At 42.5% G+C, this 72,089-nt stretch overlaps 1 protein-coding gene, 1 long non-coding RNA gene, 2 other non-coding genes and 1 pseudogene across 4 annotated transcripts; all 5 read left to right on the top strand.

The window, feature by feature from the left end:
• The first annotated feature begins 17,376 nt into the window (after nt 1–17,376).
• On the top strand, nt 17,377–17,871 carry LOC113920425 (annotated as a pseudogene).
• A 15,709-nt stretch (nt 17,872–33,580) lies between these two features.
• LOC113921030 lies at nt 33,581–37,745 on the top strand. The gene is made up of 3 exons (XR_003519481.2): nt 33,581–34,084; nt 36,241–36,319; nt 36,587–37,745. It is a non-coding gene; the product is annotated as an uncharacterized LOC113921030 (long non-coding RNA).
• Nucleotides 37,026–37,097, top strand: LOC113921185. The gene has a single exon (XR_003519581.1). It is a non-coding gene; the product is annotated as a small nucleolar RNA SNORD102 (small nucleolar RNA).
• On the top strand, nt 37,378–37,504 carry LOC113921197. The gene has a single exon (XR_003519593.1). It is a non-coding gene; the product is annotated as a small nucleolar RNA SNORA27 (small nucleolar RNA).
• An 8,655-nt stretch (nt 37,746–46,400) lies between the features above and the next one.
• RASL11A (RAS like family 11 member A) lies at nt 46,401–49,328 on the top strand. The gene is made up of 4 exons (XM_027590288.1): nt 46,401–46,694; nt 47,099–47,155; nt 47,263–47,342; nt 48,260–49,328. Exons 1-4 carry the CDS (start codon nt 46,571–46,573, stop codon nt 48,725–48,727), a joined length of 729 nt encoding a protein of 242 aa, XP_027446089.1. The 5' UTR covers nt 46,401–46,570; the 3' UTR covers nt 48,728–49,328.
• Nucleotides 49,329–72,089: the final 22,761 nt, after the last annotated feature.

Genomic DNA, 72,089 nt, shown 5'->3' with positions numbered 1-72,089 from the left:
TTTTGGAGCTTAGATTAGAAAGTGTTTTCAAGTTCTATTTCTTGCCATTATCTGTCTCCCACTCTCTGAAACGATGTGTTCTGTTTGCGCAAATTGGTCTTTCACAGCGTGAGTTTTTTCCAAATGCCTCATGATTTTGACTGACATGGATGATGGATGATGGGATATATTGACTTTTCTGGGCGACTCACCTGAGCTGCCTTTGCAGATGGGCGGGCCTGTTTACCCAAAGGGCTTCTCCTTCACCCCACTCCCAACCTCCACCCCCATCAGCATGAGAGGCAAGCAGGAGGACTCTGGGTAAATGGGTGTGTCCTCCCCACGGCAGGCTTCTCAGAATCTCCAGAATAAGGAAGAATCCCCTCTGAGAGTGGTGTCTCCTGCCTGTGGCTTTTTGTAGGGGCCCTGTGTCTCTCAGCACCTGCTGTGCCTCAATTCACAGCTCCTCCCCTTCCCTCGCCTTCATAGCTTTTACTCTGTTGGAGGAGGGGTGCACAGGGCTGTACCTGGGGCAAATGGTGCTGCTCCAGGTATTTAATGGAGCGGAGGGACTGACTGACTGAGCCATTCTATAGATGGTCCTTCAATCCATCACTTCTTTTCTCCCATCCTGCTGACTCCATGTCTTGGAATTTCTCCAGAGTTCTGCCAGGAAAAACAGCCACTATTGCCACGGGGGCTTGGGATTGCCGTTTTATTCTGCTATGACCCCAACCCCATCTACTTTCTATCCTTGATAGACTTTTCAAAATGTCTTGTCCGCGGATGGTGCTTTCTTATTTTCAAGGCTCCCATGGTCATTCCACTGTTTTTCTATATCCTTTTCCACTTCGGTGGGATCTGCTCAGTTCTGGAGTTACAACTGGGAAAAAGACAGACACAGGCCCTTCTCACGTGGAGTTGATGTTCTTGAGCAGTAAAGAAGCAATTACAGTTGAACAGACAACTCTGGTACTCACACAGTAAGTGTTGCAGGAGGGATTCCCTAACCAGATTTATGGGTAAGAAAAGGCCTGGAGGGGGAAAGGTTGTCTCAGCTGAGATCTGAAGAACAAACAGGTATGACGGATGGCAAGGGAATCGGCATCCATAAACAGCTTCTGCTGGAGGTGCTTATGCACCGCATCTCCCTAATTCTCTCAGTAATCCGGTGAGATAGGCATTATCAATACAAGTTTAGAAGTAAGGAAATTGAGGATCCAAGAGGTTGAGTAACTTGCCCAAAACACGCAGCTTGTTAAGTGGTAATGCTGGGATTTTAATCAATTGGGGCATCTCTAAAATCTACACGCATTTCTGCATTAGGTGCCAATTTCTTTTTTTTTTTTCCTTCAGCTTTAAAAAATTGACCATCTTAACCATTCTTTTTTTTTTTTTTTTAAGATTTTATTTGTTCACTTGTCAGAGAGAGAGAAAGAGAGCACCAAGCACAGGCCGAGGGAGAAGCAGGCTCCCCGCCGAGCAGGGAGCCCGATGTGGGACTCGATCCCAGGACCCTGGGATCATGACCTGAGCTGAAGGCAGACGCTTAACTGACTGAGCCCCCCAGGCGTCCCCACTTTAACCATTCTTAAGTGTACAGCTCGGTGGCATTAAGGACTTCACCCTCTGGTACAGTTACTACCACCATTCATCTGCGGAACCCTTCCCATCTTCCAAAACTGAAACTCTCTATCCGTCACTCACACAATGACACCCCACTGCCCCTCCGTCCAAACCTGGCAACCACCCCTCTAACTTCTGCCTCTAGGAGTCTGACTACTCTAGGGACCTCATAGCATTGGAATTGTGCAGTATTTGTCTTTTTGTGACTGGCTTATTTCACTCAGCATAATACCCTCAAGGTTCATCCACAGAAGCCAATATCTTTTTCATACACTGTACCGCCTGATAATCTCTAAAAGGAAGAATGTGTCCCGGCCTGAGCTGCAAAAGGGAGGATTAGGTTGTGATAAAACTTGATATTATTAAGAAAACTACTGAAACTATGATGAATCAGCAGAGGACCCTAGACTTTGCCAAACCTCGAATCCTGCAGTTACTAGTGTATACGATCTGTCTCCATTGTGTATCAAATAGTCAGAAAGTACATCATGTGCTGGCAGCATAACTTTAATCAATGTGACCCAGAGAGCTTCCTGCTCAATGACGTGACTCTTAAATTCTATGTCTGAGAAAGCAACCCTCCTTTAACATTGGATTAGGGTCCATTTATTCGTTCATTCATATACAAAGGTACCAGTATGGTGGCCCTATACCAGGGAACTGTACTGTATCATGTACCAGTATGGTGGGTGGTTGCCATCTACAACTCCAGACGCCATCTCCACCTTCTCCTCTCTGCCTTGTGTCCTACAGGCTGACCCGTTGCGTTGGCTTTCAGTGGGATTTGGCTAATTGGAGGCACTAGCAGGAGACTGGAGAGTGGTTGGCATATTTATTATCCTGGCTTTCTCTCAGCAGGGCTGCTGTGGGTTGGCTGCTCCAAAGGCAACACTTTCTGGCACCTGGTATGCAGCTAATGACCTAGAAAATGCTTTCACTACTCCCCTTCTCTATCAGCAAAAATAATTAAAAGTGGTGTGCCTTCCTGTGTCAGGGACAGCACTGTAGCTTAACTGTCTTGCCTCAGGGCTAAATCAAATCCTGCTGTCATAATATAATCTGGAGGGACTTGTTTGTCTTGATTTCCTACAGAACATCACACTGGTCCATTACACTGATGGCATTATACTAATTGGATCCGGGGAGCAGGAGGTGGGAAGCACCGGAGGCACACTGGTAAGATACATACGTGCCAAGGAGTTGGGAGATAACCCCCCAGAAGTCCAGGGGCTGCTATATCAATGGGGTTTGTGGGGGTCCAGCAGTGTGGAGCATGTTGGGATACCTCCTTCTACAGGTGAGGCACCGTTGTTGCACCTTGCCCCAAATGCTGCTTAGGAGATACAACACTTCATGGCTTTCCTTGGATTTTAGAGGCAACTTAAACCATAGTTTGATGAGCTGCTCTGACCTAATTATTGGGGCCTGAAACAAGTCCAGGCTGCATTACAAGCAGTGTGACCAGCAGACCCAACAGAGAGGAAGAATCTGTGGCCAACAGAGACGCTATAAGGAGCCCCTGTCCAGACCCACTAAGACCCAAGTAAAGTCAACTGCTGACTATTTTCACTTGAAAAGCAGCTCCTGGACTGCCTGAGACTCCCAACAGAGACTGAACATCTAACCCTGGATCACAAATGACTATGTGACTTGAACTGGCCATCGTGACCTGGGTGTGCTCAGTGGGATTCATTGGTGAAGGGTAAATGATATATATGAGACCAATCTCTGGCAGATCTGGGAACCACAGACTTCAGGATCAGGTGGTTTAGGCTCCCGTGGTGCCTCTTCCCACTGCCTCACTGCCCCTCTCTCAACACACACTGATGGCTTTAAAGGGGAGCTCCCTATAGCCACTCACAGAGGAAGAAAAAGTGGAGGCCAAATTTATTAATGGATGTCCATGGTATGATGGACCCAGACAGAAGTAATAAGCCCCCCAACTATAGCCCCACTCAGGGATGACTGAAGCAGAGCTTCAGCTATTACATCTGGTTTACTTTGTATGGAAGGGAAGGTGGCCTGAGGGAATGACCATCTGATTCATGGGCAGTGGCTAACAGGTGCACCAGGTTGTTAGGGACCTGGAAAAAACAAATTGCATGTTTGGTGATATGGCAGGGGCAAAGGTATGTGGATGGACTTCCAGAATGTGCATGGAGCGTAAAAATATGTATCTCCCATGTAAATGCCCACCAGAGCATCTACTGTGAAGGAGGTGCTCAGTAATTGTATTAGGCATCTCAGGCAGCCATAATAAAATTCCACAGACTGGGTGGCTTAGACAACAGACATTTACTTTTTCACAGTTGTGAAAGTTGTAAGTCCAAGATCAAGTTGCCATCTGGGTTGGTTGCGGGTGAGACTTCTCTTCCTGTAGAAGGGCTGCCTTCTCTCTGTGTCCTCACATGGCTTTTTCTTCTGTGCATGCAAGTAGAAAGAGCTCTCAGATGTCTCTTGTTTTTGATGTTTCTTTATTTCTTTATTTCTATGGTTCTTTATAACTCCCCCCCCCCAGCTTTATTAAGATATAATTGACAAAGAATCTTCCTCTTCCTATAAGGACAACAGTCCTACTGGTTCAGGGCCCCACTCTTATGGCTTCATTTAACCTTATTTCCTCCTTATGACTGTATCTCCAAATACAGAAACACTGAGAGTTAGGGTTTCGACATATGAAAAAAATGATAAGACGATGGGGGAAATGTGATCAGTAACTGGATATTGATGGTGTTAAAGGGTTGTTGTTCATTTCTTAAAGTGTCATAATGGTATTTAGGTTATGTCCTCTAGAGATGCACATTGAAATATTTATAGATGAATGAGCTAATGATTGGATTTGCTTCAGCATAATTTAGAAGAGGAGGAAGTGGGTGCTGGCATGAATGAAAGGGGATTAGCCATGAGTTGGTAATTATTGATGCTGGGTCAATAGTACAAGATGGTTCATTATACTAGACTATTTTATACATGTTTGAAGTTTTCTGTAATAACATTTTTTGTTAATCTTTAGCAATCAGTGTAAAAATATAAAGCATTGAGGCTTCAAGTGGGATTCAAAGGAAAGTCATCCCGGGATGGAGGTAAGAATGTTGGAGCAGGTAGATAGGACGATTGCTACCTTGCACTTTTGCTCATCGTTAGATTGGAGATCCTGGCTTTTCCCACTGGGAGGTGGAATGTAGATTATTTCTTTATTTTTTAAAAGTGAGACATAGGGGTGCCTGGGTGGCTCAGTCAGTTAAGCGCCCAACTCTTGATTTCGGCTCAGTTCATGACCTCAAGATAGTGAGATTGAGCCCTGTGTTGGGCTCCGCACTCAGCGTGGAGTCTGATTGAGGTTTTCTCCCTCTGCCTTCCCCCCAGCTCTCTCTCTCTCTCTCTCAAATAAATAAAATCTTTTAAAAATGATCACATTGTGATATAATTGACATACAAGATTATATTATTCTTAGGTTTACAACGTAAGGATTTGATATAGGTATATATTGCAAAATGATTGCCACAAGAAATCTAGTTAATGCTATCACCACACGTAGTTACATTTTTTTTTTTTTTTTGTGATGAAAACTTTTAAGATTTACTCTTTAGGAACTTTTAAATACACAAAACAGTACTGTTAACTGTAGTCACCACGCTGTACATGACATCCCAGGACTTATTTACTTTATAACTCGAAGATTGTACCTTTTGACCCTCTACACTCATTTCTCCCACTGCCTACCCGCTTCCTCTGGCAACCACCAACTCCTCTTAGTGAGTTTTGTTTTGTTTTTATTTTTTTAGATTCTACATATAAGTGAGGTCATATACTATTTATCGTTCTGTTTGGCTTATTTCACTTAGCATAATGCCCCTTCCATCCAAGTTGTCACAAATGGCAGGATTTTCTTGTGTTTTGGCTGAATTTTATATATATCTTTTCTTTACCCACTCATCCATCAATGGACACTTAGGTTGTTTCCATGTCTTGGCTATTGTAAATAATGTTGCAATGGTCATAGAGGTGCACATATGTTTCAAGTTAGTGTTTCATTTCCTTCAAATAAATACCCAGAAGTGAAATTGCTGCATCATATGGTAGTTCTACCTTTTTTTTTTTTTTTGAGGAACCTCCATATTGTTTTCCACAGTGGCTGCACCAATTTATATCTCCACCAACAGTGCACGAGGGTTCCCTTTTCTCCACATCCTTGTCAATACTTGTTATTTCTTGTCTTTTTGATACTAGCCATTCTAAGTGGTATAAGGTGATATTTCATTGTGGTTTTTTTTTTTTTTAGATTTTATTTATTTATTTGACAGAGAGACACAGCCAGAGAGGGAACACAAGCAGGGGGAGTGGGAGAGGGAGAAGCAGGCTTCCCGCTGAGCAGGGAGCCCAAAGCGGGGCTCTATCCCAGGACCCTGGGATCATGACCTGAGGCGAAGGCAGACGCCTAACGACTGAGCCACCCAGGCACCCCTTTTCATTGCGGTTTGGATTGCGTTTCTCTGATGAGTGATGTTGAGCCCTTTTCATGTACATGTTTATTCAATTATTTCTTTATGATCAGATTTACCAAAATGGTGATTTGAGCTGCTTCCGGATTCAAGTGGCAACAAGAGTCTTAAAAAGAAATACCTTTCCCCAATCTCCTGATCGAAGATGTGGCAAAATGGCATGCAGGAAGGAAAGCAATTCTAACCACCCAGAGCTTCTCAAACTTTATGTTACACATCACTTGGGGACTTGGTCAAACTGTAGATTCGAATTCAATACGTCTAGGTCAGGGCCAAGCTTCTAACTTCTAACCACATCCCAGGTGATGTTGTCTTTGGACCCCACTTGCAGCACAGGCCATGGCTCTGGTTCACAAAGTTGTTATGTTTAGAATTACCTGGGGCTTTTAAGAAATACTAATGGCTAAGTCTTTCTAGAGATTCTGATTCAATTTAACTAGAGCTTGGGTATTATTTTTTTAAAAGTCTCCCATATATTCTTAACGATTCCTTAGAGGAATATTTTTAGGACCAAATGACATAGTCTATTATTTCCAATTCACTAATGATGCATTTTGAATCAACCATTCATTCCATCATCCATTCATTTATTCAATTTCCAACTTTAATGATTGAATGTTCTATTTTAGAGAAATTATGTCTATGAATTCTTCACTTTGAATAGTTTTTAGCATCTCCTAGAAATATCTACATTTTTTTCTGCTGGATTTTCACTGGGTTACTTACTACATAATGAAGTCAAACTCTGAATAGCATCCTTCCCACAAATTTCACACTAAGCTGCTACTTTTGGAACTAGACAATAGTACAGGAGAACCAAATGAAATAGTCTAGACAAGGAAGAAGAAACCTCTATTTTCAGTTTATATTTTATTGGAGGTGACTTGCCAGGCAGATGATATTTAAAATTATCCAGAATAAAAAAAGAATGGATAGTTGTAGGAACATCTTCTTTGTTCATTCTTAAGCACTTCCCCGAGGTATTACACAGAAGGAACCTTCTAGGTGACTTCAGCAATGGGGCAGAGATGCAGACCTCTGCATCCATCCAATGCTTTCAGAAAGGAAGGTAGAAATACAACATTTCACTCTTGCCATGAATGTCCTTATGGATGTCTCCTTATGCACACGTGCAAAAGTCATGTGTACTGCTGGAATTGCTGGACTGTGAGTATGTGAGTGTGTCCAAAGTCGGTGTGTACATTTATCATCCCATCAGCAGTGTGTAAGAGTTTCTATTCATCTTTGAGACCTGTGATTATACGACTTCTTAACTTTAGCTCCTTTAGTGGGTTTTATGTGCTATATCATTACAGTCTGGATTTGTGTTTCCTTCATTACTAAAGAAGTTGAGCAATTTTTTTCATGTTTATTCACCTTCTGTGTTTCTTCTTCCTGTGAAATCTCTGTTGCAGTTTTTCCATTGGTTGTCTTGTTCTGTTTGGATTCATCCGAATCCTACCTTCTTCATCAGGTACAGGTGTTGCAAATATCTTCTCCCAGTTTGTAGATAGTTTTTGCCCTTCCTTGTTGGTGTCTCTCAATGAACAGAAGTTCTTGTTTTTAATAAGGGCAGAGGTGTCGATCTTTCTGATTAGAGCTTTTTATGTCTTAAGTATTTTTCCTTACACAAAGATAAAAAAAGATAGTCTTTTATTTCTAGAAGACTTTATACATTTAAATGTTTAATCCTTCTGGAATTACGTATCAAAAGCCCACTCTTAAGGGCTGATTCACATGTGGAAAAGATATCCACCAATTCCTCCCAGGAAAACTTGCCTGGTGTCTGCCCTATGTCTTATGAGATCCACCCCTTACACATATTTTGAGCCTCACTTCCTTCAGGCCAAAAACAGTAACCAACATGGGGACCCTTATAATCATAGTTACATCAACTTGACCTGGTAGAGTGAATTAGTTCCTCAGTTCTCAATCCCAACAGATCTGATGAGGGCAATAAAATACTTCTGAACATAAACCCTAAGGGGGGTTTATAAAATCCCCCCAAAAGGTGTACTTTTAGGCCTCCGTGTTATGTGACTCCAGTTTTGGTAAGCGTTAAAAGGACTTTCTATGAAAACAACTCTAGTTACTCCTATATAATAACATCAAATAACATAAAACAGCCAATTAATGATACTGAACTTAAAAAGAGCAACTATAAGCCAACTCTTCTGTCAAATCCACATCTTAATGGCAGGAACTCAACCAAAGGAGGGATGCAAGAAGCCAACACTGACACATTATGCTATTTCCAACATAACTGAGCACTTCATAGACAGCAACTGGGAAAAAAGTAAAGCACTTTACATTCTGAAATAAAAATAACAGGGCCATCCTAACTGGCTTGGGCCACCAAGCTATTAAAATATTGAGTATCTTATAAACCTGGTTTCTAAACAAAAGCAACTCTGCTCCTGATTTTGCTATGTTGCTATCTGAGAATATGTCTTGGTCTTTCTGACTATAATCATGTAAGGAAGTTGTCTATTGCCAACATTAGCACCACTAATACAAACTTGCAAACCTTGATAATTTTGTGGTTTATTTGATCAAATACTTACCGGGTCCTCTATTTGGGGAGGGAATCCTTCTGAATTCTGACTTCCTTGTTTTATTTGCAAGTACTTTTCCTTTTAAAATCTGTCTCTGAGCCCTCCTTTGTTGTTCAGTCGGATGCTTCATTTGCTTATTGGTCATCTTTCTTGCTTGATACTTCAAGCTTTCAATGTGATGACGTTTTCTTTGTTCACAGCTCACCCACACACCTCATGTTTTGACTGGGAGTATTTTCATTGGCATTTTACACAGATTCATCCTGGATACTGTCCACAAATGAGTTCTTGGTTTCCTCCTAAAGCAGCAATTCATGGGTATGTCCTCTCAGAAACATGTAAGAGGAAACAAAACCACACTTGTAATGCTCTTTGGTTTGTTCTGTCTCAACCTAAGCAAAACCTCACAGTTAGAATTCAGTCAGTCATGGGCGCCTGGGTGGTTCAGTCATTAAGCGTCTGCCTTCGGCTCAGGTCATGATCCCAGGGTCCTGGAATCAAGCCCCGCATCGGGCCCCCTGCTCTGTGGGAAGCCTGCTTCTCCCTCTCTCACTCCCCCTGCTTGTGTTCCCTCTCTCGCTGTGTCTCTCTCTGTCAAATAAATAAATAAGATCTTTAAAAAAAAATCAGATCAGTCATTAAATTAATGACTTATTTTAGCAAGTTTTTTTAATCTGAAATCTTCCTTATCAGTAGGAAAAAAACCCAGTATTTTCAACCTTATAAACACCTGTAATAATGGAAGTTCTTGGGCATATAGGAGCCAGCAGTTTTCTCCCATTTGCTTTTTATTTGGGACAGAGTTTACATGTCTTCTTAGGGTGACTGTGGCCAAACTGCAATATTTATGGCTCCCTTGGGACAGATCTTCACATTCTCACCCTTGCCTGGGGTCCTAGGACACAAGGTTGATGCAAAAGCCCTGAGGTAGACACATTTGTAAATGTGTAGAGATGGAAACCATCAGAGGCATCACAAAATGAGTTGGCTTTTAGGTCAAACCTGGAACATGTCCACCTTCTGCAAGTTTAGGTTTGTGTGGAGAATGCCTCTGCGTTCAGATAACACAACTTCATATCCTCCTCTGAGGCTCACAACTCAGAATCCAAGCTCTGAAGACATAGGGATTGTTCCTTGACAATGTGCAGACTCCAAGCAAATACCTATAGCCCATTTCTACACACCCCCCACTTCCAACTTCCAATAGTTGTAGCCAGAAGTGAAGTGGAGAAGCCAGAACACAAGCAGCAGAGAGGAATGTCTCAGTATTCTCTGTCAGACTCCATCAGACATACCCACATCTGACACCCCACATGTCTCAGAGAATGTGAGACAATTGTTGGTGGTTAGTGGATCCAAATTCATATTCCCATAGAATTTGAGCATATAGCATCAAATGCTTACCACAGGCATGAGCACCCTGGTCTCAGTCAGCAGCCTTCCAAGGGCCATGTTGATCTGGATCTTCTATATCTGAGAAATGTCAAGACACTGAGGACAAATGAATAGTCCATCCTGGTTCTTTCTCACCAAATACCATAAGCAGGTGAAGCATAAGTTGCTTTCCAGATCTCAAGCAGAGGTCTTCAAAATAGTTCAGGTAAAAAGAAGAGATAGATTCTTTTCTGGGTTTTCTGTTATGGTCACATAGAAGTTTGCCATCCTAAGGCCCATGTTCAGTGCTGTACTCTGGAGTCCAACTCTCTGAAAAGGCTCACCAAATGTCCTGCTGCCAGGTTTTCCCGGATTTACTTATTCCAGGATAACTGAAAGCACTTTGAGTGTGAAAAGCCTTTTGTCAGTCTGTATCACCAAGGAGGCAAGGCACCTTAGACAGAAGCTGTATGCATACATTGTAGGATAAGGTTCCCCACAAAAGGGGTAAGTCAATGCTTTCCAGGGTTCAGCCACAGATCTTCTCAAGCATCCAACTCTGAAGACTCCCAGAGAAGTCCGAAGAGATCTGGACTGGATGCTACCCTTTTGTTAGAATCAGTAATTCACACCCATATCACCCCTTCTCTCCACTGGACAGACATCTGTGAAAATAAAGTAGAGAACTCCAAACTTTCATCCCTCCACAAAAGCAATGGACAAACTGGCAAAAACGGTCACAGTGAACTTCTTCAGAACTCTAGAATCTAAAAACAAACAAACAAACAAAAACACCTCTCGGCAACCAGGGGAAAGCTTAATGAGGGAAAAAAAGCTGAATGTCAGCAAGAGACCTCTCTGGCATTCTAGCTTACCTCGTTACCATCCCCCACCCCCCAACTCAGCTGCAGACTTGAAGACAGAAGCCCGTTTTCCTGGTTCAGGTTACTGGTACCAGAGGGACCAACACCAAACTTATTCTCAAAGAATTATGGGTCTACATTTGGACCGGAAGTAGCTCCCTGAAGTCCTCTGGTAGCTCCCTAAAGGATCTGCTCAAGGACTTGCCTTTGTTTCACACGCCTCAACTCCAAGGTGGCTTCTTGGGCGACCTTTGCCAAAAGTATTTAAAGGCAAATGTATAAGCCACTGCCACCTGTGGCGAAGGATAATAATTAGGGCAAGCAATAGAAAAGCCAAACACTGGGAAGAAAGAGGCTGGAGAAGGGCATATTTCGGGGATTAAGGGCTTTTAAATGCTCCCATTTAATCCAGAGAATCTAGAAGGCCACATACATGCCTGGGATGGATACATGCTCAGAAAAGACCTGAGAAGTTTCAAAGCCTTCATCCCTGGCTGATCTTCAAGTTCCATGCAAGCAGGAAGTAAATGGCCTGGCCAAATATCAAAGGAGCAGCACAACATAGAGCCCATCTGAAAAGACTAAAAAGAGTTTTTAGTGTTGTTGTTGTTGTTTGGCTCCAGGTATTAAAAGAAATCTTTGCCTAACCTCTAGCTGACTAGTAAGCTAATGGAATAGAAACTTAAGTGGCCACACATGACAAAAATATACTTTAAAAATTAGTTCAGAAAAGTCATTTAAAAAACAAGCAACATCAGCCACAACAAACAGTAACAACATATCTTGGAGAGAGAGGGGGAAAAGTGATTTGTAAAGTTGCCACATTATAACATTCAAAATATCAAGTTTTCAATAAAAGATTATAAAATTACATGCAAAAGAAAGAAAGAAAGAACCATTCAAAGGAAGAAAGAAATTAATAGTTCTTAAGGAAGCCCAGACATCGGACTTAACATACAAAATTTTAAATCAATTGTTTAAATATGCTCAAATGGCTAAAGAAACCACTAGGGAGGTGGGGGGGAGGAACTAGGAGGATAATGTCTCACCAAATGGAGAATATTAATAAAGATATAGAAATTACAAAAAAGAATCAAATAAAAATTCTGGAGTTGAAGAGTGCAATCACTGAAATGAAAAACTGAATAGAGAGTTTCAAAAGCAGATCTGAGTAGGCAGAAGAAAGAACCAGTGCATATGAGATTATCCAGCCTGAGGAGCAGAAGGAAAAAAGAATAAAAAAAATGGACAGAGTCCAAGAGACCTGTGGAATACCATCAAACATACCAATATACACAGAATAGATATCCCCAGAAGGTAAGAAGAAAGAGAAAGGATCAGAAAGAACATTTGAAGAAATAATGGCCAAGACTCCCAAATTTGATGAGACATGAAGCTCTCACCAAGAAGCTCAATGAACTCCAAATAATATAAAATCGAAGAGATATACACTAAGACATATTATAACCAAGTTGTCAAAAGCCCAGGACAAAGAGAGAATCTTGAAAGCAGCAAGAGAGAGACAACTCCTCAGGTACAAGGGATTATCAATGAAATTAACAGCAGATTTCTCATGAGAAACTATGGAGGCCAGAGGCAGTGGATGACAAGCTTAAAGTACTGAAAACTTGTCAGCTGAGAGTTCTATATTTGACAAAACCATTCTTTAAAAATGAAATAGAAATTAAGACATTCCCAGATCAACAAAAAATGAGGAAATCTGTCAGTAGTAGACCGGCCCTACAAGAAATACTAAAGTGAGGCCTTTAGACTACAATAAAAGGACAATACACAGTAACCTACAGCCTTATAAAGATGTAAAGAACACCAGTAAAGGTAACTACATACATATATACAAAAGCCAGCATTATTATATTTTTGGTTTGTAACTTGTTGGTTTTTCTTTTTCATATATGATTAAAGACACACACATATAAAAACAGTTGTAAATCTATGTTAACCAGCACACAATATAGAAAGATATCATTTGTGACAATAGCAACATAAAAGGGGGACATAACATATATGGAGTTACATAGGAGCAAAGTTTTTTTTTAACATTTATTTACTTATTTTAGAGAGAGAGAGAGAGAGAGAGAGAGCATGAGTGGGAGGGACAGAGGGAGAGGGAGAGAGAATCTCAAGCAGTCTCCAGTCCCAACATGGGGCTCAGTCTCATGACCCTGAGAGCACAACCTGAGCCAAAACCAAGAGTCTGACACTCAACCAACTGCATCACCCAAGCACCCCAGGAGTGAAGTTATTGAAACTAACTTAGCATATATTCAAACCAGATTGTTATAAATAACAATGTTAATTGTTAACAATTAACAACCAAGGTAATCACTAAGAAAATAACTAAAACATATATAGGTGAAGAAATGAGAAGAGAAACGAAACAGTGCAATAGGAAAAAGTTAAACACAAAAGGAGGCATGAATGAGGCATTGAGGAGCAAAAATGGTACAAGACATATAGAAAGCAAATAGCAAAATGGCCAGAGTAAGTACTTTCTTATTAATAATCACATTAATTGAAATTTATTAAACTCTCCAATGAGAAGATAAACATTGACATAATTAAATTAATCAAATTTAAAAATGATCTAGCTATATAGTCTCTACAAGAGACTAATTTTTTTTAAGATTTTATTTATTTATTTGACAGAGAGAGAGAGAGAGAGAGCACAAGCAGGGGAAGCAGCAGAGGGAGAGGGAGAAGCAGGCTCCCCGCTGAGCAAGGAGCCTGATGTGGGACTTGATCCCAGGACCCTGGGATCATGACCTGAGCAGAAGGCAGCTGCTTGACCAACTGAGCCACCCAGGCGTCCCAAGAGACTCATTTTGGATCCAAAGACTCAAATAGGTTGAAAATGAAAAGATGAAAAAAAGATTCCATGTAAATCATAATCAAAAGAAGGTTGGGTAGCTATACTAATATCAGATAAACTAGACCTTAAGAAAACTTATTACAAGAGAAAAACAAAGACATTATATATTGATAAAAGCATCAATCCATCAAGAAGATATAACAATTATATCTAATAAAATATTCCCAAATAAATAAGCTCCAAAATATACAAGGACCTCCAGATATAAATCTTAATAAAATAGCTCCAAAGCATATGAAGCACCTAATAAGAGAGCCACAAGATATATGAAGCAAAAACAGACAAAATTAAATGGAGAAATAGACAGTGCTATAATAGTAGTTGGAGATTTCAGTATACCATTTTCAATAATGTATAGAACAACTACACAAAAGATCATCAAGGAAATAGAAGACTTGAACAATGCTCTAAGCCAGCCAGAAGTAACTGACATATACAGAACACTCCATTCAAAAACAGTAGAATACACATTCTTCTCAAGTGTACATGAAATACTCTCCAGAGTAGGCTATATGTTAAGCCACAGAAGAAGTCTTAATAAATTTTAAAAGATTAAAATCAAACAAAGTATCTTATCTGATCATAAGGGAATAAAACTTAAAATCAATAACAGAAGAGAATCTGGAAATTTTTAAATTACATGAAAACTAAACACATTCTTAAACAACAATTGGGTCAATAAACAAATCACAAGACAAATTAGAAATTACTTTGAGACAAATGAAAATGACAGCACAACATATCCCAAATTTATGGAATGCAGTTAACCAGCACCCAGAGGGAAATGTATAGCTGTGAGTGCCTATGTTAAAAAAGAAAAAAAGATCTCATATCAATAACCTAACTGTACACCCTAAGAAACTAGATAAATAAAAGCAAACTAAATCCAAAGCTAGAAGGAGAAAGGCAATAATAATGATTAGAGTGGAGATAAACCAAATAGAGAATAGAAAAACAACAGGAAGAATCAAGGAAACCAAAAGCTAGTTCTCTGAAAACAGTTCGACAAAATGGACAAATTTTTAAACCAGAAAACCAAGAAAAAATGAGAGCAGGCTCAGATTACTAAATTCAGAAATGAAAATGGAGACATAACTGCTGACACTGCAGAAATAAAAAAGGATTATAAAATACTATGAACAGCCACTCTGGGAAACAGTATGGAGGTTCCTCAAAAAGTTAAAAAGAGTGCTACCCTAGGACTCAGCAATTGAACTACTCGGTATTTATCCAAGTGTTACCAACATCGTGATTCAAAGGGGCACATGCACAGCAATGTTCACAGCAGCAATGTCCACAACAGCTGAACTATGGAAAGAGCCCAGATGTCCATCAACAGATGGATAGATAAAGAAGATGTGGCATATATGTGTACAAAGGAATATTACTTAACCATCATAAAGAATGAAATCTTGCCATTTGCAACAACGTGGATGGAACTAGAGGGTATTATGCTAAGCAAAATGAGTCAGTCAGAGAAAAACAAATACCATATGATTTCACTTATATGTGGAATTTAAGAAACAAAACAAATGAACATAAGAGAAGGGAAGGAAAAATAAGATGAAAATTGAGAGGGAGGCAAACCATAAGGGATGCTGAACTCTAGGAAGCAAACTGAGGGTTGCTGGAGGGGCTGTGGGTTGGGGGAAAGGGATGATTGGGTGATGGGCATTAAGGAGGGCACTTGATGTAATGAGTACTGGGTGTTATATGCAACTGATGAATCACTAAATTCTACCTTTGAAACTAATAAAAAAAAATACTATGAACAATCAGACTCCAGCAAGAACCTAGATGAAACCACCAAAACTGATTCAAGAAGAAATAGAAAATCTTAACAAATCTATAACAAGTGAAAAGATCTGATCAGCACTTAAGAGGTTTTCCAAAAAGAAAAGGCCAGAACAGATGGCTTGCTTCACTGGCATATTCTACCAAATATTTAAAGAAGAATTAACACCAATCCTTCTCAAAGTATTCCAAAAAAATAGTAGAGAACAGAACACTTGCTTATCCTTTTTATCAGGTAGCATTGCCCTAATACCAAAACCACACAGGGATATCACAAGAAAAAGAAACTACAGACCAGTACCCCTTATAAATATAGATATAAAAACTCAACAAACTACTAGAAAACAGAATCCAAACAGAGTCCTGGATTTCATTCATCCCAGGACTGCAAGAGTGTTTCAACTTTTAAAAATCAATCTATAAAATACAGCACATAACTAGAATAAAGGGGGAAGAAAACTTAATGATTATCTCAATTGACAAAGAAAAAGTATTCAACACTCTTCAGCATACTTTCATGATAAAAGCACTCATGAAAGTAGGAATAGAAGACAACTTCCTCATCACAATAAAGGGCATTTTTGAAAACCCTCAGCTAACATTACACACAATGATGAAAGTCTGAAAAGACTCCCCCTATGATCAGGAGCAAGACAAAACTGCCCACTTTCCCCATCTTCTACTCAACATTGCACTAGAAGTCCTAGCCAGAGAAATGGGGGCAAGAAAAGGAAATAAAGGCATCCAAATGGAAAGGAGCAAGTAAAACTATTCACAGATGACATGATCTTTTATATAGTGTCTCATAAAGAATCCACACAAAAACATTTAGAGCTAATGAATGACTTCAGCAAAGTTACAGAATTCCGTATCAAAATACAAAAATTAGATGTATGGAAACAATTTCCTTTATAAAACCATCAAAAAGAATAAAATACTTAGAAAAAAATTTAATCAAGTAGGTTCAAGACTTGCATGCTACAAAACTACAAAACATTCTTGAAAGAAATAAAAGCAGACTTAAATAAATAGAAAGCCACCTTTTGTTCATGGATTGGAAGATTTGATATTGTTAATATGGCAATAATTCCCAAAGGGATCTACAAATGCAGTATAATCCTTATCAAAATTCCAACTGCCTTTCTTTCCAGAAACAGACAAGTTGATCCTAAAATCTTTAGGAAATTCCAAGGGACGCTATGTAACCAAAACAATCATAAAAAATGAGATCAAAGTTGAAAGACTCAGATTTTCCTACTTCAAAACTTAATGCAAAGCCACAGTGATCGAAAGTGTGGTATTGGTGTAAGGATAACCATATAGATCAATGGAATAGAACTGAGCATCCAAAAATAAACCGATACGTCTTTGTCAACTGACTTTGGACATGAATGCCAAGATCATGTAGTAGGAAAAAGATCTCTCTTCAACAAATAGCGCTTGGACAGTTAGATAGCTACATGTAAAAAAATGAAATTGGACTCTTACCTTACACCATATTCAAAAATTATCCCAAAATGTATTGAATCCTCAATGTAAGAGCTAAAACTATACAACTCTTAGAAAACATAAAGGCAGATTTTTGTGACCTTGGATTTAGCAATGGTTTTTTAGATACAAAAAAAAAGCACAAGCAACCAAAGAAAAAATAGATAAATTGGACTGCATCAAAATTAAACTTTTGTGCATCTAAAAATAAGAAAATGAAGAGACAGGTGGCGTTTGGTGACATTGAACATGCCCGCGCTGTCACCACCCACGCGGCACTGGCAGGTCGGCAGAGTAGGCGGCCATGGGGAGTCTGTACGGCCTGCACAGGCCGGTGGGAAGTTATTTTAGGTTATATGAAAGAGATGTTTGTTCATCTCTAAGACTTACCAGAAATCTTGATTTGAAGACAATAAATGGGTTTTGCACCAAACCACAAGAAAGTCCAAAAGCTCCACCCTACACTTACAGCCGCAGAGTGCCATTACATAAACCTACACATTGGGAGAGGAAGACCCTGATATGATCAGGTCGCTTCAAAAAGGAAGATGAGATCCCAGAGACTATCTCGCTCGAGATGTGTGATGCTGCCAACAACAAGATCTGGGGGAAGACCAGCTATGTAATGATTGCCCTGACAGTGGCAGGATGCATCCTGATGGTTATTGAGGGCAAGAAGGCTATCAAAAGAAACGAGTCTTTAACAAGCCTGAACTTGGATAAGAAAGGTCACCTAAGAGAGGAAGCAGCTATGAAGGCCAAAACATTAGCAGAGGTATCCATGTTGGCTGGATTTTGAAAATGCAGGAATAATGTGGCAGCAGTTAGCCAGTATTTAAAAGAATATGGAATGGGGATCCATTTCAGGAATGTAGGCCTTGCACAAACTTATAATTTCCCCATTTCTGCTGTAGGGGTACATATACATTTCCTTAAAGAAAAAAGAAAGAAAGAAAGTTGAAAGGACAACCCATGGGTGGAATGGGAGAAAATATTTGCAAATCATATATATCCAGAGTATATGAACACTTACCACACAACAACAAAAGACTAACAACCCCAATTAAAAATACACAAAGGACTTGAATAGACATTTCTCCAACTAAGATATATCAATGGCCACTAAACACATGGGAAGATCCTCCATAGCATCAGTCATTAGGGATGTGTAAACCAAAACCACAATGAGATACCATTTTATACCTTTAGCATGGATACACCAAGAAAATAAGTGGCAAATGATTGTTGGTAAGGATATAAAAATACATTGCTGGTGAGAGCGTAAAATGATGCGGCTGCTGTGGAAAACAGTTTGGTGGTTCCCCAAAAAGTTAAACAAAGAATTAACAAATGTCCCAGCAGTTCCACTCTTACGTGGAATTCCAAAAGAGCTGAAAACAGGAACTTGAACAGATCCTTGTATGTCAATGTGAATTGCCACAATATTCACAAGAGCCAAAAGGTGGGAGCAACCCAAATGTCCATCTGCTAATGAATGGATAAACAAAAATGGTATATCCGTACAATGGGATATTATTCAGCCATAAAAAGAATTGAAATTCTTGCATATGTGGCAGCAGGCATAGACCTTGAAAACATCATGCTAAGTGAAATAAGCCAAACACAAAAGGACAAATATTGTCTGATCCTTTTATACCAGGTCCCTGAAAGAGTTAAATTCACAGAGACAGAGAGCAGAGTGGTGGATGTCAGGGGCTGGGGAATCATTGTTCAATGGGGGCAGAGTTTCAGTTTTGCAGGATGACAACGTTCTGGAGATGGATGATGGTGATGGTTGCACAACAGTGTAAACGTAGGGCGCCTGGGTGCCTCAGATGGTTAAGTGTCTGCCTTCGCTCCGCCTCTCTCTCTCTCTATCTCTCATGAATAAATAAATAAAAATCTTAAAAAAAAAACACACAACGTAAATGTACTTAATGCCACCAAACTCTGCTCCTACGAATGGTTAAAATGGTAAATTTTATGTTGTGCATATTTCACCACAATAAAAAAAATTATACCTTAGAATCTTCTTGAAAAATACTTCAAAAAATATTTCAAGAATGGCAATGCTGTTAGACTGAATATATAACTTTAGAGAGTAACTTTTAAGAGTACAATATTTATTTAAATGTAGGATTCGGCTGCATTTCGTGTATTCACGGTGTTGTATCAGCATGTCTACTTCCAGTATCACCACTGTCTACTTCCAGAGCACGGCATCACCCCAGAAGTAAACCCTGTACTCATTAAGTGACTCCTGAAAATCCTTTTTATGCTTTCTGTCTCTATGGTTTTAGCTATTCTGGACATTTCATATGAATGGACTCATACAATGTAGGGCCTTTTGGGTCTGTCTTCTTTCACTTAGCGTAAAGTTTCTGAAGTTCATTCATGATGGAGCATGGATCAATACTTCATTTGTTTTTTCTTTTTCCTTTTTTCTTTTTGTGCGTTAAGGAGGGTATTTACTTTTTTTATTTACCTTATTGTCGGACACATTATTTTGATAATTTTAAAAAATGGTTTCTATAGTCTATGTTATCTCCACCTACTGACTCATCTTTCCCTCATGAGCTGCTTACTTCTTTTTCACGATCCACTTTGGAATCTGATTGTCTATTTTTTTTAATGAAAAATTTTCAAATATACAGAAGGACTAAAATAATGAACCCCTATATTCATTGCCTTGTTTTAATATTAACATCTTGCAATTTGTTTCATCTGTTTTTTACTTGAGTATTTGAAAGTAAATGAGGCATAACATTTGTCAGCATTTGTATGATGTCCTAGGGTGTCTAAAGTTTCTCATGTTTCCTTATGTTCTCAGGGAAATCTCCTGACCTTCTTTTCTCCCTTTACGTCACATAAAATGTCCAACACGAGTCCCTCATTCATCATTTACTCCTAGTCTCTCATGCTTCTTACTCCCAGTAATCCCAGAGTAGATTCATATGTGATTGCTTACTAGGATTGCCTCCTCCTTGTGAGAACACTTCCCCTTCATTCCCCCCAGACTGTTCTCTCAGGAGCTACAGTTATCATACAACTTCACACACACAGCTCTCCTCCTCCCATCACAGTTAATGGGTCTAGAAGTCTTGGGGCCTAAGGAGTGCTTTCCCACTGCTCTTGGACTTAGGGCCCAGAAAGTTGAGGTGGTTTCTCTGCAGGTGGCCAACTTGGCTAGCTGAGAAGCTCAGGAGCTCTCAGTGATCATGTTTCTGTTCTGTGTGGAGAGACGGTTTGCCATGAGAGAGAACAAGTAGGCTTACGCTCAGAACAGGTGGAACAAACATCCTCCATTGGTACGAAATTGGCTTTTTTGTCTAAGCTAATTTAAATTGGGATTTTGGCGCTTGCAGGCAAAAGAGCACATATGTAAGTGTGATTTGGCCTAGCGGGTATCAATAAGGAGAATCGGGCAAAACCTTCAGGCTACCCCCAGGTAAAAGTTGTAAAGACCACTCTAAACAATCCACCTGGCCCCAAATTCAAAAGACTTGAAGAGAAAATATAATTCTGTGGATATTTCCAGGTCTTTCTACAGATATAAATACATCAACCTATAAGACTTTAAATAAAGGAAAGAATAGAAGGCAGGGAGTTGACCGACCTATGTAGAACTTAGGATTTCAGACTGTTACTTTTGTATATTACACATTCATCCAAAAATCAAACAATTTTATTTTTTATCTACTTTTTGTGGAAAGTGCCTAAGGATTGGGGAGCCTGGGTGGTGCAGTCAGTTGAGTGTCTGAATCTTGATTTCAGCTCAGGTCATGATCTCAGGGTCATGATCTCGGGGTGAGATCAGGCCCCACATTGAGCCCCATGTCAAGCGCTGCGTGGAGCCCCACATGGGGCTCTGTGCTCAGCAGGGAGTCTGCTTGAGAATCTGTCTCTCCCTCTCCCTCTGCCCCTCCCCCACCATGCTCTCTCACTCTGGCTCTAAAATAAATAAATAAATCTTAAAAAAAAAAGAAGTGCCTAAGGAAGTATAGTGTACTTGATATTGAACAGGAAAATATATTTCCTTTAACTTGTGGTTCTGTATTTCAGTCTAAACATGATCAAATCCACATCCACATACACACAAGAAATAAAAATATGTACACATTTTACAAACTGTTAAATATACCAACACACAATAAAAACAAATAGCAAGCTGGAAAAATATTACTAAGCTGAAACATTCAACATTTGTTATCTATATAGCAAATTCTTCTCAAATATCTACCTAGCCATAGAAATGTGTAGGTCCATTTCCTAAACCATGTATTACTGAAAATAATTTATTCACAGTTTTATAGCCTCTGATAAAATGTATACTTCTCATGGGTATGGATATAATCATATAAATCAGGTAATAATTCAAAATGTGTTTGAGAACACGTGTCCCAAAACTGTTCTCTCACCTCCTCCCCCAGCTTGATGTCACCTCCTCTAGCAAGTCTTCCCTGATCTCCCGGATAAGGATCATGCACTATTGATGTTCTCATAGTCTCGGCTGGTCATTCATGGCACATATAAAGATTATTGTGAAATAATCTCCTAATTCCTAGTTTAGTATTGGTTTCCCTGGAGAATATGTAATTTCCCTAAAGACACCGACTTTTCCCCCTCTCAGGAATGGGTCCCAGTATCAAACAGGCACGTAATGAAATGCTTGGTAAAAGATTAATGAATAAATATATCACACCACAGAGAATTTTATAAAGAAGGGACTCCACAATTTTTGTAGGTTGTCTTATTTCTGGTTTGTACAGAGAGTGAGAATGGAGAAGCGGGTGCATACTCCTGAGGAAGGCATGAGTGAATGGAAGGTTCTGGCATTTGAGGGTTTCTTTCTCTCCCAGTTTCCAGTCAAATGTCAGTTAGAGCAAGGTTTACTTTTTATTACATACATTCATAGTAATTTCCCATTTTCGTGTCCTGTGTTTCAAAATCTTTTTAACGATGTATGGTAATAGATGTTAACTAGACTTTTTGTGGTGATCATTTCACAATATATACAAATACTGAATCATTATGTCGTACACCTGAAACACACATGTTACAATTCAATTATACCACAATATTTTTAAAAAAGAATTTAAGCTATAAGTCTTGCTCTAAGCACTGCTTTCATGGTATCTCATACATTTTGTTATATTTCATTTTTATTCATTTCAAAGCATCTTCTAATTTCTATTATGATTTCTTCTGTGACCAATTGTTAACTTATAGCGTGTCATTTAGTTTCCACATGATTATGATTTCCAGAATTTTCCTTGTGTTCCCCTGTGGACTGAGAACATACTTTGTATGATTTCAATTAAATTTTTGAAACTTGTTTTATGGGCTAGTATATGGTCTATCCTGGATAATATTCCATGTGCACTTGAGAAGATGTCTATTTTGCTTTTATTGTTCAAATGCTCTATAGATGTCAGTTAGATCTAATTGATTGATAGTATTAAGTGTTCTAAATGCTTGCTAATTTTGTCTGGTTGTTCTACCCATTACAGAGATGGGGTAATGAAGTCTCTATTATCTTTTGAATTGTCTGTTTCTCCTTTCAGTTATCTCCTTTTCAATCAAACACCCCTAACCCAAGGTTGCCTAAACATGTCTGACACACTTTGTCCACAGGATCTTTGCCCTTACTATTCTCTTTGCTTGACATGCTCTTCTCTCAGATACGTGCATGACTCTCTTCCCCGTTTTCTTCAGATCTTTGCTCAAATACCCTTCTCAGTGAGGTCTTCTCTAATGACTCTATTTTGAATTGTAACATCTCATTTCCTCTTTCCTGCTTGATTTTTTTTTCTCCATCACACTTGTCTCCATCTGTCATAATGTATATATTGTAACATTATACTGTAAATAGTGTACTCTTCATTATCTTTCTCCCACTAGAATGTAAACTTCAAGAGCACAGGGATTTTTGTCCATTTTATTCCCCTATATCTCTAGCCCTAGATCGATGCTGCCACATAGTAGATGCTCAATGAATGTATGCTCCATGAATGAATGAACAAATGCCCTGAGCGTGGCTTGAGGAAACCAGTCAGCTGGGCAGCAGACTAAGTTGGATTCATTGTCAATTTCAAGTGGATCCTAGGTATCAAATCATTCTAAGACTCTGCAACTGTAAATGATCATTTTCTTAAAATTCCATTCATGTTATTAAAATTACCCACATTAACACTGATTCAGTTGTGTCAGGTTGTTGTTCCCTTCTATTTCCATCTTTTCCATCTGTTTCCAAATATTTTTTGAGCCTTAGTATACTATACTGTATGCTAAGCACTGGATACAAAGGGGTGAGCCTAGAGTGACAAAGTCCTTGCCTTTATGAAGCTTACATTATAGTTTTCTGAAATTTACTGTGCAAAAGTCAGCACACCCCTCTCCTCAGTTTCAGTATCTTCCCCTAAATCAACTACAATTAAGTAGAATTCTAGCAAATGATTTAAATTGAACCTTATCAATTTTGTGCACATAAATCAGCTTTCAAATACCACCGAAACTTAGCTTTAAGCACTACAGATACCTGAAAACTAGTTCGAATAGGTGGCAATGGAATTGTATCCATAACATTTGGAAGCTGAGGGCAAATTAGCAGTATTAAACTGAGTCTGACAAAGGTTCTTCACGTAATTTTATGTTTCAGCTACAAATCCCAGTGCTAAAACCTTTAAAAGCATTTGTATCAATTATTTTGCAGAAATACTTTGATGTCATTGTGGTTCATTATAATGGTTAAAGTTATTGTCAGTTCCCTCCCCCCGCCCAAAAAGTCTCTTTCAATAATTCCTGGCATAAATGAAACCTTAGCCAGAGTAATTTTTCTAATGGCTAAAAATGTTTTAGTCTTTTGTCAGCAAGTTTGGTAGTTAAAATATTTCAACCGCAGAGTCTTCTTATTCCATCAGAGAACAGCCAAGTACCTGAGTAATAGCTCAGAGGTTGAGACAGGACACTATGCTGGTCAGCAGAAAAATTTGAATCTATCATAGGACAGAAACCTAATTGCTCACCTATTTCATTTGACATCCAGAAAGACTGTTTTGAGAAAACTTTTGAGGGTTTCTTTTTAAAGTGTTTCCAGGATGAATTTTAACAAGCACAACCAAGTGCTAGTTCCCTGATTTTCCCACAAAATTTGACCTGTTTGACTAATAAGCAGTTACACTGGCAACCTAAAGACATGACAGAGTAACAGCAAAGCAAAATCAGCTTAATTACAGGATAAATTAAAAATTGAAGGCCGTCAGCTCAAGGCAAGTCAGCAAAATTGTACCGTGGCTTATTCAGAATTCACAAAGTAAAATGGAAATAACCCCATGTGTTCATGTTCCTGAATAACTCTGCAGAAGCAAGATCACTATGTGTACCCGCCTGTTTTGACCTGGGACTCACCCTAATAGTACAATAGTCAAAGTTCGCTACGAATGGAGATGACTTCCAGAACTTACAGTGACATCCCTGGCTCTCCTCAGGGGGTCAAAGCACACCCAGCAGTAGCAGAAGTAGGGGTCTAGGACAGTGTTCTTAAACTTTTTGGTCTCAGAACCGCTTTACCTCTTAAGAACGAATGGGGACAGGGGCACCTGGGTGGCTCAGCCAGTTAAGCGACTGCCTTCGGCTCGGGTCATGATCCTGGAGTCCCGGGATCGAGTCCCGCGTTGGGCTCCCTGCTCAGCGGGGAGTCTGCCTCTCCCTCTGACCCTCCCCCCTCTCATGTGCACGCTCTCTCTCTCTCTCAAGCAATAAATGAAATCCTTAAAAAAAAATGAATGGGGACAAATCGGAACTTTTTGTTTAAATTAATTTTCGTCTATCGATATTTACCATATTAGAAATTAAAATGAATCATTTCTAGGAATATTCATTAGCTTATTTAAAAAGAATAGAAACCTCATACATGATAACATAACATCTTTTTATGACAAATAACCATATTTTCCAAAGTAAATTTTTTTCATTGCCTTTCTTTTCCACTGCACCATTTGGTGAGAAATGTGGCATTGTGTTACCTTTTTGTGATATCCTTAAGGTCTAGCTCCATCGAAAATGGCTGGACACTCATGTTTGCTTCTGCATTGAATCTGTTGCCATATGCCATTTGGTTGAAGTACATGGAGAAAATCCAGTCTCATACAGGTATACTATAAAAGGGAGGAGTATTTTCATAACTTTTTCAGGTAACTGTGGCTAATCTTATTTGATGCTACACCAACACTCAACAAGTGGCAGATTTTTAAAAATAGTTGCAGTGTGTAATCTGAAATGCTATCGGTGACATTTTCATACTGGGACATTAAAATCTATTGGTCTGTCTTACACTTCAAATGATCTTTTCCCATTCCTTGCTTTGTAACATTATGTATTGGTCATCTGAAAGTATGGCTCACTCAGGCAGATAATCCAAATGTTGACACATTTAATTATATAAAACAAACTGTATTTGCTCATATCGCCAATGATCTAATCAGAAAAGTAACTGAGTTGTAGGAAACTGTCAGGCTCACAGTGGTGGATACAGTTTCCTAAAATTATAATTTCTCCGTAAAAGCTCAAATTTTCATTGGCACCATTGGCAGTTGTTTCCCTTGAAGCAGCAGTAGTCCGGTTAAATTCATTTATCGGAAAATGTCAGCCAAATACACAACTCAGACTAGCCATAATTTGGCTGTTGTTCTTGCAGGTAAAAATAGGGTTCAATGGGAAAAAGTGGTGGTTAGTTTCAGCTTTCAACTCAAACAGCAGAACAGGTGCTTTTCCTCCAGACAATTATTGTACTGGTTATATAGCACAGTGTCTTTTGCATGGTTCTCATTTTATGACAATTTATTAAAAAGATGTGTACTCAGGGATGGAGATCAAATAAAATTAATGATTTTTACTGCCCTTATCAAGCATATTATTAAGTGAACTGGCTTTTTTTTTTTGACCCTAAGAGTGCATGGTGGTGAAAAGTACAATAGTGACCAGTGCCACAGCCTTGATTTATGGCTATTTTCCCATTATTGCTTTTGCATCATCAGAGAAATGTCAATGTAGTATAAAAAGCAAATAATGTCTGAACACTATTCTGAAAATAATTTTGACCTCACACATGCCTTGCAAAGGTCTCAGAGACACCCAGGGGTCCACAGACACAGACTCTGAGAACACTTGGACTATGAGAAGCTATAAAGGAGAGAAAGGGAGATGAGATGATTTGTACCTAGCAGGTGTCAGTGCTATACAAAAATGGAAAAGATATTCTACATTTATTATCTCATGTGGGATTATAAATACAAGCTCCTCCTAAACAAGTATCTGTGCTTCCACTTTAAGGACAAAGAAACAGACTTTAGGAAGTGATAGAATATAGAACCTAGTCTGTCTGACTCCAAAACTCTTGTCCCCCCCTCACCCCCCCCACACACACATAGTGGAAAAAGATATCTTCCTTCTAGCTTTGATTTAGGGACCCTCTTGCAAAGTACCCACTCCTCTCCCATGATAAGCCAGGTCCCCACACTATCTTCTAGCCCGTTTCCATGTCTGGGCTGGCCTCTGACTCCGCCAGTGAAACTACTTCTCTTTCTACCAGTTATCTAAGCCACAGGTGACAAGAATATGGCATAAGAGGACTTTTTCTCCAGTGAGCCTCCATTGGACATTAATAATCTTTACTTTTCAGTAAGCCTGGAATTGGCCTCAGAAACGTCTCTACTAAGTCCAAGTAGCCATAATCAATCAATAAATCAATCAGAGCTAACAACAGATACAAAATTTATTTGTCAGCCTTCATCTCTAAATTATTATGAAGCATGTGTGTGGGAACAGAGCATGAACCTCCTCCTTCGTTACAAATACAAAATGTTAAGTTTGCCAGGAAGAGATGTGGCAGCTCCAAGTGATGAAATTACCTAGGAAAAACAAACATAATCATTCAGAGTAAGGATTGTTGACCCCAACTGATCAGTCTCCCTGAATTTACTACAAGTTCAATGGTCCACTAGATGTTTCCTACCTACCACAGAACTCTACACCGTATCTGTTTCCACTTTTCCAAATTGTGCTTTATAGTCTAAACATAACTAGGCTTCCATAAATCACTGCAATGTCTTCCCCAACCCTCACGGCAACACTTTTCCAGTCTGAACACTTCTGATAATTTGACTAGGTTCTTCCTCATGCTGCACTGGTCTTAACATCTAAGATAGTTGAAGTTATTTTAGAAGCTGGAAGAAAAAGCAGGATTTGGGAACAGAATAATCTGGATGCAGACAATGAGGACACTGTTTAGAGGACTGAGACTCAATCTGAATGTCCACTCATATGGTCACAAGTCTGTTTATGCTTCACTATTTTCAGGTAGAAAAGAAAATCAAATTGTGGAAGAGTGCAATCTTTACCTCTTTGATTAAAAAATAGATTTTATCTTATTCATTACCCTGCCCCCAGCTTCTCAGGATCTCAAATGAAAATTTTAATGGAAAAAAGATTATTTTATGTAATTATTCTTCACTATATGTTTTTCAATTATTCATAGTACTTCAGTCCCCATTACTTATCATTACAATGACATTTCCCTGGAGAAAAGAATTCTCATTATATACTTTCTACACTAGAAATTCCTAATCAGTTCTCATTTGAAATTGTTCTCCTACTGGTCTACCAAGACAAAGGGCAAATCAAAAGGAGTTGATTGATAGACTCATACAGAGTTCCACACTAGAGCCTCGTGCATAGAGGATGGATCCAGGTTTCCTCCTAGCTTGGAAAATGTGTCCTGCTGGAGTTAAATTGCCAATGTTCTCTGAAAACCAAAATAAAACAAAGCATACCTTATTAAAATCCCTTCACAGGAGAAAATGTGAAAATAGAAATAGAGATGTGACTTTAGCTTAATAACCAAAAGTTATGGGTTTTGTTTAGTACTTTATTCAAGCACTATTAATTTCTCTCATTTTAATAAGTCACATTCCTATTCATTTGTTGACCTTATTTTCTAAAGCTATTGGATGACTTTCATTTCTCTGAGTTTTTAAAATTGTTATTCATCTCTGTGCTTTTACAGAGGTTAAAATACCCTCTGCCTAAAATACTCTGTTCTATGGTCAAAGTGTTACTCTCTCATCAAGTCCAGCCTCTCTGGGAAGCTTCCTTTTTGTCCAGGGGTTCGTCTCTCATCCACTCCCTTCCTCTAATGTAGGTGCATGGCATCATCCGTGGAATGCCCATACTGTTCATGTTCAGTGTCCTCTATTATACCGCTCAGAATATTGGCATGCACTCACTTTTTTCTTCCACCAAACTCTTTGTGGAGTCCTTGAGGGTGAGGGTCATGTTTTATTCATGTTTATAGTCTCATCACTCAGTGCAGTAACCTGATTATAATCTAAATGCTAATAAATATTGAATGAATTTTGAGTTTTCCTTCTTTCCACATTTAATTTACTTCACTTTTTTTTTTAAGTTTCAATGCTTTTCTTTTTCTCTTTACACTAATGATCTCAAAGTGGAGACAAATTGACTATAAGAGAGTCAGGAAACCACTATGGTTTTCAGATGTGTACGATAGAGCTAGTGACACAAACCTATTTTAAAAGCCTGTAGTAAAAATAAATGCCTCACTCTCTTTAGAAGAAAATGCTAATAAAATGGGGGGGTTCATGCTGAAAATCCATTTGGCAATTTTTTATGAAGTTAGACACACACCTACCTTATGGTCAAGCAATGTTAAATCCAGGTATTTTCCCAAAAGAAATTAAAACATATTCACAAAATGTTTATGACAGTTTTATTCATAGTATCAAAAAATTTCAAACAACCCAATTTCTATCAAGGGAAGAATGTATAAATAATTTGCAGTATATTCACATAGTAGAATACTACTTAGTATTAAAAAAGGAACTGAGGGGTGCCTGGGTGGCTCAGTCATTAAGCGTCTGCCTTCGGCTCCGGTCATGGTCCCAGGGTCCTGGGATGGAGCCCCGCATCGGGCTCCCTGCTCCGCGGGAAGCCTGCTTCTCCCTCTCCCACTCCCCCTGCTTGTGTTCCCTCTCTCGCTTTCTCTCTCTCTGTCAAATAAATAAATAAAATCCTTAAAAAAAAAAAAGGAATTGAACTATTGGTACATATGATATGATGGAATCTCAAAAACAAGCTGAACAAAAAGAGCCAGACAAACAAGAGTACACACTGTATGGCACCATTTATACGAAATTTCAGAAGAGGCAAAACTAATCCGTAATTACAGAAATCAGCATATTGGACGGTTCTGGTGAGGGACTGGCTGGAAAGGAGCATCAGGGAGTATTCCACAGGGATGGCAATGCCCTGTAGCTTTGTTGGAAATACTGGTTACAAGGTTATAAAAGTTAGTACAACACCATCCACTTGTACAGTTAGGATCTGTACATTTTAGTGCATACAATTAAAATCTATCTCAGTCTCTCTCTGTCTTGTATATGCACATACATACACGTGTCCGTGTATATGTATGCACACACACACACACATACACACATCATACTGGGGTTCAGTTATTTACTTATTATTCAGTTAAGTCAAGAACAATGTACAATGTCTAAAAGAGTGGGTCACAGCAAGAACACATTTAATTTTGGATTTATTGTACTATTATTTTTATTTTCTTAATTATGATTTTCTTAGGCTAATATGATTTTGGTTACACTTAGCCTGGACCAACTGATGAGTGGGGTAAATAACAGAATATGCTAAAAAACAGTACTGACTTAGAATTAAATTTTTCCTATGACAAAGATTTTTTTTTTAAGTTACCTAAAATATAATTGCAAATATTTTGGTCAGAGACATTTGGATTTGCTTTATAAGTTAAACTCATCTTTCTAAATTCCTAACTAGGTAGATACATAAAGCAACGTAGTATGTTAATGTTTAGGAAACAAAAAGATGAGAAACAATGAGCCATCTGAAAGGCAAAGGGAAGAGCATGCATAAAGCCCCTGAGGCTAGAAAGACCTGGCCTGGGTCAGGGAACTACAGAAGGCTGCGGGAGCTACAATGAACTGGGTAGGGAACCAAGTGAACTTAAGATAACCAAGAGCTGGTTTACACAGGACCTTGCAAACCAGGGAAGGACTTTAGGCAAAATCATGATACAATCAGGTTTACATCTCTGAAAGATCATTCTGGCAACTATGTAGAAAATGACAGAGCAGGGGCACCTGGGTGGCTCAGTTGGTTAAGCGACTGCCTTCAGCTCAGGTCATGATCCCAGCGTCCTGGGATCGCCTCCCTGCTCAGCAGGAAGCCTGCTTCTCCCTCTCCTACTCCCCCTGCTTGTATTCCCTCTCGCTGTGTCTCTCTCTCTCTCTGTCAATTAAATGAGTAAATAAATAAATCTTAAAAGAAAAGAAAATGGACAGAGCAGAAGAGAGAAAAAAGTGACCTTAACGGGTCCGTTGCTAGTTCGGGTGAGAGATTCAAGTGGTGGTGGTAGAGATGGAAAGAGGCAGGCCATCTGGGACAAAATTTGCTGATGGATTGGATATGGCAGGGGGAAAGGAAAACTTAAAAATGAAACCAAGGTTTCTGGTTTATGTTATTTACTGACATGGGAAATACTGGACTGAAAACCGGTTTGGGGATGGAAATAATAAGTCTTATTGTGGACACATTAACTTTGAGATACCAAAGGGTATCCAAGAATAGATGTTACCCTGAATAGTTTTGAGAAGAGTCCCGAATTTAAAAAATAAATCTGGCAGTAAGCAGGATAGAGATGAAATTTAAAGTTATAGGTATACATAGAATTCCCCAAGAAGAGCAGGGGAACTAATTCCAAGTCCTGAGGTAGTCTATTATTTTAGAGGACAGGAAAAATAAAGAAAACCAGCAAAATATGCTGTGGAGTGGTCAGAAAGGATAGTGTTTCAAGAAGGGAATGGCCAAAGCTTCTGGGAGGTGAAGAAAGACATGAACAGAGACTGTCTTTTGGATTTGGTAACATGGAAGCAGCTTTAGTGGCATGACTAGGGCAGAAGTAAGATTAAACTGAAAACAGAATGGGAGATAAGAGATAGTAATGTTCATGTATTAGGTTAAACCATATGACCTTGCTGACATCAGACAGTTTTTGATGTACAAAAACAGTAATTTCAAATGATTCTTTTTTTAAAAAGCTTGATGGAAGAAAGTATGGAGCAGTACAGAAGGAAAAGATGAGGTCAAGCAGGGCCAGGAAGGTGGAAGGAGAGGGTTGTGGGTTTTGGGTGGAAAGACCAAAACATGTTTGTACACTGATAAAAACAAAGCAATTTTCAGCTGAAGAAAGGTGAAGAAAAGGGATGGAAGATTTGGTTATCAAAGAAAAAATGTGAGATAACCTTTACAGAGAGTAGGTGTGTAAACTAACTCTGGAACTGCATGGGGCTGTTAGGCACCACTTGAGAATTGTTGATCTTGAATGTATGGCAGGGGCTGAGTGCTCAAATGCCTGCAGGACAAGACAAATAAACAACTGAAGCAGGCTCAGTGGACATGAAACTCAATATATATCCAGTCTAAATGGGGTGGCCACTGGATTGCTACCACCCAAACCGTCTATCCTATGTTGCCACATCCACTGATTTTTCAAAGAGGAGCCAGAAATCTTGATTTTTTACATGACATATCGTAATTTTAAAAAATTCTCTACGTGTTGAAGAAAACAGAGGTTGCATTTATCCAAGTTTGTACATTTGTTAGGAGAGTGATATGGAAGACTGACTTGAGTTAGTTGAGATCGAGTGACTATAATGATGAACTACTAAAAATTAAGCTGGATAAAAAAGAATACAGAAGCTAAAGGGAATTAGTGGTTATAGTTAAGGTGGAGGAGTCAATGTATTAGAGGCGCCCAGGTGGCTCAGTCGTTAAGCATCTGCCTTCGGCTCAGGTCATGATCCCAGGGTCCTGGGATCAAGCCCCACATTGGGCTCTCTGCTCAGTGGAAGGCCTGCTTCTCCCTCTTCCACTCCCCCTGCTTGTGTTCCTGCTCTCGCTGTGTCTCTCTCTGTCAAATAAATAAATACAATCTTAAGAAAAAAAAAAAGGAGTCAATGTATTAAAAGAATCGATGAAGACTGGCTCCTGATTCCCCAAGTTCTTGAGCAAGTGAGCTCAAGGCTAAAGATTACAGTCAGAATGTATAAAAACCAAAACTTTGGAGCCTATGCAGTTTTTAGAAATTACAAATTTCAGATGCATCGGAGAGTAAGTCAAATCAAACGCAAAAAATCAGTGGGATAACATTATTTAAATTCAAACAGGTTAAGATTTTTGTTGTTTAGCTGACTTTTAGAAAATACATCATAAAAATAATACAAGGAGAAAAGCATCAGACAAATTGCAGTATTTGGACATTCTATGAAATACCTGACCAGTGCTCCTCAAACTGTCAAGTTCATCAAAAACAAGGACAGTCTGAGAAAGTGCCACAGCATAAGGAGACATGATAATTACATATAATGTGGTATCCTGGATGGAATCCTAACAGAAAACGAATATTAGGTAAAATTAAGGAAGTCTGAATAAACAATGCATTTTAGTTATCAATAATGTACAAAATTGGTCCACTAATTGTAACAAATGTATCATACCAATGTAAAATGTTAATACGGGAAACTGGGTACCAGGTATACAGAAATTCTTTGTACCATTTTCTCAAAAATTTTTTAAAATAAATCTAACACTACTCTAAAAAACATGCTATTAAAATAATACATATCAAAAAGTGTAACAAATAAAACAATGGCTACCTATATTTTCAGTAATAGTCAAGATAGTAAAAACCTCTTATACTACTTCATGGTGCCTTCCCTACTGGACATGAAATAGATTTCTAAATTCGATTTTTATTCCCTTTTATTTCTTGACTACTTCCACTACATATGCATATATACCTAGGCAACATACGGTACTGTTTTACATGTTTTCAGATTCTATGTAGATCGTCATATTATACGTTCTACATCCTCCTCTTTTTGTCCCATATTTCTGGGTCTAGCATTGATTTACTGGCATATTCCATCATATGAGCATTCCATTAATGGATGTACTCTCTTCGGCGGATGTTGCTAATTTTTTGCTTTTACGTCCTGATTTACATGTCAACGTTCCTACAAGATATACACTTAGGAGCAAAATACTAGGGTACGGTATTTGAAAATTTGCAGTTTTACTTTATTTTGCCAAATTGCTCAAAATGCATAACACGCGCACGCCAGCAAGAGCGTGGTTTATCTTGACTCATAGAGCAAAAAAAACTTGAAAGACATACAAACTGGATAATATGTTTGCCTCATTACAATTTGTCTTTTGCGCCCACGTAATCATTTCTGCAAACAGAGCAGTTACGAGCCCCACAAAAGGCTTAGACGCCGTTACCCCAACCGCTCCGCGGCGCCCGCAGACGCCGACACACGCGCGCTTCCGGCGTAAGCTCGACGCGAAGGCAAACGTCCGCACGCTTGGGACGCCGGCGTCGTGATTGACGCCCCTGAAGGCCCCTTTCCGGGCTGTCCGGAAAGATCCAAGTGTCAGCTTGTGTTGGTCTATTGCCTCTTTTTCACAAGAAAGAAAAATATTCTGCCAGGCTCCCCTTGTTCTGTGAGAAGATCCCCTTCCCCAGAAGAGTGTTTTTCGGCTGGCATTTCTTTCAGGCAGTGCTGCGGGCAGCCCGTAGGCCCTTGTAAGGCGCGCGCTGCGGCCCCGCCTCCTTCCTTTCGGCCGGAACCGCCATCTTCCAGGTAGGGCCTGCGCGTGGCTCCCGGTGCCGCGTGTCTCACGGACTCGAGTTCTGAACTTGGGACCGCAGCGGCAGTGCATTGAGGTCCTTGAGAGACCGTCTAGCTTGTCCTGGGCCCACTGACCTGGGTGGTGGAGTTATGTTCGTCCCAGACCAGGAGCGGCGTGCGCCGGGCCGGGGGCTGAGGACCAGACGGCAAGGCCGCGGCCCTGCGTGGGGAGAGACTCGAGAAAAGCGAAGCCGAGGCCCTGGGGTGAGGCAGTTCGGGTCAGTCTGGGAAAGAATTTGTTTTTCCTGTGTCCCCAGGGCTTCAGCCTCGGTATTCTGGGCCTTCGGACAGGTTTTGTGCGGCCCCGTGGCCCAGCGCCTTTCGAACTCTATTTCAGTGTGGCGTTTTTGCCACTAATGTAAAGTCTAAACCTGTGATGCTGTTGGATAGGGGCTTTGGGGGTAGTAGGAATGGGTTTACGGGTTTAAAGGCACGTGCTTTAACTTCCGGTGAGGCCTAGTTGTGCGTGAAAACCTGGGCTTGCGGTCCGAGAACAGTGGATACCTTGCATGATAGGACCTGTAGACCGCTTGGCTTTAGTGTGTGAAATTAATCCGGTTGTTTTAAATTGGGGCCCCAAATCGCATTTGAACAAACGGAAAGTGCTTTCAGGTTGCCACAAGTATTGTTTTGTTAACGCTGGGGCTGCATGTGAATGGTTAGGTGTCTCATTTGGGGAAAGTCATTGAATTACCACTTAATCTTTTATTTTTTTCATCTTTTTTTTTCTTTCGTCTTTTCATCTGGCTTGTAAATGTTAGCGACCAGAGTTGAGCAAACTGCATGTTGCATTTTATAGTGGGTCCTGTTGGGTACTGTTAATCTAAAGCATCACTGTTTCCTACTTAAGTTACTGTTTTTTAAAGCGTGTGTTGTTTCGTGATGTAAGATAGATTTCTCCTGGGGAGAATGGATCTGGTGGAAAGAGAATGGATCCTGGAGTCAGAAATTACTTTCCATTACTGAATCTGCCACTTAGTGACTCTATAAAGTGATTTGGACCTGCCGAGTATCTCTTGTTTATGAACTTGACACTTGGGTATGAGTTGACACAAATGTCCAGAATTTGAGGATTAAAGCAGAATATCTGGCATTTAATAGATGCTTAGTTCCCTTTTTTAAAAAGTAACGGATGCATTTGTTGTAACAGTGATTTGGTGTTGGTGGCTTAGGTGAAACATTGTGTCTCCATACCTCCCAGGTTAATGAATAAGGTACTTTGGAGTCACTTTTCTTTAAGAAGTGTTAATAAGAGGGCACCAGGGTGGCTCAGTCAGGCTCAGCTCATGATCCCATGGTTCTGGGATAGAGCCCCGCGTTGGCCTCGCTGCTCAGTGGGGCGTCTGCTGCTCCCTCTGCTTGTGTGCTCTCTTTTATTCTCTGTCAGATCCGTAAAATAAAAAAAGGAATGTTAATAATTATTGAGACTGATTTATGTTACAGTCCCATCAGGTTAAGCCTGACTTAACATGTATCTGCTTTGTGGTAGGAGTCGTTCTTGGCAATGATAGTTCTGCCCTCGAATAAGCAATAAAAACCATTGTTTTAACCTTTTGGGAAACTGATTTGATTTGAAATGCCTATATGTGAATTCTTAGATAATGATAAATTGACTACCACTTACTGTTAAACCATAGGGTAGAACTTGCTGAATGCTTTGTAGACATTACCTCAGTTAATTGCAAGAGTATTAACCCCATTTTTGCAGATGAGGATCAGAATTTAAATACAAATTTCTCAGGAAGCAAGTGGCAGAACCTAAGTCAGATTAGGTCAGTAGTTATAAAGCCTGTGTTTTTCAAAACCCTTCAACTCTACATACGTTTATTAGTAAATGATGGAGTAAAGTAATCAGAAGTATGAAGTGATTTGGAAATTCGTGGCAGATGCTGTGTAAGATACTGTCACAAAAAATAACACCAATAAGGGGTTTAATCATCATGTAAAAATGCAGGGCTGAGTTGTCTTGTTCTCCAACAACAAATAAATTACCAACTAGTTAGTAATTCCAGTGCCTTTGGCATTCTGGGCTGGGTTCTACTACAGACATGGTGGTTTTAGAAGTTTTGTTGTGTTTTTATGTTCTAATAGGGAAAGTACTGGTGTGGGTTCTAAAATAAAATTCTGCTGCTTAGTTAACACTTAAGCAGTTTCAGCAAAAGTCTTACATGCCAAAATGATAGGTTTTTACCGTTTATGAGAAATACCGATTGGTGAATCAGCTTCTTACATTCCTTAATTGTGTAGCTCCTGTGATGCAAGCGTTTGACATTTACAGGGTTGTTTGATTGGTTTTTGTTTGAAAAGACAAATGTCAATTTTGCATTTGCATTTTACTGTTTTATACTTCCTGTTTTCAGTAATTTGCCAAAATGACCAACACAAAGGGAAAGAGGAGAGGTACCCGCTATATGTTCTCTAGACCTTTTAGAAAACATGGTAAGTAAATTTACCCCCTAGAGAGCAAACATAGCATACCTTCATACAATGCATTCTTACCAAATGGCGTTAATTAACCAGCATCTACCTAACTTGTTTTTGTAGTAAACAAAAGCATAAATTTCATATAGTAGGTTCTTATAAATAAGATTTAAAAATACAACTGTCAAAAATAGAGAATGTTGAAAGCTAATAAGCTTGCATGTTTCTTTTATACTCTAGACTTTTTAATCTTGATACTGACTATACTCATTTTTTTGGGTGCAGGAGTTGTTCCTTTGGCCACATACATGCGAATCTATAAGAAAGGTGATATTGTGGACATCAAGGTAAATTCTAAAATTGGGTAAATAACCTACAGAATATTAGAAGGTAGAAAAGTTTAATTTGGAATTCAGATACTAGTGTATGTTGCATCTGTTGGCTTTTTATTCTCCTGAATAGGGAAAATCTTTGGTCTGGATAAGAGCTGGTAAGTGTAGAATGGCTATTTAACTGAGAAACCAGAGTTTTTAAAGTGCTATTCCTGAGTCTAAGAATTTTCTCGTTACTTGTTTGTTAACAGGTTGTGAATTTGTGGAGGTAAAAAGGAATAATACCTTAGTGCAAAATTTAATTGTTGATGGTGACAGAGATTGTTATTTTTGTAAAAACAAGTGAAAGTTTTGTTTTGTGACCAATATTTAAATGTATCCTGGGACTCTGGAGCTTAATGATGATTGTCTTTTTGATTGCATAAAGCAATGTGAAAAACAACATTTCACCGGCTCTGAAAGCTCTTGAGTTGCCATTTAAAAGAAAAAAAATTTTAGAGTATCTTAATTACTTTAGTAAGAGTCAGGATGTAAAAGGAAGGGGAAATGCTGGCATAACTTTAATCTCCTTTCTTAACAGGGAATGGGCACTGTTCAAAAAGGAATGCCCCACAAATGTTACCATGGCAAAACTGGAAGAGTCTACAATGTTACTCAGCATGCTGTTGGCATTGTTGTAAACAAACAAGTTAAGTAAGTAACGTCAGGGTTCTTTTTAGCCGATCAGTATTCCTTCATACCCCATACCCCCTTTTCACTTTGCCAATTGGACTTATGTCTTTATTGGTCATTCAAGTGGGGCAAAGGAAATATCCTTTTAAAACTCAAGCAAACTGGGTGTTTGCCTTGTATCCTGTCAGAGGAAACAAATTAAACTAGACTTAATGGAAGGTTTTATTAGGGTTTGGTGTTAAGCAGTTCTAGTTTTCAGAGTATAAAAAAGAAGTATAGTAAGTAGTAAATTGAGTTAGTGATTTGGTTTTGGTTATATAGTATTTCAAGGTCTGTCACCTCATCAAAAGAAAGAAGTGGAGATGTTCGGGGGCGTATGGGTGGTGCGATTAGTGAAGCATCTAACTCTTTTTTTTTTTTTTTTAAGATTTTATTTTATTTGGGCGCCTGGGTGGCTCAGTTGGTTAAGTGACTGCCTTCGGCTCAGGTCATGATCCTGGAGTCCCTGGATCGAGTCCCGCATCGGGCTCCCTGCTCGGCAGGGAGTCTGCTTCTCCCTCTGACCCTCCCCCCTCTCATGTGCTCTCTCTCTCTCATTCTGCCTCAAATAAATAAAATCTTTAAAAAAAAAAAAAAAGATTTTATTTTATTTATTTGAGACAGAATGAGAGAGAGCACGTGGGGGGGGAGGGTCAGGGAGAAGCAGACTCCCTGCTGAGCAGGGAGCCCGATGCGGGACTTGATCCCGGGACTCCAGGATCATGACCTGAGCCGAAGGCAGTTGCTTAACCAACTGAGCCACTCAGGCGCCCGAAGCATCTAACTCTTGATTTTGGCTTGGGTTGTGGGCACTTGAGCCCCACGTCAGACTCCATGCTCAGCATGGAGTCTGCTTAAGACTCCCTCTCCTTCTACCCCCCTAAAATAAATAAATAAATCTTTTTTATTTTTAGAGAACATGAGCAGTGGGGAGGGGCAGAGGGAAAGGAGAGAGAGAATCTCCAACAGACACCCTGCTGAGTACAGATTCCCAACACAGGGCTCAATCCCATGACCCTAGGATTGTGACCTGAGCCAAAACCGAAGAGTGGAATGCTCAACTGACTGAGCCACCTAAGCAGCCCAGTGAATAAATCTTTAAAAAAAAAAAAAAAAAAAGGTGGAGATGTTTGCTTCAAGGCCTCTTGCAGTACAATTAATTATTGTAAATTAGCCATCGCCATGCTGAGTAATGCTATCTATTGGTGAAAGGTTTGTGGTTTATTTAATAAATGAAAACTGCCAAATAAAATTGGATTTGTTATATTTTTGCTGAAGTGTTTATAGTAATGTTGATTCTCCCCAGGGGCAAGATTCTTGCCAAGAGAATTAATGTACGCATTGAGCATATTAAACACTCAAAGAGCCGAGACAGCTTCCTGAAGCGTGTGAAGGAAAATGATCAGAAAAAGAAGGAAGCCAAAGAGAAAGGTACTTGGGTTCAACTGAAGCGCCAGGTGAGTGCTTGACAGATGATTTCTTGGTATTGATCTTGGGAATTTTAAAACTTGCTCAGTGGTAATTTTCTTTTATATGAAAGTTAATGAATTTGAGTATGTTATTTCTTTGTTTCTGAGAACACTTTGAAATTGATTTCTGTTCTTGCTTTTTTTTTTTAATAGCCTGCCCCACCCAGAGAAGCACACTTTGTGAGAACTAATGGAAAGGAGCCTGAACTGCTGGAACCCATTCCCTATGAATTCATGGCATGATAAATGTAAAGAAAATAAAAGACCTCAAGACAAAATGTTTCTCTTAATTGAGTAGAAGTGTGGTGTCCTTTCCCCCCGAAAAATATTTAAAGCAAACTTTGTGTCCTAATTCATTGGGTGATGTCTTTATTGAAACTTAGTGGCTTTTTTTCTTGTTGAAAGATGTGAGGTGGTTTATTGTAGAACAATATACTCAATTGGTTAGGAAACTGCCAGATACTACTTTAAAAATATTTATAGTTGGAAAATAGTCCCTCCAAATCCCTAAGAAAAAAGAATTTTAAAAATATGTGAAAGGTTATCTGTCGCATTGCATTTAAGCTCAGTGAAAGTTCGAGTTCTTGTAATTGTATCCTGTCTTAAATAGCTGTGTTTTAAGGATAAAGAACTTGCCCTTGAAGGCTACTATTTAAAAACAGATGGTTTAAAGCACTTCGTCTGGTTCCTACTAAATTGTTGTCCCTGTCATTTCCTGTTATGGTTTTCTTGTATGGTGCTCTAGCTCTTAGGAAAAATGTATTTCTTGGAATTGCTCTTTCTTGCCCCAGTTCCGTTGTACTTGTCTTTGCCTGAAATACCTACACTTTAAGTTGGTGAATTCCTGATTGTCCTTTTTTCACCTTGAGTGTCATAGGTGAACCTTCCCTGATAAAAGTATTGCAAGGAGAGGAATGAAAGTGCTTGGAATCAGAGAAGAGAAATTATTTCTGGTTTGGGATGATAGAATAAAATCCCTTATACCTGGTCCCACTGCACGTGTGTTTGCTTTCTTAGTGTTTATAATTTTTAAAAATTTAATCTTCCCCAGTAGACCTGAGATTAAAGACTGTTAGTAAACTGTGTCCTCCTAGGTCCTGGCACATAATAAACATTTCATAAGTGTTCTTTGAATTGAGGAAGGCACTTTATATATATTTTTTTAAATATTTACTCATTTATTAGAGAGAAAGCACAAGCTGGGAGGAGAGGGAGAAGCAGGCTCCAATGCTGGGATCATGACCTGAGCTAAAGGCAGCCGCTTAACCAACTGAGCCACCCAGGCACCCTGAGCAGACATATTTTCTAGTTTCTGTGTGTTTAATCTTATTTTCCTGTGGACTTTACCAAACTAGAATGTTTTGGATTCTAGAGGGCTCATAACAATTTTGTTTGTGAGTAATTGAGATTATTAAGTCTCCCATAGGATGTGGAAAGATCGGGAAACCTCAGACTTTGTTCATTTTCCAGCAGTTTGTATTAGCCTTACTTTTTGTTGACCCTAGATTAGGCCAAATGATTCTGAGAGGTCCTTTATGCACTTAGGGCCTATGACTCCATATTCCTATGACCACCAGGTTGACATAATTGTGACAAAAGACATGGCAGAGGATCAGCTCCCTCAGTTTAGGAGGGCTGGTGAAGGTGAATATTAAGAAAAAGGACTGCAAATAGAACTGGTTTAGGGGAGTTCTTAGGGCAGATATCAGAAAATGTGAACTCTAACATCTGATGTACAGTGGCAGTTTTCTAATGCACTGTAATGGCAATAGTGGTACCATGAATGTACATAAAACTTGGTTTGGGGGCTCAATCCAACTTGGTTTTGGTTTAGGCCTAGGTCGTGACGTCCGGCTCCACTGTGGGCTCCAGTGGTTCTCAAGTATGGTTCCCGACCTGACATTTTTGGGGAACTTGCTAAAAATGTGGGCCAGCTAAAATTCAGGGCATGAGCCCAGCAGTCTTTACAACCTCTCTGGGTGATTGAGATGCTCAAGTTTGAGAACCACCGATCTGTCTTTAGTCCTCTCTACTATACTTGAGACTCAGATTTCAGAACTCGTTCTCTGAACCTCTTGGGCAGTTCCATTTGGATATCCTGCAAATACACAGACTAGTTTGAAGAGGTTTTATTGGAGAAATAAATTGCATGGAACTCCCCTAGCTTTGAGTAATGTGTATGTGCTGATAAATTAATGTGCCTGCCTTGAAATGCAGGTCTTTTTAAATAATGAGTAATTGTTACAGATTGTGAAATTATAAATGAATCTCTTAAAATTCCCTTTCCTACACTTGGTGAGGATGAAGAAAAATGTTCTAACTTAAAAACTTTGACCTATTCTTAAATTAGAGCCATTACCATAAATGAAAGTGCATGGCTCCTTGAACTTTTGATTCTATCTTTTCTGATCTAGCCAGGTACCTTCTGAGAACTTCTGTTTTGTTCAGTTGAGCCTAATCCCAAGAGTTGAATAAATCACACACTCAATATTGGGGCAGGAAAAACCCCACAGTTTCATATCTCTAGTGTATTTTCACTGTGTATTTCATATCTCTAAGTGTCAACATTTTCTCCACTATGGTGGGGAATAAAGTGGAAAACAATTTTGCTAAAATGGAGCGATAACAGTTGCTAGGATATAAAAGTAGGTTGACTTTTTGAGCACAAGAGAAAACAATTAGATTTGGGATACAAGTGTTTATCCCATTCCCACTTAAAAAAGAAAAACAATTGGTATTGTTCATACAAAAGCTTTCCCAGAATCTGTTAGACAAGTTACTTGGTTATGAATAATAGTGGTGAGGCAGCATCTGCAGCTCATAATGCTGAGGCGGAAAGTGTGTACAGAGGAGTGACTAAGCAGCCCAGGGTTTCTGTATTGTGATTGTTTTCCAAATGCAAATGTGTATGGTGAGGATTAGCTGACAGGCTAGCTCATAAAGCCCCAAATGCAAAAAGCATAGAGAAAATGCTCTGATACTTACTTCCTTGCAAGACTGGAATTTACGGAAATAATTTGATTTGGAAAAGAAATGCAGTGAGGTACTCTATTCTCCAAAATGAGGTGGTGGCTTAGCTCAAGTGAGGATGTGATAACTTTGCTCCTGAGCGAGAAGGAGGTTCAGAATAATTGCTTATGGGAGATGAGTAAATAGTTCTAAGATTCTTGAGAGCAGAGATGATATTTTGTTCTTCGTATGTATGCTCCTAGCGCTTGACTCTGTAACATATAGTCAGGGTTACCCTCCTTAAGAGTTCAGTGGCTTTCCATAGCCTCCAGATAAATTCCTGAGCATGGCATGCATTGCCATCCACAGTCTGGTCCCCAACTTTTTGGGCTATCCACCACATCCTTCTAATGTTTGAGACTACTCGTAGCTCCCCAGACTTGCATTATACTTCTACTTTCATGATTTTGCTCATGCCATTCCTTCAACTTGACATGCCATCTACCCTCTGTGTTTCTGCCTACCAAATATTACTCATGCTCAGAGACCGGGCAATTTCTTCCTGTAGCTTTCACTGATTACCACCGCCCCCTCCCCCGTTCAGATTTAATTCTCCCCATTGCAGCTCTCTTGGAGTTGGCACCCTGACCTGTTTTGTCGTTCCTTTTACATGACCTGAGTGTTTTCATCCTGCTCTCTACCTTGATGGAAAATGCCAAGATTAGAAATCAGGTTGGGGGTGTCTCCTACTGAATGCCTCAATGACTTCGGGTAAGTTACTAAACTTGTCTGAACCTCAATTTAGGAGATATTTAACCCATTTTACAGGTTTAGTTAAAATTAAAGAAATAGAATTTTTTGGTAAACTCAAATTTATAAAGGGTAATTTCACTAAAGGGATGTCTGTGAAGACAGGCAGGAATGTCTTATACTTTGTCATCCCCTCAGTAGATGATTGGTAATAAATAGAAGGTTAACTGTTCTTTGTATTCTGTACCAGCACTTAATGAAGCAGCGAGTAGATTTTCAATCATTTTGACTGTTGAAATAAAGCAGGGAGCTGGTAGCAAAACACAGTTTCTAGTCTGGTAAAATTACCTAAAGGTAGTCTGTGAGTCTCCAGTGAGCTCATTGTTCAAGGATTTAGGATAGACAGGAAGAGCTGATATTAGGAGGGGATGGATGGTGGAGGGAGAGATGTTCTTGAACTAGAGGAGGACCCTTCGCAGCTTTACCTCAGGGCTAGAAATCAAGCTGATTTGGCTGGTAAAGGGTTAATAAGTTCCCAAGGCTGATATTTGCGAATTACCAACTTCTGCCCTTCATACTCATTTTAAACACCCACAGGATTTGTGTATCCATATCTGTGCCTACGCGTTTCCATTATCATTTTAAAACCACTTCAGTATGCCTGTGTTATATTGGTTGCAGTACAATTTTACATAACTCTGGACACAAAGAAATCCAAAATGAAATAGAACACAAGCAGCAACAATTTAGGCAGTGCTATTTATAATGTTCAGTAACAGTTCGGTAACATATCTGTATTAAAAGGTCATGGCTTATCTTGTCTATTTGCAAATGCAAAGAGTTTCCAAGGAGAATGGAATAACATTTTGAGCTCTCTGAGCTAAGGTGCAATGTGAATGCAAAATGGAACATAATTATCAGGGGACAGAAAACAGTCTTAGGAATCTTATTTATTGGGTGACCTTAAACTAAAATGATCTTATTCCTGACGGAATTAAGATGGGGAATGAGGTGTAGAGGTAAGTCCAAGATTCAGCCAAGAAAGTGCTCTTTTCCCTTGACAGTTCTGCATTTTAATCCCAGGAAAGTGAAAGGTGCAGAGTCCATTGTTGCCTGCTCAACAGAGATCCCCTCTTTTATTTCTTGACTTAATGGGGGAGCAAGGTGTCCGCTAGCTCCTGGGGAGGAGGAGCTAGGGTTGTTCTAAGGTAGTAGCAATCCCCGTCTTTGCTGGATACTTGGATAAACTCTTCCTCAGCTTCTCAGTTCTGGAGATGAGAGGTAAGAGAAAGTCTGCTGGGTTCTGAGAATTATTGTATTTCATAATAAAAGAAGACAATAGAATCCCATGCTCCCTTCCTGCTTTGGTGAGGACTTGGTGTTTGGTGAAATGGCCCATTTTGTGTTCAGAGAGAGCCAAAGAGCATCTGGGACACAATGACTTGGACCCCTATCACTGAACAGCTGAAGGATCCCTGGAACCGAATGGTTTCAAAGTTCTGTAAATAGTAACTGTCTTTATGGTGTTTTCTCCCGTCAAGGAATGAGGTGCCCTGCTTTAAATCTTTCCAGTTAAACTGAAGTTTAACAGAAGGGGATTGCCTTGTAAGCTGCCAAAAGTCAGTGCAACTGAGATACAGCAGTTATCTCAGGACATTTCCTGGAACACTCTCTCGAGAGTAGGTTGCTCTTAAAACCAAGCTTTTGGGATAATGGTTACACACATGGCTTCCGTTTTTTTCCGTTTCACACAGTGAAGACATCACTCATTCATTTATTCATTTATTCATTCAGAAAGTCGGTCAGTGAACAAAGGACCTTCTAAGTCCCAGGCACCACTACGTGCTGATGCTAAAGACACAAGCTAGAGTCTCTGCCCCCCTGGAGACAGTCATGAAACAAATTTTACAGAGAGTGACAGTTGAGATCAGTGCTGCCAAGGGTGTCCTAAAAGGGGAGAACTGGGAGATAGGAGTGGGGGTGGCAGCGCTGATCAAAGAAAGCTTCCAAGGGAGGGGCAAGTAAGCAAGTCATCTATTCCTAGTCTACAGCAGGAGTCCTGAAGAATTCAACTGAGAAGTGAGGAGAGCAGTAGGGATGGAGAAGGGGAGACACCCAAGGGTGTAGGCAGTAGAAATGGTGGAACTTGGAAGTGAGAGTGGTTGGAGTCAAGGATGGCTCACAGGTTGCTGGTTTGGAATTCTGGGTAGATGGAGGGAACATGCATTAGTGTACTTGGTTGCTAAAAATGGATCCCATCCTCTATCCCTCTCTGCACCTCACCCAGCCCTTTCTTTTTTCTTTGAAATATAGAGAAAGAGAGTGCATGAGCCTGGGGAGGGGGAAGACAGAGAGTAGAAGCAGACTCCCTACTGTGGGGCTCAATCTCCCAACACAGAGATCGTGACCTGAGCAGAAACCAAGAGCCAGATGCTTAACCGACTGAGCCACCCAGCCCTTTCAAATGTGACTTCAGCTCCCTCCACTGGGGCACGGAGTGTATCCTTTCCCCTCTCCTTGATTCTGGGCTGGAATTGTGACTTGCTTTGGCCAACAGAATGCAGCAGAGGTTATGGGTTCCACCGTGGAGTAGGGCTCTACAGTCCTTTTCCACTTCCGCTTACTCTCTCTCAAACCTGCTCAGCCACCGTGAAAGCAAGCCCTAGCCAGCCTGGTGTGTGTATGGGGGGCGGGGACGGACTCAGACAGGTGAGTCCGTCACTGCCCCTCCCCCATCACAGCTGACTGCCTGCCAGCCACGACCCACCCTCTGCCAGCTCTCTGCTGATACATGACAGGGCCCAGCCTAGGTCAGCTGAGTCTGGCCTAGATTAGGATAACCACTCCACTGACCTACAGACATGAGCAACTATGGGGGATTGTTGTTTTAAGCCGTCAAGTTTCGTGCAGTTTGTCGCGCAGCAAAAGCTGACTAACACGACCAAGACAGAGAAGGGGTAAGGATGGAGCCCTCCAATAGGCAATTGGACATATGAGGCTGGTACACAGGAGGCCAGAAGCATGAAGTTTTAACCTGGAAGGATCAAATCCCAAGGCCTTACTATGGTCCGGCTCCCCAAACCCAAGACCAGGACATTTTTCTCTTTTGTGTCCCCTTCTTCCACTCCCTCATCCTTATCCTAAACTTCATTTTACGCTTAGAAGTAAGTACTTGAATAATAAAAGCAAACGCACGACTCAAGTGCATAAGACAGTATTAATGATGGAGAATTAGTCCGGAGCCAAAGCTCCCAGGGAATGGAATGTGTATTGAGTGTTCACTGATGAGTGGATTCAGCCAAGGCCAGCAGCGAGGGTCTTCTTGGCTTGGAGGCTGAGCTGCAAAAATTACTGCCCCCAAGAGGCCTTCACATTTGTGGAGCAAGGTCACAGTGACTGCAGGTCCCTTATAACGGCTACTAATTCAGGGATTCTGGGCTTTACTTTCCTTAGTAATGTCACCCCTCAGCACCTTTTGAAAATAAAAAGGGCAATATACCCAACAGGAATTTACCCCTCCCATTGTTGCAGAAACATCCGACTGATAGCACTTTTTCCTTTTTCTTTCCTTCCGCAGCTCAGAACTGATCGCAGGTTCACCCACTGGTCTAGTGACCCGGGCTCGCCTCTGCTGGGTGGAGGGGCCCCCAGGGCAGCGCAGGCACAGCCCCACGAGAGGCCTCCCACGCGCTGGCGGGACCGTGGCGCTCCTTCAGGGGCCGGGGGCGGCAGCGGCGCGGGGCCCGGGCGGAGCGCGTCAGGCGGCCAGGCGGTGCTCACGCCCCCGGCGCCCGGTCCCTCCCCCCGGGCTCTCCAGCGCCTGGTCCCTCCCGGCCGCCGCGGGAAGGAGCGGGAGGGGGAGGAGCCGGAGGCGGCCGCCGCGCCCCCGCCGCGCGCACCCAGCCCTTTAAAAACCGCCGGCTCTGACAGCTCGGCCGGCTGCCGTGGTCCCCGCGCACCTGTGTCCCCACGCTCCCTGTGCTCGCGAGCTGCTCCGCTGCGGCCGAGGCCAGGCGTGCGCTCTCGGCGGCGGGACCCGCTCGGCCGGCGCGCTCTCCATGCGGCCACCCACCATGTCTGGGCACTGTCTGCTCGCGCCCATCCCCGAGTCCTCCTCCGACTACCTCCTGCCCAAGGACATCAAGCTGGCCGTGCTGGGTGCCGGCCGCGTGGGCAAGAGCGGTGAGTGCCCAGGGGGCCGCGCGGGGACGACGGGGCCTCGGGGAAGAGCCGGAGCTCTGGGCGGAGGGGAGGAGGATAGAGCGCCAGAAGGACCTGCAAGTTTCCGCGCCAGACCCGGCTCTCCCCCGCCAGCTTGCTTAGCCGGGTCTTCCTCGGGTTGGCTACTCCTGGGCTCCCGCCTGGCTTGGCCCCTGCTGGGGGAGGGAGGCTGGTGCGGCAGGTAGACACCTGCAGTCAAACCCGCGAGAGACCGCGACGGCCGCACCCTTGGCTTTGCAGAGCTTTCCAACCTGGGCAGTACCCGCGGCTCTGCGGCCCAGCGCCCTCTCCTTTTGCACGGGAGCGTCCCGGTTTGACTGTTTTGCCCTAATCCTTTAACTGATTTTCCTGTTTTTCCTTTTCAGCAATGATTGTGCGCTTCCTGACCAAGAGATTTATTGGCGACTATGAACCGAATACAGGTTAGAATAATTTCTTGCTCTCTGCTTTTGTGGCTGCATGCTCCGATTTTCTTTTTTTGCTGAAATGTGTGTAGGAATTTAAAAGCAAAGTCTCCTTCATCCTTCAGGCAAGTTGTATTCACGGCTCGTCTACGTCGAGGGAGACCAGCTCTCCTTGCAGATCCAGGACACCCCGGGGGGCATCCAGGTAAGGACCGCCCGAAGCGAACGGCTCTCCACCGCGCACACACCCAGGGGGCTCCTCAGCAGGAGCAAGATGTATAAACACACCTGTTTTGCATTTAGATGAAGGCGTGCGCTGTCCCCAGGCGGGCTGTTAGAAACCCTCTTGGTGGGGACGGGGTGAGTGGATGGTTCCGGAGGCAGCTTCCTCCAGTCCAGCTGGAGGGAGAGATAGTTAACCTCTGTTTACAGCCCTAGGAGAGGCATCACTGCTTGCAGGGATGGGGCTCGCCACTTCTTTCAGAGCTGGGCCGTGGAACCATTAACAGGGCTGGGATTCTGGAGACGGTCTTCTCCCCTAGCAAGGACAGCAGGAGTGCTTCTGTTTCTAACTCTTCCCTCAAGTCCGTTAATTGCAACCAGATAACCCGTTGGCAAGCAGTCAGGAATTTAACTTGATTAACAAGTTATTAACTGCTCTCCCTTGGAGGGAGGAAAGGTCTTGTGGAAGACCAGAAAGAAGGAATTTTTTTCTGTAACATTCTCAAAAAGGATATGCTAAAAATATTTTTATGGGCTTGGGAAAAGATATTTATCTTGGCTTATTTTCAAAGTTTTGTTTATTCCCAGTTCCCTAAAGATTGTGCCATTCTTCTTTGAAAGTTCTCATTGAAGTCATTCTTCAGTCAGCCAGGGCTCACCACAGAATACCTGCCAAGCAGGGGGTTTAAGGATAATGCATTGGTGACAGCCAATAAAATAACCCAGGCAGGGAACTTGCTCTTCCCGCATTCAAAGCCTCCTGCAGAAGTTAGGTAGCATCTGAAAACTGTATTTATGATTTATCTTTTGAATGCTTTTTGCAAGGGTTACTCTGATGTTATTTTAAGCCCTCTCCCACTGAGGACTTCCTTGATCCAGACTCGTTTTGATCTTTCTCAGGTCCAAGACAGCCTGACCCAGGTAGGTGATACCCTGGCCAAGTGCGTGCAGTGGGCAGAGGGCTTTCTGCTGGTCTACTCCATCACAGACTATGACAGCTACCAGTCCATCCGCCCCCTTTACCAGCACATCCGGAAGGTCCACCCTGACTCCAAGGCCCCTGTCATCATCGTGGGCAACAAGGGGGACCTTCTGCATGCCCGGCAGGTGCAAACGCATGATGGCATTCAGCTGGCCAATGAGCTGGGCAGCCTGTTCCTTGAAATTTCCACCAGCGAAAACTACGAGGACGTCTGTGATGTGTTTCAGCATCTCTGTAAAGAAGTGAGCAAGCTGCACAGCCTCAGCGGGGAGAGGAGGAGAGCCTCCATCATTCCCCGGCCGCGCTCTCCCAACATGCAAGACCTCAAGAGGCGCTTCAAGCAGGCTCTGTCTTCCAAAGTCAAAGCCCCCTCTGCCCTGGGGTAAACCCATCTCACACAGACTCAGCTCCTTTTTATTGTGCATTTGTGCAGCTGAAAAAGACAGGGGACCTCCCTTTTTAATTACATATTCAAAGTTTATTTTTATACAAACTGTTGGTTTTCAAGTGTATGTGTATTTCTGAAAATTCAGTGATTGCCTAGAAGTTGGAGAGGTTTTTTTTTTAAATAATTTTTTTTTTTTACTGTAACTGCTAGCCACTTTCCCATTAAAGGCAAAATGGCAACATTGCTCCTTGTTTTTTAAATGTCTTTTTATAGAAATCATACTTGCACCAGAGCCCAGAATGGCTCCATGCTTGCCCTCAGCCTGAACTCCTATTGGTGTCTTGCGGTAGGGGAGCCGATGTAGAGGCAATCTGTTGTGGGAGAAAGCAAAGAATGTGGAGGAGAAAAGATTTGAAGCAACTGCAGGATGTCTTTAATTAGGGCACTTTGCCACAGGCATGAAATTGATACCATGTGATTTTCAAGGAAAGGGGTTCACAGCATGCTGGTGCTAACAAATCACAAACATGAAGAGCAGTTTTATTTATTGGTGCAAATGGAAGTCTACTCTCTCCACCTGTATTAGAAAATAAAAATTCCTTATGTCAGCAAGTGCATCCTACCTAGGGTTGCTTAAAAATTCTCCTTCCTGGGGCACCCGGGTGGCTCAGTCAGTTAAGCATCGGACTCTTGATATCGGCTCAGGTCATGATTTCAGGGTCGTGGGATTGAGCCCCGCGTTGCGCCTTGTGTTGGGCTCTGTGCTGGGCATGGAGCCTGCTTAAGATTCTCCATCTCCCTCTTTCTAAAAAAAAAAAAAAAAAAAAAATCTCCTTCCTGCTCTGTCTTCTTGACCCTCACATCCAACAGGTTACTTGATCTGTCAGTTCTCTCTCCTATTTTTCTCTGTAGCATCACTCTGCCATAATCCAGGCCTGTACAACTCTGGCCTAGACAGGCAGGCAAGTGTAGGTGAGACCGGTTTCTTGTCTTCTGGACTGACACCCCTCTGATTCTTTCTTTACACTGGAACAACCTGACTAAAACCAACGCTAATCACTTATTTTCACGATTGAAAAACCTCAGCTGTGTTCCCCTTAGCTACTGGATAAAATACAAATGAGGCATGGCATCAAGATTATTTACTACCTCTCCAGCCTTATCATCCCCTCCTACAAACACACTCACACACATTTACACGCCCCCTCACACAGTGGGGCTGAAAGCCCATTCAACAGAACAGGCTGCTGTTCTCAATATATACCAGGCTCTTTCATGCCTTCCTGCCTTAGCAGGAGCTATTCCCTGTGCCTGGAATATTTTTCCTCTTTTCCTCTAAAAGATCACTAATTCATTTTTCTTTCTTTCTTTTTTCTTTTTTTTTTTTTAAAGATTGTATTTATTTGACAGAGAGAAACACAGCGAGAGAAGGAACACAGCAGGGGGAGTGGGAAGGGGGAGAAGCAGGCCTCCCGCCGAGTAGGGAGCCTGATGCTGGGCTTGATCCCAGGACCCTGGGATCATGACCTGAGCCCAAGGCAGACTCTTAGCGACTGAGCCACCCAGGCGCCCTGATCACTCATTTTTTCAGACCCAAGTCACGTGCTCTATTCAGCTCCTGGGCTGCCCTCTTTGAGTCTTCCTCCACGCCTACAGCATTTGTGGGACACTTGACCATGTCATGTAACTAGTTGTCACCCCATTGGAAGGAGCACTGCTTGTGGGCTGTAACTGCACTTCCTAACTTTGTATCCCAGGCTTTGGGCCTAGTGCTTGCACCTAGAGTGGTAGGTTTTCAGTAAGTATTTGATGAATAATATGATGAGCTGAATGCATTATTTTTTGGTGCCAAGGGACAGTAAAGGGAGATTGCATGAGACAACTTGTCACGTCTGCAGAACAAGGACAAGAAATGTTCTGAGTAGTTAAAGTACTTTATTAGCAGTGACAGAGAGGAAATGACACATATCCAGCTTCTGGCTGTTGCGGACCATTACCCTGCCTTCCTAGGACACCCATGTCCATATCTGTGCTGTTAACACCATTCTTCCCTATAGTTGAGGGATGTCTACCTATGCAAAATGGCATGAAGGATTGCAAAAATGAGATAATTCATGTCTAAAGCAGTGTCCAAATAATTAAGGAAAAATACGATTTTGAATTCCATTATCTTTGAAAAAGCACCTAATTCTTCTTGCTTGTTTACATACCCTCAGAACAAAAGCAGTTCTTTCTATCGTCAGCCATTCCTGCTTCTGCCATACATCTTAACTTTGTAGGCGAGGACATGAAAGCAACAGGTTGACCTAATCATTGCCATGCCCCCAGCACGCCCGGATAGCCCCCCCAGTGCCAGGGGCTCTCCACGTCCAAGGAGCCGAGATAAGGCATCCCATGGGAAGAAGGCATCGAACATCCCATGGGAAAAGTCATCATGGAAAAGCTAAAAAGAACAATACAAGAGATGTCCCAAGGCAGCCTGTGATGAAGTTCCAAGTGAGCGACCAGTAAAGACAGAAAGCACCCTTGACCTCTCCAGGGGAGAGCACGGTATGGACCAGAGGGGTCAAAAGATGAGTCACGGGCAGTTCCAAAGAAGTAGCAGCCCCTTGGGGCGCAGGCCAGCTGGAGGGCCACACAGAAAGCACTCCACATGGTATTTTTCCTGTCCTCAGCATCACAAATCACTGGCCTCCGGGGCCTCCAAGCTTCCTTTATTTCTGGTCCCCAGACCCGACCCCACATATGACCTGGATCTCTGGCCTCAGAAGGCCCAGTTCCTGTTCCCCAGGCCTCCTGCTGATGGGGATGAGGTGCATGGGGTGCATCTGGACGGAACCCTGGGATAGTATTCCTGGAGATGGAAGGGGGGAGAGCCAGGTAGGGTGGGAAGTTGTCGGCTGTGTTTGTAGGAAAGAGGGTCCGAGGATTTGGGCTTAACTGGGTGCTGAGGAGGCCCTTAGCAGAAGCTGAGCTCTGAGCCAGCTTCCCTTCCCACAGCAGTGGGGAGGGCAGAGCCATTGGATCCCTGGGTGTCACTGTAGTGCTGGCGGGTCACACCTTCTGGAACATTGGGGCAGAAAGTTGGAAAGGTGGGCAGGTGGGTGGGAGTACCCTCACATCTTTATCACAGTTTTGCCTTACCTCTGAGGTGTCATCCTCAGTGTCATCATCTCCATCCTCATGGCCCCTCCTCACTCGGTGCCCCCTCCCCTGCCCCGCCTCTGTTTCTGTGCACCCCCCTCCTGTCTCCACGGCTGCCACTCATCCTCCTTCTGGTCGAGGCTCCATTCTATTCTGCTCTGAAACTGCAGCCTGATTTCATTAACATGCCTATTGGTGTGGTCCTGGGGAAATGGATGAAATCCAAATGGCTAAATTGTACATCCTGCATACGTTCTGTGCCTCCCATGCCCCTCACGAAAAGCAAACTCGAATAATGGGAAAATAAATCTATTATAGCATAAGAAAATAAATTTGTTTTGCTTGTGTCGAGGCGAAGGTCACAACGGAAGTTCTAAAGTTTATTAATATCTCTTTGGAGGAATGGATTAAAATAAATAGCTATGGAAGGCGGCAGTGAACAATAGAGCAAATGGAAAAGACAAGATGACTGTTTAGTCATGAACTTGGGGCTTGAATAGCTTTTTTGTTCCGTGTATGTGTTATAATTTCTACTTCTCACTATGCAAAGTTACCGATCCAAATTTACAATGCGATGATATTTTGTATGATTAATAACTTATTCTTACCGTTTGATCTGTCTCCAAAAGGTGGGGTATTTTTAAGGACTTTGTTAAAATGAGTATTAAGCGACTTGGACACTCAATAAGAAAGTCGTGATGTATAAAAAAACTCAAACACCATGAAGTTAGCTAGGGCTCTAGGAAAAATGACCCGACGTAAGCAATGATTAGTTTGCAACAGCAAAACATTTTTCCGTACACAGAGCAGAAATTTGCCTATCCTAAATAGCACAGCCAGCCCTCATGTCTGGATGCCCCCATGTACTTTTTTTTTTTTTTTTACGATTTTATTTATTTATTTGTCAGAGACAGAGCGCAAGCACACAAGAAGGGGGAGTAGCAGGCTGAGGGAGAAGCATGTTCCCGGCTGAGCAAGGAGCCTGATGCAAGACCCAGTCCCAGGACCCTGGGATCATGACCTGAGCCGAAGGCAGCCGCTTAACCCACTGAGCCACCCAGGCGCCCCTCCAGTTACTTTTGTATGGCTATGAGTGCGGGGGTGTGTGTCTGTGTGCTGAGTTCCCTTTGTCCAACTGTCAGAGTTGGCCCTTTCCCATTCTCCACAGCAGGCCTGCTTGAACAAATAAGTATTACTGCTTTGGGTATTCTTCACATCTTTATAAAGACCACCAAGACAGTCATTTGCATGATTTCAAATCATATTTATTGAGAAGCTGCTTCCTACAAAGCTCTGTGCTGAATGTTGTTGTGATCAAGACAGCACTCTCTTTCTAGAAACTCAGTCCGTGGGAGTCCTAGGGGCTCGGCCTCGAGGGTGGGACTCTGTGGGATGAAAGGCAAAATATGATTCTGACCCAAATCTGAGGGTGTTGACAAAATCAGTGGAGGCGAGAGATCACAGAGCTGAGCGGGGAGTGAGGCAAACTCTCCTCACGGGGTGAGAGTACCCTTCCAAAGAAAATGACATTTCTTACTTTACAAACTGGAAAGCATTGGGGTTTTTTTGAGCATTAGTGGCTCAGCTGAGGATGAATGAGTTAAAATTCTAAAATATTTGCTGCCACTTTTTTATTGGCATTCTTTATTTAAACTAGAAGAACATTGTTAACAGCAAGGCTTACTTACATAAACAGATTTTGCCTGGAAATACTAACGTGTATTTATGACTGTGGAAAAACAGGGAAATTTCAGGAGCTCCTGCTGATGAGATATTTACTAACCAGCTTTATGAAGGCAGCAGACTTAGATTAGGTTCAAATCCCACTTTACCTGGGGCAAAGCGCAGCCGAGGTTTCGTGTCTCTGAAAATGGACGTAATACCACCCATCAGGCAGAATTGTTGGCAAAGCTGACACACAGAAGGTGTTCAGTAAGTTGTTGTTGTTTTAAAGGTAACTTGATACATTATGAAGTTGTTTCTGGAAAAAGAGTGTTTTTCGAACTTGCTTGTATACCCTAAAAAGTATAGTAGTTGCTTTGCAAGATATGACCTTCTCCATGTCACATGCGGAAAAAGAAAGTTTTCTGGGGAGCAGTTATTCCCTCACAATTACTGGTCCTTTACTTTGTGCCAGGCACTTTTATTTTCTCGGTGATACCTTTGAGGTAGAGCTATTATCACTCCCATCTTTCAGACATGGAAACTGAGGCTCAGAGAGGTCACGCAATGGCCAAAAATCACAGAAGGCAGAAACAGGGAGGTCTGGCTCCAGGAAGGGGAGAGGGCTCCCTTCAGCTCAGGGCTGTTTCCCCTGGCCAGACATGTGCCTGCCAATGTCTTTTGGAGAACTTGTTAAAAATGAAGATCCTGGGGCACAGTCCCAGGGATTCTGTTGCTCTGTATTCGAGCTGTGGAGGAGGAGTCTGCATTTTCAAGAGCTCCCTGAGTGGTAATGAGGCCGGATGTTTCATGTTTGGAGCTTTCAGCAAGATCACAGTCTGGGCTCCCCCCATGCTTCCTGTTTATCCAGAGTAACGTCAGACTTGGAGGGGGGAAGGGGGGAGTGCCACACTGGAGGGGTGGGAGCCCCTGCATCTGGCCCGGGGGCTGGGGTGGGCTACTCTCACTGAGCTGCACCCAGGAGTCTTCAGTACCACCTGGTAGAGTGCTGTCATCTTTGGGGGGGGGGGGTCTCTCCCTGAGTCACCCCTTTGAAAGCCATATGGTCGGGGGAAGGGGCAGTGTGCACTAAATCAGCGGGCTAGGGACACCCTCTCCCTGACTGCGCTCTCTTCTCTGACCCACTCAGAGGAGCAGCCTCCACAGCGGCCCCGAGAAATTCAGTCTTTTTCTTTTCTCCTGGAACGCCTGGCGGAGGAGGAGGGGGAGGGCTGAATGTCAGCATCCCTGGGGGCTGTGGGAGCCCTGGTATACTACAGGGAGGGAAGGTACTGGAAGCAGAAGTTGCCAGTGAACATCTGGGGGAGCTAAAGATATCTCACCACTCCAACTCCGCGTGGTCCAGGGCATCTCCAGGAATTGCGCGCTGTGTGTGTTTGTGTGTGTGTGTGTGTGTGTGAGAGAGAGAGAGAGAGAGAGAGAGAGAGAGAGAGGTGGGGTGGGAAGAGGGAGGGAACAGGTTCAGGGTTTATAGAGAAAGGTCAATGAATTTCTCCAGGTGGGGGGAATACGAGGATGCTGCCACAGTGTTTGAGAGGACGTTGCTGGGCGCCGTGTGCTGGCTTCATCATTTGTCACATAATAAGAAAACTAACACAACAAATAGCTACCATAATTACTGAATATGCACTATTGTTCCACGTATTCCTGTGTATTATTCAGGGCTCTCCAGAGAAATAGAGTCAACAGAAAAAAAATATATATATATAAAGAGATTTGTTATAAGGAATTGGCTCACATGATTATGGAGGCTGAGAAGTCCCAAGATGGGCAGTCAGCAAGTTGGAGGCCCAGGAGAGCAGATGGGGGACTTCCGGTCTGAAAGCTGACAGGCTCGAGATCCAAGAAGAGCCAGTGTTACAGTCTGACTCCAAAGGCAAGAGAAGATCCCAGCTCAAGGTGGGCAGGCTGGGCGAGCTCCTTTGAACTTGAGGGAGGGTCACCCTTTCTATCCTATGCAGGCCCCCCTCAGATTGGATGGGGCCCCTGCATATCAGGGGGGCCACTCTGCTTGACTCGCTTCACTGGTTCCAATGTTGATCTCATGAAGGAACACCCCCCACAGACACACCCAGGATAACATCTGGCCAAATATCTGGGTATCCCATGGCTCAGTCAAGTTGAATGTCAACATAACCATCATGCACAGTGAGAGTCTCAGGTGTATTATCTCATTTAATCCTCCCAAACTGCTCCAGTAGCTTATTGTTACTATCACCATTGGACGGAGCAGGAAAATGAGGCCCTGAGGGGTTCATTAACTTCCTCATCATCTCTCGACTGGTAAGGGGCAGAGCGGAGATTTCAGTCCACATCTCTCCGGTTGGAAAGCCTCCAGACTGTATTGCGTCCCATGCCAATTGTCAGAGGTCGTTTGCAAGCTGCTACCGTTCTCCTAATCAACATTTTGGCCTTGAAAAGTACATGGTGTATCAGTCAAAGCTATCATTTGCAAGCAATGGGAAAGGCTCTGTCTGGTTAATTAAAAAGGATTTTATTAAAAGGCTATTGAGGGGGCACCTGGGGGGCTCAGTCAGTTAAGCATCTGCCTTCAGCCCAGGTTGTGATCCCAGTGTCCTGGGATCAAGTCCAGCATCAGGCTCCTTGGGGAGTCTGCTTCTCCCTCCGCCCCTCCCCCCTGCTCATGCGCTCTCTCTCTTGCTCTCTTTCAAATAAATAAATAAAATCTTTAGGGGAAAAAGCTATTGAGGGAGCGCCTGGGTGGCTCAGTCCATTAAGCAGCTGCCTTCGACTCAGGTCATGATCTCAGGGTCCTGAGATCGAGTGCCGCCTCGGCTTCCTGCTCAGCGGGGAGTCTGCTTCTCCCTCTCCTCCCTGCTCATGCTCTCTCTCGCTATCTCTCTCTCTCTCTCTCAAAGAAATACATAAAATCTTTAAAAAAAAAAAAAAGGCTATTGGGAAGCTTACAGCATGACTGGGCAAGTGGGAGAACCACATCTGGGGTTGTGCAGCTACAAGGGAGGCTGCAGGACTAAGTGTCTGGCATTTTCAGCATCTGCTGTGGTGGATGGTCCCTGCCTCCCACCCAGCCCCATAGGGTACAGGCTCTCCTTAGACGCTGGAAAGGGGTTCAGAGACTGAGCAGGCAGAGAAGGTGGCAAAGACTGCTGCACACATCTAATGATGATTGGATGATGGGAAGGGACGCCTGTCCTCCACTGTAGACATGACACTGGCAAAGCCAGCTCTAAGGCAAGTCCCAGGGACTTCCTAAATACTAGACCCTGAGAATACATACAAATCTGACACAGGAAACTGAGGTTCTCAGACATTAAGTAAACACCCAAATTCTATTAGCAAAGAGAGTTAGTATTAAGGGTAGAATTGTGTTCCTCCAAAAAAAATATGTTGGACTCCTGGTACCTCAGAATGTGACCTTATTCGGAAATAGGGTCTTTGTAGAGATAATCATGTTAAAGTGAGGTTATTAGGATGAACCCTAAATCAGTATGACTGATATCCTTACAAAAAGGGGAAATTTGGTGCCTGGCTGGCTCAGTTGGTGGACCATGCAACTCTTGATCTCGGGGTTGTGAGTTCAAGCCCCACATTGGGTGTAGAGTTTACTTTAAAGAAGTAGTTAATAATAAAATAAAATTTAAAAAAGATATGTTAAAAAATAGTTAAAAAGTGGGGAGATATTTGGACACAGAGACAGACATGCACAGAGGGAAGGTGACAAGAAGAGACACAGGGAGAAGACCACGTGGAGATGAAGGCAGAGGTTGGGATGATGCACCACATGCCAAGAACTGCCAGAAGCTGGAGAGAGGCCAGGGACAGAGCCTTCCTTAGAATCTGATGGGTGTGGCCCCACCAACAACTTGACCCACTCCTCCTGGCCTCCAGAAGCAGGAGACAGAACATTTCCGTGGCTTAAGCTGCCTGGCTGGGGGGCTTGGCTATGGCAGCCCGAGCTGCCTAGTCCAAGTAACAAATGGCTGGGCCCATATTTGAGTCTGAACCTAAAGCTAGAGCTCTACCCACTACACACCTTGCTCCCGGCATGGCGGCCCAGAGCAGAGGAAACGTGACTCTATTCCATTCTCGAACTCTGTACCAGGTTGTGGGCTTAGCCGACATGAAATCTAAATGGCCTAGTGAGAGAGAATTTGCTTCCCCACATATGCAGTTCAAGCTGGTGTAGGGCTCTGCTCTGAGGTTCCGTCAGGGGCCCAGTCTCCCCTTCTCTGTCACTCTGCCTTTTCTGATGTCACCCTCGATCCAAGGTCTAAGATGGCTCTCAGCCATTCCGAAGCCAGAGAGCACAAAGGCGCTGGGAAGTGCTAGACAAGAGGAGCCTCCTTCCCTTTAAGATGGAGACCCGAAAGTTGAGTCCTTCCCCTCTGCTCACCTTCCAACCTGTGACTGAGAGATGCCATCTTCCGCTGGGCAGCTTGCTCCCTGCTAAAAATTCGACTGCCGTTTATTATTAAGGGGCAAGAGAATGGATATTGGAGACAACTAGTGGTCACGGCCACAACATCCGTTTCAAGACAGATTCATTGTCCGGGTTTTCACAGGTTAGTAGAGGACAAGGAAGAGAAGAGTTTCCTTCACGTCTGGCTGAAGAAGGAAGGGGAAGTCTGTCCCCAAATGGCTTTGCCCAGTGTCCTCTCAATGGCTTGTCTGCTCCCGGTACCCAAGGAGCCTGGAGACTCTGGGGTCCCCACCTCAGCTTCTCCCAGGCCACTCCCACACATCACAGCAAGGTCCTCTGCCTTGGAGGGATGAGGTCAGACTGAAGAACAGTCTGATGGTCAAGGACATCCTTATTTATGGACTTGAGGAGCTTGGAATGGAGGAAACAAAGTGAGTGGTGACTCATGGGCTTTGGTTCTCCAGCTGCAGATGGAAAAGGATTGGGGGTGTAAGTGGCCAAAGCTGGACTTCCCATCTAGGCCGGTTCTGTGGCCTCTGGTCCCCTCGGGGCTGCCCACGAGGTAAAAGCACCCCTGGGTGGAGAACGCCTCTGAAAACCAACAAAGTTTGGTCTGCTTGGGTTTGTTCAAGCCCCTGAACGAAGAAAGATAGACTAGACAGTGGCTTGTGCAGGTCCTCGCAGAGCCTGAGTGACTCATTGTCCCTCCCCGGCCCTCAAGCTCCTCGGTTATAAATTGAAAGGTCTGGATTTCGTTAGTGGTCCAAAAGTTCCAGCGTGTGGTGGACTCACCTAGGGGTGCATGCTGAAAATGCAGTCTCCTGGGCCTACTCCCAGACACCCTGTTACAGCAGTTCTGGGTGGAAATCGCCCAAGAAAAATACCTAAAATCTATTGAGTACTTGGCACCCGCTGAACACTGTTCTAAAGAGGTTTTCATGGATTAACTAATTTTACCCCGCCACGATCCTGTGACATGTACTATTATTAGCACATTGGCACTAATTAGTATTATTAGTACATTATTAATAGCATGAACTATTACATGCACAGATGTGCAAAAGGAGGCACACAGCGGATGAGAGTCTTTTCTCAGGTCGCGCAGTTGGAAGAGGCAGAGCTGTGATCCAGGCCCAGCTGACCTTGGCTATGGGTCCAGGGCTCTCCGCTACTGCTTTCCCAAGAGGCTGTCATGAGCCACAACCCACCCACTCTGCTGGCTGCTTAAATAAATAGTATCCTCGATGGGATTCACACTTCTGTAAAGAAGGTAAGACAGACACGCACCTCACAGAGTACAGGGCAGACTCAGGCAGAAGCAACCAGAAAGGGATGAGCCATGTGCTCACTGGAGGGCCAGTGAGGGGGTTCTCGTCTTTCTGATGGGAGGGATTCAAATAAGCATCAGAGAGAAGGAGGCATTTGGAGTAGAAGTTTGCCCATATGTAGAATCTAAAAAAAGGAAAAAAAAAAAAACAAATGAACAAACAAACAGAAAGCAGAATCAGACCCATAAATACAGAGAGCACACTGATGGTTGCCAGAGGGGAGGAGGGATGGGCAAAATGAGTGAAGGGGAGTTATGGAATGAATAAGTCACAGGGATGAAAGGCACAGCACAAGGAATATAGTCAATGGTGTCATAATAGCGCTGTAGGGTGACAGATGGGAGCTCCGCTTGTGAGCAGAGAATTGTCCAATCACGATGTTGTGCACCTGAATCTAATGTCACATTTTATGTCAACTGTACTAAATAAATAAATAAATAAATAAATGGATGGGAAAGTAGGGGCTTGTCAAGGGTGGAGGGAGGCAAGCACCCCCAGCCTGAGGGAGGGGCCGGAGCACAGGGTTCCAGGTGCTGATATGACCTGCTTTCTCCAAGAAGTGGGCCCTTTGGTTTGGTTGGTGGGCAGAGCCCATGCAAGAGGGGAGCTGGGGAGGTGAGGCGAGCCTGTGAGTGGGACTGTGAAGAGCTCGATGCCCTTCGAGGTCAGGAAGGTGGAGGCTTCATCCTGCAGGCTGGAGGGAGCTGCGAGGGGACCCAGGAGACCAGGAGGCTGCACCGTCTCAACTGTCCCTAATCACGGGGCAGCAGCAGGGGGAGGGGCAGGAGGTGGTGGGCACCAGGGGGATGGCTCAAAAGCAGAGTCCACAGGAAAGAGGTGGCCTGGAGGTTTAGCGTGAGGGAGATAGAGGTGTCTCGGGTGACCCAGCCTTTTTAGCATGGGGCAACTGGAGAAAAAGAAACATTCTTTACCAACGAGGGCACCCCCAAGAGGGCTGGGTAGAGCAGGCAGTTGAGTTGAGGAGCTATGAAGATGCCCTCCATTCAGAAGATAACGCAGGACTGGTGAGAGGAGTGGCCTTGGGAGGCGTGCGTCCCTGTGGAGTGGGCACTTCCACACCCCAGAGTGCGGGGTCGGGGGGGGGGTTCTTGCTTACTTAAATGACCCAGCTGCACTGGAGTTAGGACAGGCTGCCCGGAATCCCCATCAGTCCTCTCAAACTCCCCACAGAAGGACCGTTCTACAGGCTACAGACCCCTCTCTTCATTGTCCCACTCCCCAGCATACTTCAGGACGCCAACATGTCCACCGCTGATTCTATTCTAGGGGTACTTGGGGCAGGGCTGTCTTGCAATAGGAACCAACTCCCATCAAAGAGGCCAATCCAAGTGTAAGCTTCTCTTGGCTCCCACCCATCTGTGCTTTGAAAGGAGGTATCTGCATGAACGTGTATACCGTCCTGTGAATGGTACACAGACAAGATCATTCAACTAGTGAGAGATTTAGATGCTCAAAGACAGGCTGCTGAGTCACTTTTCCTACACTGCCATGCAAATCTGAATGCCCACTAGAACAGTTGGAATCCAGGTACTGTACATTCCAACTGGCAGAATATTTGGCTGTTTATAGTTGGAGCAGCTTTTGTATTGTCACAATTTCCTTCCTCTCTCTACCCTCTCCTGGGAGCAAGAAGGACCTGTCTGCCTCCCGTTCTCCCACCCCTTGATCTCTGCAGGTTGACTGCAAGGCTGTGGGAAGTGAAGGGCAGATGGTGAGGTGGAGTACCCTCTCTCAGGCACAATCAGGTCTTACCTACCCATCTAGACTAGCAGCCCAAGCTTCTCTGACACAATCCTCCCTCAGTTCCTACGAGACCTTATCTACTCATTGACCCTAAACATGTTTTGTCTTTCCTGTTCCCTGGCGTCAATGCACGTGTTCCTTCCACCTGGAATCCCTTCTGCTCCTCCAGATCTTAGCCTGTTTGCAAGGGCAAACTCAAATGTCATTTCCTCCACGGACCCTCCTCAGACCTCTTTGCCCCTCCACCTTGAGCACAAAATACATAGTAGTTGCTTGATCAATATGCATTGAGTGAGTAAGTGAAGGAAAGAACAAAATGTTCATTGCCTCTGTTGCTTGGAGACACTGATTAGAAGATTAGAGCACAAGTGGTCTTGAGGATAACCAGTCCATAGGATGCTGATGGTTGTCAGGCGTTGGGCTAAATTAACTTTACATGTTCTTATTCTATCTGTGCCAGGAAGCTGGAGACAGATGTGCTGGACGAGGCTGCTTGTCCCTGATCCTTCTGTTTTATGCAGAAAAGGATGTCGTCTTGCTGATGGTGAGTTTGTTCGGGAACCAGAAATCTGATGTTTGTAAATATTCCTTTGAATGGAAGCATCAAGTATAGAGATTGTTTGTATGAATTCTTCCTTAAGAGTGTTGAGAGCCTAAGTATCACATGACTGTGGCAAAGGGCAAAACGAAGCTTCTCAGATCCAGTAAGACCCCATTTTACATGGTCATTGTCACTGGCAGCCATGCACACATGCTCCCACCCCCAAGTCCCCACCACATTGATTGGATGGCTCAGAGAAGCTGCACTGTGTTATGCCCAGGATTGAGCTACATTTCTGTATCTGTAGATAATTGTATTAGGCCCTTACAGTGGGGTAGTCGTGTTCTTCAGAAATGATGCCTTCTAGGGGCGCCTGGGTGGCTCAGTCGTTAAGCGTCTGCCTTCGGCTTAGGTCATGATCCCAGGATCGTGAATCGGGCCCCGCATTGGGCTCCCTGCTTGGCAGGAAGCCTTCTTCTCCCTCTCCCACTCCCCCCTGCTTGTGTTCCTCTCTCGCTGTGTCTCTGTCAAATAAATAAATAAAATCTTAAAAAAAAAGAAAGAAAGAAAGAAAGAAAGAAAGAAAAGAAAGAAAGGAAAAGAAAGAAAGAAAGAAAGAAAGAAAGAAAGAAATGATGCCTTCTAGGGGCGCCCAGGTGGCTCAGTCAGTTAAGCATCTGCCCCAGGCTCAGGTCATGATCCCAGGCCCCGGGGATAGAGCCCTACATAGGACTCCCTGCTCAGTGGGGAGCCTGCTTCTCCTTCTCCCACTGCCCCTCCCCCTGCTCATACATGTGCACACACGCTCCTTCTCTCTCTCTCTCAAGTAAATAAATAAAATCTTTAAAAAAATGATGTTTTCTGTTATGGACTGAATTGGTCCCCTCCAGATTCATATGTTGAAGTCTTAACTCCCAGAATATGACTGTATTTAAAGATAGGGTCTTTAAAGAGGTGTTTAAGTTAAATGAGGTCATGTGAGTGGATTCTAACCCAATCTGACTGGTTTCCTTGTAAGAAGAGGAAATTTGGACAGAAACCTACACAGAGGAAGAGCCATGTGAAGACAGAGGAAGAGCCATGTGAGAACATAGAAAATGGCCATCTATAAGCCAAAGGGAGAGACCTCAGAAGACACTAACCCAGCCAATCCCTTGATCTCAGACTTCCAGCCTCCAGAACTACGAGAAAATAGATTTCTGTTATCTAAGTCCCTCAGTCCATGGTGCTTTGTTATGGCAGCCCAAGCAAACTAATGCCCCCTCTAATAAGTCTATGATGGAGAGTCACATACATGCTGATCTTCTCAATAAGACAACATGCAATCATTCCATCATCCTCTGCCTGAAGATCAGAATTGGGAAGACCTCATATGTGTGAAAACATCTTATTAGCTGTGAAGGTTTATCTAAACCCGGTTTCTATACCTGTAGATATCAGGAAATAATACCCTTCTTTGTAACACCCTATGCTTGTCCTAGAGGGTGAGGCTCAACGTGGGTGCTGGGTAAATTCTAGTTGGCCAACTGAAAAGTGATAACAGTGGGTGGAATGTTCACCACTAATGTTCTGTACTGCATTGGGCACTTTGGGTTGTGTAGGACAATCCACCTCCTTCTTGGGTGTGGCCAACTGACACAGTCCTTTGCTGGAGTCTTAGACTGGAGTCTGTCTCCATAGGAGCAGTGAAGAGAATTCCACCTTCGTTCATGTCATAGCTCCAGCAGAGCAGTGAGGATGGCTGACATTCAGTCACTGCATTTCTGTGGACAAAGCACTCAGCCTGGCTAAACTCTGTTGTCCTTACCCACAAAATGAGGATGTTGGATTAGATGACCTCTACAATTTCTTCCAGCACTAGAATTTATGATTCTTTCCTTGTATCAATTAGCATGCATTTGGCTAGAAACTTGATTCCAGCTGCCTTTGGCCATAGAAACACTCATCATCTCACATAATACCAAGCTCAGAGGGTCCTGCCATTTCTCCATTCTGTCCTCAGTATCAACTTCATTTCAGGGCTGGTTCTTTTCTTGGTGGCAAGATGATGACAGCCCAAGCCTATTGGTGCTTCATGTCAATCAAGAAAGAGCGAACATCTTTCCTATACCATGGAATATATTTTTTCTCAGTCTGATTAGGCCAGTGGAGGACACATACCAATCTCTGATCCATGTGAAAGGTCAAGGGGTACCTGTGCTGATGGACTTGACTGAGTGGGACGTTGCGAAGGTGGGTGATCTCACACCACTTGCTCTTAGCGTCAGTGCATGTGTTCCTTCTACCTGGAATCCCTTCTGCTCCTCCAGATCTTAGCCTGTTTGCAAGGGCAAACTCAAATGTCACTTCCTCCACGGACCCTCTTCAGACCTCTTTGCCCCTCCACCCTGAGCACCAAGCACATAGTAGATGTTTGATCAATACGCGTTGAGTGAGTAAGTGAAGGAACTGTATCCCTAGGTATAGTCTCCTGGAGCCATTAATCAGAGTCCATCCAGGCCAAAGACCATGGGCTTCAGCTCCCCTGGCTCCAACACAACCTTGAGGTTTCATCTTGTAGAGAATGCCTGGCTGGGCCACCTTTCTGAATTTCTCTCCTGCCATTCTCCTCTCCATGAAGCTCCATGTCCTCCTTGCCTTTTCTGGCACATGCCAGACAAACTCTCACCTCAGGGCCTTTGCCTTAGCTGTTCCCATGGCCCGAATGTTCTTCCTGGCATCTCTGGTTAACTCTCAAAAGTCACCTTCTCAGCGAGGCCCTGAGTACTCTATTTACCAGTGTAACCTTCTTCCCTGACATTCCTTCTACCCCTACTTCTGTCTTGTTCTTTTTTCATTGCATCTTTGCCTTCTCACAGGCTATATAATTCACTCCCTGATTATGCTTGTTGCTTATCGTCTGTTTGCCCTATAGAATCTTTCCCAGGGCCCCTGAGTGGCTCAGTCGGTTAAAGTGTCCAACCCTTGCTCTCAGCTCCGCTCTTGATCTCATGGTTGTGAGTTCAGGCCTTGTGTTGGGCTTCATGCTGGGCATGGAGCCTGCTTAAAAAAAAAGTTTCTCTATTCATTGATATATTCCTAACACATCAGCCAACCTAGAGCAATTATTGAGGAAATATTCGGTGAAAGAATGAAGGGATGTAGAGGAGGATATGGTGTCTACACTCTTTCCTTATGGGAAGGGTGCATCTATTCAGCCCAAAGGACTGTGTTTTGAAAGAAAGGAGCTGTATATAACATTTTGCCATTACTTGAGATACTTGAGAGTGAGTAATTTTAATTGACCATTTTGATAATGGTCATGTGGTTTTCTTATACATTTTTATATTTGCTTTTTTTATTATGTGATTTTAACCACCATACATTACATCGTTAGTTTTGGATGTAGTGTTCCATGATTCATTGTTTGCGTATAACACCCAGTGCTCCATGCAGTACCTTTATTCAGCTGAAAATGACCAATGCATGACTCTCTAGCTCCTAGACTCTTAGCTGATTAATGCTCTCTGCCAGCCATAGTCTTGACTAGCTTGTTCCGTCATCCTAATGTGTGTACTTCCCTGGGCGTGGGGCGGGGGAGCCTCCAGACTGATGGAGCTGGGCTCTGGGTCATTGACCCTCTGCCCTCCTGGGTGATCTCTAGAAGCAGAAGGACTTTCATATCGGTAATTGTCCTTTGCAAAGGTGTAGCCTTCTAGGACTTCCAAATATTTTCCATGGATACTACCTCATTCAGTCATCAAAGGAGCTCTGTGAATTAGGCAGAGTGAAGCCTGCCTAGTTTTCAGTTTTAGGAGGAAACTCAGCAAGATTACTTGCTTTGCCCAGGGTTGCATAAGTAGGACATGGTAGCACAGGGACCAGAGCATCCTTTGAATTACCACTCCTCTGCTCTGTCCAAGCCACCATGCTGCCTTGCTCAAACACCAAGAACTTTGTGCCATTAACTGTTTTGTCAACAGTATTAAATTGGCTTACCTGGTGATATAATATGATAATTATACTTATATATGGTATACACATATGTGGTATAGAACTAGGCACTCTTCGAAGTGCCTAGTGGCACTTCGGATTGGAGTGGATTCACACCTCACACCCTTATGAGCTAAGTTCTGTTACTATCACCCCATTTTACAGATGAGAAGACTGAGGTAGAGAGAAGTTAAATAACTTGCCCAAGGTTGCATGGTAAGAGGCAGACTCAGAATTCAAACCTAGACTGTCCTGCTCCAGACTACTCCCTTAGCTGCCAAGTGATACCACTTCTTATGATTAGCTTTTGTCTGTGGTCAGGCACTTATGCAGACCAGGAAGGTCACTACTTACCACCCAGCTCTACTTGGAGGGGAAAGAGCATCGCAGGGCATTGGGGGAAGGAACGAGTGCTCTCTGTCTAGAATCAGACTCCTGGGCTGCTGTCCCTTCTGGTAGGGTTGTGGCTTAGTGTCCCCAGCAGTGGCCAGATGGTCAGCAACAGTGAGGGGGAGTGACCTGAGTTTTCTGTTTCCTCTTGCTCCCTGAGCAGTCTGGTTCTGTGCTGAGAACAGAATCTTCCAATTATGCTGAGAGGTTCAGTTGATAAGGATGGTGATTCAGGCTGATTTCCTGAGGTTTAGAACAGGCTGAGTGCATCCTAATGGTTCTGCCTACTCCTTCTTTTTGTGTGTCAGAGACAGCTGATCTGTTGAAGAGGTTTTATCAAGCTCGCAGAAACAGTTGCTGGTAGTTCCCTGGTTGTTTTCAGCAGATTTGCATTCACCAGATTCATTTGACAATGTCAAATAGTTTAGGGAGAAGAATGCACCTGTTTGACTTTGAATTCAAACCAAGATCTTATTGTAAACCCTGTGAGTAGTATCTTTTTGTATAGTTATAGAATTGGTTCTTCTTTTTACCTTGGTGGGAGAGCAGTTCCCAAATGTTCAAATGTTGCAATGTTCAAACCACTTTTTGAACAAATTAAATTCACCCAAGGAATAACCATACCTCTTGAATCAGTACCTTGAGGACTTTGACCCAATAAATCTTCCCATTGGATTACAAGTTGTCTTTTGCCAAAGGGCATTTCACAGTGCATGTTAGGATTCAATAAAGGGTAGAATGAAATATTGTGTGTGAGTTCCCTGGTGCTTTGAGTCAGGGTGTCACTGTTCCAGAGCAAAACCAAAGTCACAAGACACACGGTGATATTAAGGCTTGTGGGCAAAATACCTTCCTCAGCCCCAGATGGATGCCTGTGATAGGAGCCTCTCAAGTAATTTAATTTTGGTAATATAGTTTGATAGGGGAAGCATTACTCTTGAGTTGTTGGCTTTCTTTTTTTAAGTAAACACTTCAGGACTCCTATATCTGAGTGAGTTTTGTCCTTCAAGAGTAGTTCTCAAAACATAATACATTTTCCGCAAAGATGCTTGAATTCTCTAAAGTGTTTCAAAATTTTTCTTTTATAGTTGCTCTCTGAGCCATTTTACAAAATGCATGATAAAATCAGTCTTGTTACTTTATATTTATGCCAGATTTACAAATCAAAATGGCATTTCCTTATCTGGGAATAAAATAAAGTTCTATCCTTAGTCATATCTTATACCAAAATAAAAAACAAATGGGTAAAACATTAAGCATTAAAAAAAGAACCATAAAAAGTGTGAAAAGAAATGACAGAAAATTATTTTTTTGTTTTTGCTTTTTAAAAATTTTATTTTATTTAAGTTCAATTAATTAACATATAGTGTATTATTAGTTTCAGAGGTAGAATTCAATGGACAGAAAATTGTTTTAATAATCTCAGAATGGGGAACACCAGAACACCAGATGACTTAGTCTTATTTGTGAACCATAATGTCCCCATTGGGCTACTGAAGGTCTTTCTAAGTATGACATAAAACAGTCAGAGTTCTCTAGAGCAAAGCAACCAATAGAAGATATGTACACACATACATTATAGATATTGTATATATGCACATAATAATGTGTGTATATATATATATATAATGTGTGTGTGTGTGTGTGTGTGTGTGAAAGAGAGAGAGAAAGAGAATGAGATTTATTTTAAGGAATTGGCTCATGTGATTGCGGGGACCTTTAAGTCCAAGTCCAAAAGCTGTAGGGCAAGCCAGCAGTCTAGAGATTCAGGTAAGAGTTGGTTTTAACCTTGAGTCAGAAGGCTGAAAACTCAGGGAGAGTTTCCATATTGCAGTCTTGAGGACAATGTTTTCTTCTTTGGGGATCCTCAGTTTTGCTCTTAAGACCTTCAACTGATTGGATGAGGCCCACCCACATGATGGAGGGTAATCTACTCTACTCAAAATCTACTGATTTAAATACTAACCACACCTAAAAAGACACTTTCGTTTGCATTCATACAGATTATTCAAAAAACAAAAACAAAAACAATACACTTTCATAGCAACATCTAGACTAGTGTTTGAGCAAACAACTAGGTACCATAGTCCAGCCAAGTTGACGCATAAAATTTGCCATCACACCATAGAAGATGTAAATGTAATGTAATGTAATGTAACCAAAGACAGAAGTGACAGCAACCCTGTGTCACAAGACTTGCAATTCTTGTACCAATTCTGGTACAACCTTGTCTACCCTTCTGAGTGGCTGTTTGAAATGAACCATGAACTTGGAAAATGCCATTCTTTCTAAAGGTGTTTGTTTTTCGTTTTATATTTTGAGATTTATTTATTTATGAGAGAGAGTGTGTGTGTGCAAGCAGGGGGAGGAGCAGAAGGGGAGGGAGAAGGGAAGCCGACTCCCATGATCCTGAGATCATGACCCAGCTGAAACCAAGAGTCAGTCACTTAACAGACTGAGCCACCCAGGCACTCCTTTTCTGAAGGTGTTTTTAAAGAGGTGTTTTGAAAAGAAATTCTTAGGCTGAGAATGGAACCTGAGTGATTCTTCTGGCATGAAATGACTGACCTGTTTGGCACCCGGAGCTATTGCTACATCTTGGTCCCTGGGTCTGTTTGTGTTTTGGAAGTTTTTTGAATGAGAAAACTCTGCTAGTCAGATGTTACTTTGTATTTTATATTAACTTTTCATATCAACTCTAAACTGATATTTTATATTAAAAGAGGTTTTTTTTCTTCTTTTTTAATGACTCCATTTAATTGAATTTAAAGCTTTCAAGGAGAAAAAGTTCTGGTTTCTGTGGCTTTCCTTTATAATACAGAAATACTTGGAAATGTCTATTGGATATTTATTGCTATTATAGTAAAAGGACTTAGAATAGCAAAACAATAGTGAAGAAAACAAAGTGATCATTCTGGTTTCAAATCACAAAACTTCTGAAGGATGGTTGGAAAAGTTTTTCTTTAAGAGGTTGATTTGCAATAAAACTTCTCTAAGAAGTTTGAAGACTTATTATGGACCAAGGATATGCATATCTTAAAATCCCCAACTTCTCATGAAGAAAGTAGTAGGAGGGAGCAGGTGCTGGTTCACATGCAACAGATGGAGAAGTGGGGACATCCAGCTGTCTCACTGAGGTCGTGCAGAATTCACCATCCTGGGCCTAACATTGAGGCGATCACACTCCATGCTGGTGATACATTTTTTTTCCTAGTTCTGGGTTGCCATCTTATTGATGGTGGACTCCTCAAAAGAGCCTCCAATATAAAGCTGTTACAGGGACATCTGGGTGGCTCAGTCTATTAAGCATCTGCCTTGGACTCAGGTCATGATCCCAGGGTTCTGGGATCAGTGCGGAGCCTGCTTCTCCCTCTGCCTACCACTCCCCCTGCTTGCTTTCTTTCTCTGACCAGGAAATAAATAAAATCATTTTTAAAAAGCTGTTACAAGTATTAAACTGGGGGGGGGGGTAAGTAGCATAAGTCTTATTTTTTAAAATTAGGTGGGAATTGATTACACCGTTACCTTTCTTCTAGAGAGGAACGCCAGATGACTTAGTCTTATTTGTGAAGCATAATCTCCCCATTGGGCTACTGATTTTCACAAAGGAAGAATTACAGTGGCGCTAATCATGACTGGGAAAATTGCAGCAAAAATGTATGAGATAAAATATTACACAAATGTGCTCCAAACATAGCAGAAAAGAAAAATGGATTGTAATCAGTGTTAATGCCCCTTCCTTGCTAAGTATTGTCTTGTGGCAGTGAAGGCCACGGATTGCAAGAGAAGGGTTTGAGCCTGGAACGTTGAAAATCCTGTGGAAGGACAACGCGAACAGCCGGCGGATACCGAGGTCAGCAGCACACGACTGAAATAGGAACCACCAGCGTGTGTCCGTGTGTGCGCGCGCACATGCGCATAATGTCCCTCCTGCCTCAATTCCCAACACCACCTGCTGTCGGACTGCAATGATACCAGCGGACCCTCACCTCCACCCCTCCTCAACCAGTAGGAGAGATGAACCAGCGGGAGTGAGGGGCGAGGCCAAAATCTGCAGGGCAAACCAGCAGTCTAGAGATTCAGGTACAACCCAGATATCTTCCAGTAGATGAATGCAGAAAATTAAGGAGGGCCTAAAATTAAACTCTGGTACATTCAGACAGTAGAATATTATTCAGCAATAAAAGACAAACGAGCTCTCAAGCCATAAAAAGACATGGAGGAAACTTGTATGCATGTTGCTAAGTGAAAGAGGCCAATCTGGAAAGGCTGCATATGATGTGCTTCCAAGCATATGGCATTCTGGTCAAGGCAAAACTATGGAGGCAGTAAAAAGATCCGTGGTTGCCTGGGATTTCAGGTGAGGGAGGGAGGGATGAACAGGTATAGTACAGGATGGTTTTAGGCCCGTGAAACAATTCTGTTTGATCCTATACTGGTAGATACCTGTTATTATCACTGTCAAAACTATAGCATGTACAACATAGTGACCCCTAATGTAAATGGTGGACCTCAGTTAATAATAATGCCGCAGTATCGGTTCACTGATTGTAACAAAGGTACTACATGAATGCAGGATGTTAATTATAGGGGAAACTGCGTGTGTATGTTTGGTGGGGGAGGATAAAAGGGTATGTGGGAACTTCTGTTCTTCCCACTCAACTTTTCTTGGGTATGTAGCCCTTTGCTCCTCAAGGTCCCCTCATGGTCCAGGATGGCTGCCAGAGCACCAGCCATCTAACTTCCAGGCAGTGGGAAGGAGCTGCAGAGAAAGCTGGGAAATGTAGTCTCTTTTCTGGGTGTATTGACACCTCTCGTGATACTGGAGTTCTGTCACTAAGAGAGAATGGGTATTGGACAGCAACTAGCTGTCTCTAAGGAAGGTGCCACCATTCTGGAGAGCTTAGGGTTTGACCTTTTGAAGAAGCCCTGCAGCTTTTCAGTGAGCCTGCTTGGGGGACACTGCTGAGTCATCCTCAGCCCGGAGGGATTCCAGAAGGAGTCCCTGACTGGTGGGGAGGACTGCTCTACTATGAAGAGGGCTGAGAAGGAATACTGCCTGCTCTGTACCCTTCAAATGAAGACTCCCTGGCCGGCCCCCCTGACATCCCTGTTTCTACACTCACATTAAGGGAGAAGTGGGGCCCAGCAAATAATGACTCAGAGCATTAATATGTTGGTGAAGCACAGGCCTCCTCTTCCAACGAAGGGAAACCCTTGCCTCTGTGCCGGGTGGGGCTCGGGAGCTGGGGCAGCAGGATACAACCACCTGTTTTCCGCTCAGTGGGAAGCACAAGCTTCTAAGAAGCGATCACATGAACTCCCAGGCTGGCCACCTTCCCTGCAAGGGGATGAATCACAGGTCCCCCAGCAAAGGGTGGGAGCGCACCAGCACAGCTGATGGGGTTTCCATCTGACTACCCTCACTGTGACCTTCTGGGTGCCTCAGATGCTCTGCTAATTGCTTTAATTGATCACCCAGCACCGGAGGGCAGAGAAGCAGGTGGGGCTATGACACTGAAAAGTGTGTGGAAGTCATTGAGACACTGGATCAGAGTAAACCCATGACGTGGGCATTACATCTTTCCTTCAGCCTGTTAGTGGGACTATAACACTCTATAACTATCCACTACCAGCCTGTCAGTGTTGGAGCCAGAAGGACCTCTGAATTACCAGCCACATGGCCCAGGGGGGCATACTTGGGTGGTTTGGCCACGATTCAAATAGAATTGTCTTGTAAATGGCAGGCCTACTTCTCTGCCCCAGCCCCCTTGGCTGACCTGACCATAGGAGCCAGAGCCCAGATAGATAAGATCAAATATCTCTTTTCTCTGTGTGTGTGAGGAAAGTACTTTCTTTTAAAACCATTATACATCTGCTTAAATATTAAGCTAGTTAAAAGGGTAGGGCCAGAGCCTCTTAGAAGATTGGTCATAGCCATAGCCCAGGATTTGGAAATCACAGGAGAGCAGAGGAAATTGGTTATTGGACAAGTTTTGTGTTATAATTAGCTCTAAATCATAAGTAACTTTTAAAGACATATCAAAAGTATCTATGCCTGGCAGGTTGACTATAGGATTATATTTTTCGTTTTTGAAAAGTAACTCCAGCGGCACCCTGGTGGCTCAGTGAGTTA

The sequence above is a fragment of the Zalophus californianus genome, chromosome 3, assembly GCF_009762305.2.
Source record: "Zalophus californianus isolate mZalCal1 chromosome 3, mZalCal1.pri.v2, whole genome shotgun sequence".
NCBI lineage: Eukaryota > Metazoa > Chordata > Mammalia > Carnivora > Otariidae > Zalophus > Zalophus californianus.
The sequence above is the reverse complement of the archived record's forward strand: the minus strand, read 5'-3'. Positions and strand labels throughout refer to the sequence as shown.

Coding starts and splice junctions, on each gene's coding strand:
- RASL11A (XM_027590288.1), top strand. CDS start 46,571: ATGCGGCCACCCACCATGTCTGGGCACTGTCTGCTCGCGCCCATCCCC. Junction 47,156..47,262: donor CGACTATGAACCGAATACAG/GTTAGAATAATT, acceptor TTCATCCTTCAG/GCAAGTTGTATTCACGGCTC. Junction 47,343..48,259: donor ACACCCCGGGGGGCATCCAG/GTAAGGACCGCC, acceptor GATCTTTCTCAG/GTCCAAGACAGCCTGACCCA.